The sequence below is a fragment of the Pseudorca crassidens genome, chromosome 11, assembly GCF_039906515.1.
Source record: "Pseudorca crassidens isolate mPseCra1 chromosome 11, mPseCra1.hap1, whole genome shotgun sequence".
Lineage (NCBI taxonomy): Eukaryota > Metazoa > Chordata > Mammalia > Artiodactyla > Delphinidae > Pseudorca > Pseudorca crassidens.
The window spans coordinates 60,565,619-60,637,707 of NC_090306.1; the positions used below are offsets into that span (position 1 = coordinate 60,565,619).

The 72,089-nt window shown below is 38.4% G+C and overlaps 1 protein-coding gene across 1 annotated transcript; it reads right to left on the reverse strand.

The window, feature by feature from the left end:
- Positions 1–5,683: 5,683 nt before the first annotated feature.
- On the reverse strand, positions 5,684–29,594 carry TSPAN8 (tetraspanin 8). The gene is made up of 8 exons (XM_067698704.1): positions 29,496–29,594; positions 25,980–26,042; positions 20,006–20,143; positions 18,256–18,330; positions 18,055–18,156; positions 14,000–14,134; positions 10,568–10,651; positions 5,684–5,925 (listed from the first exon to the last, which is right to left on the reverse strand). Exons 1-8 carry the CDS (start codon positions 29,592–29,594, stop codon positions 5,872–5,874), a joined length of 750 nt encoding a protein of 249 aa, XP_067554805.1. The 3' UTR covers positions 5,684–5,871.
- Between the last annotated feature and the right edge of the window lie 42,495 nt (positions 29,595–72,089).

Below are 72,089 nucleotides of genomic sequence, written 5' to 3' on the forward strand. Positions count from 1 at the left end.
GTTGGAATCACTTGAAATAATGTCACAAATTACTCTTGGAGATATCGTGAGCCAGGTGCAATGTCATGTTCGCCTCGTTTAGTTATTGCTCTTGGCTTTGCCGCAACTGATGCTCAGATTGTACTAAATAGACATGACTTATTCGGGTCTCACCTTACCGGCAAAGCTGACTGAGCTTTCTCTCCACTTGATGTGTGCTGTTTAACATCACGATGATTCCTGGATTACATCCCTTTTCATTTACTGTCTGTCATTCCATGTGGCTCACTTCCTGGCTCATTATTCCTTCTCTGTCTTTTTGTTCCATAACTTAACATGATCGCTGGATAGCAGTCTTGGAAAGAGAGTCTGAGCAGATTTATCATTCTGTGGAGGAGCTGGTGTCAAAATCCATTTCAAAAATTCAGATCTTTGAAGATGAATTCCTTGATGGCCCCAAACTTTCTTTGAAGTGTAAAGAAGCTTCATAATCAAAACCAAAACTCGATAAGTGAGTATTGAAATGCTAATGCTAGGTCTACTTATTCTTATAATGATGGTGATATTACAGCTACTAACGTTTATTATGTACTAACTGTAGTATATGTTCTAAATATTTTGCATGCATTGATTGCCTCATTTAATCTCACAACAGCCCTATAGAGATTTCTTTTCATCCTTGGTTTTCAGATGAGGTACAGAGAAAGTAAGTAATATGTCCAAGATCACTCAATGACTAGACAGTGAAGCCATGATTGGAACTTGAACAAATCTGATTCCAGATTCTATAGCTCTTAACCACCACCTAGTGTAACAGAAAGAGGAGATCAAAGTGGTACTAAACAAACTCTTCTCAGGAAAAAGGACAGGATATTTTCATCTTCAGGTATCTTTTGGAGTCAAGTTAATTGGTTGTAAGTCATAGGACCTGTCAACTTTCATTTATGGATATGGCAATTTTAATGTCTTTAAAAACGCAAGCACTATTTCTTATTCTTTCATTTAATAAACATTGGTTGGATAAGCATCTATCAGAAGGTACCATACTATGTGTGGGTAGTACATAAAGTTAAAAAAGACACATTTCTTGCCTCAATTGTTCCCCAAAAGACTAAAGCAGCAGGCATGAAAACAGAGGCTTGAAATACAGAGTGATACATGTTATGATGGGGGCGTGCACAAAGCATAAGGCTAAAGGAAAGGAGACCACTCAATTTGGGTTTATGGCATTATGTCAACATACTCTGATATTCAGGTATTACCCTCAGCAATTTAGCTCCTCTGGAAAGAATCTAAAACTGTTTCTGTAACAAATCAGCTTTTTTCCAAGAGATATACTACAGTGTTGTGTTTTAAGAATGTAAGCTGTGGAGTCAGGGTAGTTGAATTTGAATCCTGGCTCCATGAACTTTGGGCAACTTACTAAACCTCCCTGTGGCTCAGTTTCCTTATCTATAAAATGAGGATAACAATTTTAATAATGGAATTGTTGTGAGAATTGAATGAGTTAATACATGTGAATTCCTTAGAGCATTACCTGACATATAATACATATAATACTATATGTATTAAATATTTTTACTATAAATAAAAATATTGATAATCTATGAAAAATCTTTATAAACTAAGAATGGATAACTTTCTTCAAATGGACCAGGTATTATTAATGAGCCTCTAATATATTCTAGGAACCTTGCCAGGGTGTGGGGAACAAATTCAATTTAGGGGCTCAGGAATACTCCAGAAGCTTATAATAAAATGGAGGCAACAAAAAAACTAGGCAAAATACATTAGAATAAGTGATATTTAAATATAAAGTGCTATGGGAAAATGCAGATGAATGGAAAAAATTAATTCAGTCCTGATGGATCCAGAAAAGCTTCACTGACATTTGAGCCAGACCTTGAAGGAATCCAACTAAATGATTACCAAGGTCATTCCTGGCATAGGGAACAGCATGGAAAAGATATGAAGAGATAACAGAAGAAAAGAAAGTTGAAGGCTCATGAGGTGCTACTGGAGCAGTGTCTGGAGATGAGCCGGGAAGAGGGGGATTAGTTCTTACTAAGAGCCTTGTAGTCAATTCCAAACTTGTGAGCGAGTAATATAACATGATAACATCTGCATTTTAGAAATATCATTCCTCTTGCACAATGGGCAATGGATTTGAAGACAGTATAAAGTAGAAAAACTCATCAAGAGATTGTTGCAATGATCTTAGAGAGAAGTGATGATGACCTGAACCAGGGCCATGGCTAAGGGAAGAGGAAGAAAGAAGATACAATAGAAGTATCAACAAGGCAGAGTGACAAGCTAGACATGGTAGCTAAAGAGATGTACTGTAGGATGTTTAGCAGCATCCCTGGCTTCTGCCCACTAGATACCAGTACCACTTCCCCTCTACCCCAGCTGTGACCACCCTTCAGACATTGTCAAATATCCCCTGAGGGGCAAATGGCCCCAGGTAAGAACAACTGCTCTAAAGTCCTCTCTATCTCTAAATTGCTTTGAATATTCATCAAAGCAGAAAGAATCCAGGAAACTTCATAGAATTTCACATGAAAATTTTAAATCTTAGTTATACTTTCCACAATTTTCATACCCTTTAATCAAAAAGTTCAACACCTGTGTGCTTGCTCTCTAAATCTCCAATTGCTATGGCAGTCTTCCCGGTCTGCTTAGGCCAATCCTTGCCTATCTCAGCTTCGCTTTGCATCAGAAAACTGCCTTTCCCAGGCTCCCTTGCTTTCTGGTGTCCAGGTGAAGTCAGCCAATGGAAGGCACTGTCAGAAGACTGGAGAGCGGAAGAAGGAAGAAACCACGGCACGTCTCCCTTTCTCTGTTCTGACAGTAGACACTGAGTCACCTTCATGGCTTCTATTCCGGCTAGACAGTCCTTCTTCTGTGTCCCTGCCATGGTTCCATCTTCCACCAGGTGGCCTTAGATCCTGGGATCTGGTAACATTTTCTCTGTCCCTCCAGGCCTACAAGTGGTAGCAACTTCCTACTGTTGCTAATCTCTGGTTTACCTTGCCATCGCATTTGACTTCTTACTTCTTCCGTCACCTACCTGTGCAAGCAGTTGCTACAAACTAAACTGTGTCCCCCCTGCACCCCAAATTCATATGTTTGGGCCCTAACCCTCAGTGTGGCTGTATTTGGAATAGGGAAGTAATTAAGGTTAAATGAGGTCAAAGGGTGAAGCCTAGCCTAGACAGGATGGCTGTACTTTTAAGATGAGACACTAGAGAGCTCACTCTCTCTCCCTGTCATGTGAGAACGAAGCAAGCAGGTGGCTGTCTGCGAGCTAGGAAGAGAGCTCTCACCAGGAACTGAATCTACCAGAACCCTGATCTTGGACTGCCAGCCTCCAGAACTGTGAGAAGATTCATTTCTGTTGTTTAAGCCACCAGTCTGTCATATTTTGTTACAGCAGCCTGAGCTAACTGAAACAGCAGTTCCCTGTGTTATATTTCCATTATTTGTAATGGCTAGAGAGGTTTTGTTTCTCTGCCTACCCTGACTGACACAGTTCTTTACATCATTGATACCATAAAATATTTACCATGAACTATCTTAGTATGTGCCTGACTATGCAAAAGGCATGTTCATATTCATTTCCTAATCTATTTCTTCCAAAAACTCTGTAAGGTAGGGCAAAATGATACAACATAAGGAGCACAAGTTCTGAGTCACTTGACTCAGTCACAACTCCTCTACTTACCAGCTGCATGACCCAAGAAAAGGTGTTTAATCTCATTAGACCCTGGTAGCCTCCTCTATTAAATGGGTCTAATAATAGTACTAACCTAAGAGGGTTGTTCTGGATTAAATGAGTTACTCTATGCAATGTACTTACAATATTTTTAGGCATATAGTAAGCTCTCAATAAATCTAAATATTATTTTTAGCTACAATTTATTGAGTGCCTATTATGTGCCAGCCCTGGGATAGGTACTAGGGACATAAAGACAAATAAGAAACAATCGATGTCTTCAAGGAGTTGCAGTATAATCACAGAGGCAAACACATAAACAGGTAATCATAATAAAATATGGCTCCTTTATTAACAGACATATTCTGGGAAAGCCAAATAGAGCACAATCCACAGACAGGGTTTGAGAGGCAACTGTCCATGTCTGAATCCCAGTTCTGCCAATTACTTATGGTTTGGCTCTGGGCAAATTACCTAACTCCTCTAAGCCTCTATTTTCTCACCTACAAAATGAGGCTAGTAGTAGTATCTACGGCATATGGATGTGGTGAGAAGAAACAGATAATACAAGTAGTTTCTGGTATAGTTCCTGGAAGATGGCATGCTCAGCAAAGGATAGTTATATTTGTCATGAATAGGGAGCAGAGAATCGGGTTGCCTAACCTAGCCCAGGGCTCCCCCAAGTTCTTGCTCCCCACTGGTTCCTCTGATCTATTTCATCTACTTCCTCTTCCTCCTCAGAAGAGGCGGCTGAGTCTATCATACTTTTCTACTATGAGTATAGATTAATATAGCCACTTATAAAATTTCTCTACAGACTCTATGAAATCTAATTACAGTATATGTATACAAAGCAGTTCTACTCCTGCATGTCTACCTAGAAATGAGTACATACGTGTACCAAAAGATGCAAGCAAACCCAATGCCCATCAACAAGAGGATGGATAAATACACTGTGATATATTCATATAGCATGGGATACTACATAGCAATGAGAATAAACTAAAGTGACGCCAAACAATACAGATGACTCTCACAGACAACATGTTGAGCAAAAGAAGCTGGAGTTCAGACTTTACTTTCTATTTAAAGAAAGTTCAAGAAGGAGTAAAATAAATCTATGGTCATAGAAATCAGAAGAATGGTTACCTTTGGGGAGGTATTTGCTGAGAAGGGCAGTGGTGTACTGGTAAATGTTTCACAACCAGCACTCCAAAAAAAGCCCTGATTTTATAGAATTTGCCTATTTCTATGATGTAAATACTTAAATACCCCCAGTGTGGTGGATTTCAAGTTACCAACTTGATGTCACTGAGCACGAAGTTGGGAAGAGATGGATATGTATATAGTCTGCTCTGGCACGTCGGTGAGCTCCAACTCCAGCCGCCCCGGGGGGTAACATGAAGGGGTGCTCTGGTGTGCTGGAAATGCTCTATATCTTGATCTGGACAGTGCTTGCTATCCAGGTAGTGAATACTTAAGATTTGCTCACTTTATTGTGTGTATACTATACCTTGATATAAAGTAAAATGTAAAAATGCCTGTGAGAGCTACAAAGGGAAAAGCACTTAGAACTATTTCCCAGAGGAAGATTCAGAGACGTACCAGAGATTCAATGGCTGGAAAGGCAGCATTCAGATCTTCTTGTCCTCACAACAGAGAGAAAAAGAAACACTATTAGTAGACACTGGCATAAACAGACAGGAGACGGTGACTCTTTTAGCTGGGCCACTCTCAACCTTCCAACATGAGGCTTAATTCGATCTTACCACCAATGGTTGATACATCACGCAAGACAGAGTGTTGCTTCTGAAAAGCCTAGACGCACTGCCTTAACTAACTATGGTCCTGTTACTTAGAGATTATTATTCCACTGGGTGGCTCCAGATGAATGCTTTAAGCACAGTACCACCTGAACACAATGATCAGACAGGAAAAAGCATCAATGTAAACAATGTTACTTTTATTTTGAGGAAAAATGCACATTCATCTAATTTCCTTGTGTCCCTGAAATCTTAAATATGTTCAATATGACTGGAAGATCTCTGTGATCTAGCTAAATGACACATTTTAATAGGACAGCTGCTCGTAACACAGCACTCATATATTTAAAGTTACAAATCCAAAACAAAATTTTAAAGGGGTTTGACCGATGATGACTTGACACATCTACAGACTTATTTCTTCCTGATCTGGCAGTACAGGACAATAGAAAGTATCAGACCAAGTACCTAGAAAATAAGAGGATTAACATGGAATTTAAAGTAAAACACTAGAGATATTATAAATAAAAAGAACATTGTATATGAAAAGATTCTGGCTACTGACAATTCGAATGTTATTTATCTAAGTCATCTCTCTTCCTGGGAAATTAGAGACTCTAACATTGAGAAAATGCTCAGTATTTTTGTGTTTCAATCAGGGTTTTCAGCTAGCAGTCTGCCTCTAACTGGCCCTATTTGATTGTGCAGTAGCAGCTGTCACTGAAGCAACCCACCCTTCTGGAATACACACACCCTTCTGTAGGGCATGGCCATGGAACTCTGGGGACTCAGGCCTCTGGGTCTAAAGATGCCTACTGCTTCTATGAAAAGCTTATAATCATCTGGTTTAGATCATCCACATAAAAATCAAGGAGTCTAGAATTTCTCTTGCCATATTTTTAGGCATCGCCAAGAGGAATGAAAGAAAAAGTAACCCTTTTCTTAAAAAGCTTCTAAATTGAAAGGGAATGGCATCATTCAGGAATTTCCTTTGAAGTGAAAATGTACAGCTGAAAATCTGGGGCATAATTTCCATCTCATTAAGTGGCTCTCCCAAGAATGAGGGACCCCAGCACTTGCCCTAATTGGCTCTGAAGTTGGTGAGTGGCATGCTGCGGCTTTGATGTAGAAATGACAGAACCTGTGTGTATTGCAGATAGAAAGTTTCCTCTCCACCAGCCTCCTCTGAGGGGAGTCAGGGAGAGGATGAGATGCCGTTTATGCTGAGTCATCTCCAGCGCTCCTACTATACGGAGATGTCCTGCTTACTAATTCTTTCCCGGAAATGCCTTTCAAATGAGAACTGCTGCCCAATATTTTTTCCTTCAAAAAAAAAAAAAATACTGAGGGACTTCCCTGGCCATCCAGTGGTTAAGACTTTGTCTTCCAATGCAGGGGATGAGGGCTCGATCCCTGGTCGGGAGCTAAGATTCCCACATGCCTCGTGGCCAAAAAACCAAAAAGAAAACAGAAGCAATATTGTAACAAATTCAATAAAGACTTTAAAAATAGTGCAAGTCAAAAACTCTTAAAAAAAATATTGACACCAATTCTTTGCAAAAATAATGACTTTCATTCAGAATGTTCTAAAAGTCATTCTTTTTGAATGACCGGAGAAAATGTTACAATTTAGTCTTTTGCTTTGGTCCCAAGCCTTAAGTCTGGGAGATGAGTATCAGGGAAGAATCACGAAAATGGGCAAAACAGTGGGATAAGGCAGCTATCATCTTTCACTGTCACATCCGTGAAATAGAAGCCCAGCTTGCATCAGCAGACTAGACAGTTAATACCATACTTTCTTGCATTTCACTGCCTCTGAAAAGAAAATGTATCATTGTTCGTAAAAATAGGTAATAATTAAAAGAGATTCATCCTATAGTAATGTATGCTAAGACTCAGGATAAACTTGCTAAGTAATGTACACGTGCTCCCCATATTCTGAAGCCATCTAAAAAATGTAAAATTATTTTTTCTCTCTTTTAACTGCTCCATTCCTGGGACCATTCCTGGGTCCATTCCTGGGACCTCCTGTCAGGATAACTTTTATCCTACAAAGTGGTGACTATCAGTGTCAATGGCTTTTTTTTTTTTTCCCTTAATTAAAGTGAGGAGAGAAAGTGCTGATCATTTTTTGTGCTTGTAAGTTGCTGTAGTCAAATAAGGAGAGATATGATAGTCTGGTTAATGCAGAATAATGAGAATTCCAGTGTCTATAGATAACATTTTCTTACAAAATAAAGCATTTTGCATAGATTTCTAGCATCCTACCTGAGAAGAATCCCTCAGGTATATGTTCTTAACAGAGCCTTGACAAAAACCATCGGCCATTCCATCAGAGCCTATGCCTAAACAGACTAACGCCAATGATGTAAACGTCAGAGGGTGGGTTTTTTCATATGATATTTTTCTATGGAGATAGTTTTAAGTGTATTTTCTGCAGGGAGATATTTGCTTTGTTTGCTTCTTAAAAATATTTATTAGAAGTGTTTTTCTGTCTATATATCTTTATGTTTTCTTGAATTTCAAGTTGGGGAAAAGAGAATGTAGATGGGCCTAAGTGTTAGGCAACCAGTATTAAGACTGTAAGACAGACTGATGGACATTTTTTGGATACGTTTTTATAGAATAGCTACCTTAGCTATAGACTATTTTCAAAGCTATTTTTTAAAGTAAAAATGAGAGGGGATACAAAATGATTTTTCTTTCTCTTCAAATCCCAGAGGGAGGGCAGATTTTCTATTGAGAGAGTGAATGAAAAAAAAATTTCAAACAGTTCTTTGAACCAACTATCGTATCTACATAAAGTCTACAAATCACACTTAACTGGCATAACTTGAAATGGTTATAGTTTGTGATATTACCATGTAAATTCTATATCTAAAAATTCCTCTATGAAAGGTTTTCAGTAAGGTATTTTCATATATATATATATATATATATATATATCTCTTTAGAACAACCAATAGAATATCTAAATATATAACAAATATATATATGGAGTATATCAATTTCATAAAATACTGAAATGCTATTCCTCTTGTAATCTTATTTTCCATCAGATGTCTTTAGATTCTTGGCAATGTCTTTGGCTATGATATGAGAGACATCAATCTTCCCAGCTGATTATGTCCTTTTTTCCCCGGCTTTGCTTTTGAGAAGCTTCTTAAAAGCATCCGTGGGTTGTGGCCAAAGTCAATTGTCTGAATTTGAGTCTAAGATGGAATGTGACACTTATATTGACACTTACATTGAATACCTCAATTATTTTTTTTAATAAACTTATTTTATTTTTGGCTGTGTTGGGGTCATCGTTGCTGCATGTGGGCTTTATCTAGTTGCGGCGAGCAGGGGCTACTCTTGGTTGCGGTGCGCGGGCTTCTCATTGCAGTGGCTTCTCTTGTTGCGGAGCGTGGACTCTAGACGCAAGGGTTTCATTAGTTGTGGCACATGGGCTCGGTAATTGTGGCTCACAGGCTCTAGAGCGCAGGCTCAGTAGTTGTGGCGCACGGGCTTAGTTGCTCCGCGGCATGTGGGATCTTCCCAGACCAGGGCTCAAACCCGTGTCCCCTGCATTGGCAGGCAGATTCTTAACCACTGCGCCACCAGGGAAGCCCTGAATACCTCATTTAAAGCTGGCTCATTTAAAGTCTACTTTACCAACACATGTGTGTGTTTTAGTTTATGGATGTGTGAGTACATATGTGATTGCTCACTTACATCCACAGCCATTAACTCATATTTCTAAATTAGCATAAACCCAAAATTAGCATAAACCCAATTAGCATAAACCCAAAAGAGTTTATGCTCTTTGTAGAGCATAAACTCTACAAAGCAGAGAAACAAAGGACATTTTACAGTGGGTAGAATTGACAGAAACAGACCTAATGCACAGCACCATTTGACTTTGGTCATATATCAGACATAAAGGAAGACAGCCGCATCTACCAACAAAAAATTCTTCATATTTAGACCTATTCGTTTGGGCTACAGGGAGGTCATGTTTAATAGCCCAATTTGCTTCTCATAGTTCCAGCCCTTTCTCTTATGGTTGGCTGAGAAATTCCACCGGTAACCTAAATGACCACTTAGGACACTAAATTGCTTCAATCTCAGCTAAAGTTACTCTCTGACAGTGATGTGGCACAAGTAAGAGGTAAAAGCTACCAGAAAACCCAAGGAGAACGTTGTACAATATTTCATGAGAGTGAAGTAAAACTCACTTAGCTGAGCAAACCAGCCCGCAGAGGCGTTAACTAGGGAGACACCTAACATCGTTAGGATTCTTGCCAATGCCCTGACGTGGACTGGTGAGTGAATTTGACTCACTTGATATCTAAATTAGCAAGATCTGGGATGATTACAAAAACACTTCCCTGAAATAGTTTTATTTCATCTTTTTGCAAAGAATTTCAGGCCACGTTAAAAAAAAAAAATCCTTCAGGTTCTGAAAACACCATGCCAGAAGAGTCTAGCAAGATAAAAATCCTATACAGCATTTTTTTTTCAAAGTCAATAATCAAATTGATGAGAGTAAATGCAGAAACCTCAAGCAGAGCGTCCTTAAACACTTCTCCAAGTGAGTCCATAGTTCTTACAGTGAGAACATCAAAGTCAACTGTCTAGTTTTTAGAACTTGTTAGATTTCTCTAGACTAGAATAGCAGGAGAACAGTTCTCCACACTCTTGAGCTCAGTTTTTATTTTCTATTTCAAAATCAGAAAGAGGGATAAAAACTTGTAAAGCTTGTGTTTTTATTTTGTTTGGTGCTTCTTCTAACTTCAGGAAACATTAACCCTTGTGCTAGTTTTCAATGGGAAAAGGATATCTGGGACTAAGAACTGTGTGGAAATTAATTCAACTTCTTCCCCCAGGAGAGAGATCATTCAGAAATAATAGCTTCTGCCCTGCCAATTTCCTAAGACGATAATCCCCTCCCCAGACCCAAGGCCAGTAGAGGCAGATGCTGGGCCTTGGGCACTTGGTACCCAGTGCTTTTCTGAAGCACCTGGTTTTTATTTGGCTCTTAGATTTGTTAGAAAAATTTGTTAGAAAAATTAATGAGCAAACAAGGGAATAAACAGAGAATTAATAATGCAAGATAATACTATACCTCAACAGCTGCCAGTCCAAACGCTAGTCCAATAACTATGGAAAGACTTCTTGAAAATAAGCATCTTATCAAAGAAAAGCATGACTGTTAAAAACATTAAAAAATTACCTTTAGTCAAATTTTGACCTTATTTTAGTACAGTACAAATTTTTATTTATTGAGCTAACTTTTTACATTGCTATCAAGGAACATACTCAACAGAAAGGAATTGGATTATTCCCGCCACTCCAAACTCCTTCCCTGCTCCGAAAGGTTATAACTGTTGTGGTTTGTTCATACATTAGGAAGCATTTGAGGAACAAAGTTTTGCTTCAACTACCTAATTACTGAATCTAGGGCTATTTAGTTATAAATACTCATTTTATCCTAACTTCTGATTGTTCATTTTAGAGCTGTTATCACCTTGACTGTGTATTTTTTAGGTTTGTAACCTGCAGCAGAGAGTACGCTCATTGAGGTTTCAGTTAATTATAGTGTAGATTTTCATTTTTTTAATGATTTAAAAAAATTTTATTTATTTTTTGTCATGTTGGGTCTTCGTTGCTGTTCGTGGGCTTTCTCTAGTTGCAGCGAGCAGGAGCTACTGTTCGTTGCGGTGCGCAGGCTTCTCATTGCAATGGCTTCTCTTGTTGCAGAGCACAGACTCTAGGCACGCGGGCTTCAGTAGTTGTGGCACACGGGCTCAGTAGTTGTGGCACATGGGCTCAGTAGTTGTGGCTCACGGACTCTAGAGTGCAGGCTCAGTAGTTGTGGTGCACAGGCTTAGTTGCTCCGTGGCATGTGGCATCTTCCTGGACCAGGGATCGAACCCATGTTCCCTGCATTGGCAGGTGGATTCTTAACCACTGAGCCACCAGGGAAGTCCCTACATTTTCATTTTTAAAACAAGGTTTTTTTCAAAAATCCCTTAATATGTGTCAGGGTTATTTTTACCTTAAAAAGGAAAAAAAATCATTATGTCCACTGTTATGCTCTTACTTTAGACAAAAAGAGAATTTAGAAATTTGTCTCTCTGCCACATTTTTAAACATTTATTCAAACCAGCATGAAATTTCAAGCTTAACATATTTTAGACCAGACCTAAAAATTTCAACAATTGTAAATTATATGAATAATTTAAAAAATGGAAAAATAATATACAATGTAATAGTGTTATTGTCTGTATTGCCAGAAAATATATCATCCCTATGATGGTCTTATATGTGCAAAGGGCTAACAAAATATTGCTATTTGTTAAATAAAATAAAAGTTCTCCATGAGGTTAAGACAGTCTCTTCCCCTTCATTCCTGAATGTAATGCGTTTCTCCATTCTCATCTGATCCAAAGTGGTAAACATTAGAGGAAATTATTACATCATCTAAGATTAACTATGAGATTAATGGTATCTACTGAGTCACATTCATTATATTTTAGGGGTTTTCTCCCCCTCCCCCTCTACATAACCAGGTTATCTTGGCAAAAGGGAGGGGAAAAGAGAAATGTGAATTATGGACATTCCAGATTTCTTATTTTTCCAGACTTCTTGCAAGTGACACAAGGCAGATGGAAGTCTTTCATGAATTTATGATCTTCCTTTTGGGAAACTGGTGCAGCTATAAGTCTATCTTCAGCTGAATTATGTGTGAATTTGGAGGGAATATCTATTATTTTTCAGGATAATGCTAGGGCATTTCAAAATCTATCCTGAGGAAACACATCTTTGAGTTGAATCTTTAACAGGACACAGATAGCAATCTACAATTTAATTTACTAATTTCCTCATTATCCTAAGTGGAAACTCCATTTGTTTACACCATAGTTATTTCCCCTCCTCCTTGTGGATATTGCATCACTAAAATTACATAGAGAGGAGGAGAGTAGGGAGGAATATAAAAATTAATAATGAAAACTTTTAGTGATATTACTTTGATGATGAAAAGACATGGTAGCTCTGTAATCTGGTAGATAACTTCTCCCCCATGTGTTACTTTAAATACTAGTAACAGCAATTTCTCTTCAGAACAGTCTCCTTTATTTTGATAAAATTAGTAAAAGGGATGTGATAGTCAACAGGTGAGACGTTTCCCCTGAGATACTTCCTATTTCCTAATATATAATTAACCTCAGTAGCCATTACTAAACCAATGCTAGATTGAAAATATTCTTTAGGGATTACAGAAATTAACTCACTGAACTATAATAGCTTTCATGTATCTCTCTCTCATCTAGCCTATAATCTCCTAGAGGGTCCACAAGCATGTCTGATTCCAGCAAGGGTCTGTCTGACACCTAGTAAGCAGTGAAGAATAACAGCAAATAAATGAAACATTCATATCAACTGTCATTTCTGTACACTTCCCTTCCAGGCAGAAGGAACAAATTATGTAAAGCCCTATGGTAAGAGACATATCATGTCCTGCAGGAAGCTGTATCTTGAACCCCAAAGACTGAGTTAAATGGGGTCCCATCATATCCTGTGCCTGGTCCTATCCAAGAAATACCAATAGTTCGTTGGACTGAAGTTGCCTACTTATCTTTCTCTCTTCCCTATTAAAGCATTCACTCTGTGAGTGCAGACATTGCGCCCTATTTAGGAATGGGTCTCCAGCAGTTGGTGAAAGGCCAGTACATAGGAAGTGGTCAATAAATATTTGATGAATTAAGGAATAATAAGAAATATAACATCCACATATTAACATTCGCAAGTGACATAAATATGTCATCTCTACAACACATGAAAGACAAACCTAAGTTTTTCTTTTCTTTTTTTTTTTTTTTTTTGGCTGCACCAAGTGGCAAGTGGGATCTTAGTTTCCAGACCAGGGATGTGCCCGCTGCAGTGGAAGCACAGAGTCGTAACCACTGGACCACCAGGGAAGTCCCCCAAGTTTTTCAATTGACTTTAAAGGCATGAGGCAACTTCTCAGTTGGAGCAGTAATTAGGCAAATTGGTAGGTACACTTAACAACCAGAGCGGAAACCTCTAAAGCCCAAGTTATTTCTTTACACCCAATACAATTACTTGAGAAAGAGAAACTTTGATTGGAAAAAGAAAGCTTTACTTTGAAAATTAAAGTGAAAATATAGATTTCTAAGACCTATGTTAAAATAGAAAAATAGAGGAGGATAATGATTAAAGTCACCAAAGACAGGACAAAATAAACTTTTATCTGTTAGCTTGTACTTTGCCTCCCCTTGCAGTAGAATGTTTCTTTGATCTACTAAAGTTGAATTTAAATGATGCCAGACTCATAGAAGAAATAGAATACTTTCATTTTTATATCTACTTTTATCTTTAAATAAGGATTTTTTTTTCATTTGGGAAATTCCTGGGACTTTTATATCATGATTCCCATTGTAATTGCTGCAATTTAATATTTTGTGGAGACTTTCATTGTGGGAAAAAAAAAACAACAGAAGCACTTACTGTGCCAAATTTGATTTGTTCTCACCTGTTTGTAAATAGTTCTTCCATCATACTTTGTACAAGAAGAATCTGATGCACTTGGACATTCACATGACTTGTAATAGTATTGAAAATTATTTCCCCAATCAGAAGCTCCATTGATCAAACCACAACATTTTAACTGTTTGATGAAAAGTAGATATGAAAAACAGTCACGAGAGAAGACAAAAACATTGTCAATACATTGAATCACATTCTTCTGAAACCACTATTAAGATGTTTCTTATACTAGCATATCGTATAAGTCACCTCACTTAACTCCCTGAATGAAGAAACAAAAATGAAGGAATCTTCCATTTTGGCCTTCATGTTAATGAAGGAAAAAATAGAGTTTCAGATGAAAAAGTCTGAAGAACTTGGAGAGAATATAAAAAACTCACCTTCTAGTTTTTAATGAAAAAAGAGAGGGGCAGAATCAGATTTATCCTTCTTAGGTCTTAGAAAAGAAGCTTCCAGAGAGTTCATGAGAGAGTCAAGGTCTCTTTAAAGAACTTTTACTCAAAAAAGATGAGAGGTTTGAAAAGTGAAATTTCTATCTCATGACCTTTGATCACTTTTGGAGGAGAGGGGGAAAAGAATGAGAGGCATCTCAAAGGCCAAAGAAGATGCTTAGTGGACCTTCCATGAGACTGAATTTTACACGGACATCTGTAAAACAGCTAAGGGGTGAAAATGATGAATGAAACTCTTAGAATAATGTCGGGAAGGTTAAGGCTCAAAATAAACCAAAACATGGCGAAACACTAAGGAAAGTTGTGATCATGTTTGGGGAAGTAAAACAAGAAAGGGATAAGCCCAATGACTCAGAGTAATGGCACATAATATTATTAGATGAAAGAGAGAGGTCATTATCTCATCTTGCCCTATTTGCTTTAATTAGAGAGAAAACTTCTCATGCAGAAAGGTAGAAAAAAATTGAAGAAAATAGAACCAAGACTGGGTGTTTTTCTAAGGCTCAAGTGCATTGCAACGGTAGGCTATTGAAAGGACTTACACCTACTGGCTGGTGACCACGTTACCCATGTTACTTAAACCTCTCTGTGCCACAGTTTCTTCATCTGTAAAATACAGATAATAATAGTCGCTAAGGATAGTATCTAATTCATAGAGTTGTTGGAAAGATAAAAATAGAATACCCATGTGAAGATATGAACTGTTTAGCTCAATGCCTGGCTTGTAGAAAGTACTCAACACGTGTTAACTGTCATCATTGTTGTTTTTGTTTTGTGTTTATTGTTGTTGTTTCCTTTGTGCTCTAACATGAACATGATCTGTTCAACATTGATATCAGTACTTTAGATAACATAAAAAGTGTCTTTTCAACTCTGTAGTTGATATAGAGCTGGGAGTGATGATTAATACATTGGAGAACAAAATGGAGTTCCAAAAATAGTTCAAACAATGGACTTAAACTAACAGGTTCAACTGTGGCAGATATAAAGTCTTGTGCTTTAGGTCAAAGATTTACTTGCACAAATGTATGACTCATTAGACATTCACGTGACAAAGAGCTGGAGATTTCTGATGGTCTCAAGGTCAATCAGTATTAGCAAAGAGAGTAATCTTGAAACAACTTCCTTTCTTGTTTCCATGGTAGACATAATTAATTGCTCACTCTTTCTGATTAAATAATCTTGAATGATATTGATACAGACACTCCAGATCAAAAAGAATATGTCCCACTATATACACTCACAGATCAATCCATTTTTGGAATACAGTATTCCTTAGGGAGGTATAGAGACACACTTACAAAAGACAGAGCAGGAGGTAGAAAGGCTAAACTTGGTATAATATCTAGTCACCAGATCAGATGTGGGAGCAGCTGGGGAAGAGGTTGGTCAGGATGCATTGAAAGTGTGATAGCAGTTGGATGAACAAGGCACTGTTCAGTGAATGATACAACAACCTCTAGACAAGTAGTCATCACTAAGAATTCAAGAGAGGCACATTCCGCTAGTACGTCAGCAGAGAATTTCTGTGGGAATTCCCTGAAAACCAAAAAGAAAGCCACTTAATATCTACAAATTGTCAGTGTGATGGGGCCCCAGGTCACCTAGCCAGAGTCTGGGGTAGGATTCTTTTTCCAAAGAGGCATTACGAAAAAAAAAGAAAAGAAAATCCTTGTGGATATACATTTAAAACAAACAAACAAACAAAAAAAGAATAGACAATAAAAGAGAACCATAGTCCTGGGAACGCAAGGAGCTTCAGGCACAGAATTTGTGTACAAGAGCAGAAGTAATTCAGAACTGTGCTACATCAAACAGAACATTTAAAACCCTATGGTTGGCACTAAGCCCTTGGATACCAGGGACAACGTGCAACAAGTGTGATGCAGGACGCAACCCAGAGACCCAGTGGTTACCTGTAGTACATTTTGCCCTAGATCAGCAAGCAGGGAAGATCAAGGATGCTTGGTCCCACCCAGTGGAGAAACTGAGTTGCCTAAATTCTTCCTGCTTTTAAACTTGGATTAATCTGGACTCTAAAGTGGGAATAATCCTGGAGGAGAGAGGATCAAGGAGTACAGCTCTGGGGGAGCTAGGAAAAACACAACACAGAGGAAGTTAAACAGAGACTAACTCATATCAGGTTTCAGCTCCTGGAAATGATGCTTTAAGCAGAATTTTTACAAGCTGGGGTCTATCCAAATAGGAACTGGGGAATGCTCTGGGAAAAAATGTCATCTGATAAATAGTTCAAGAAACAAGTTCAAAATCAAAGCTTTTAGAAGTCATATGAGAAGCCATTTTCAAAGAAAAAATTGCAATATGTAGAAGTAGATTTTTTTTTCCTCTGAAATTCCAGAAGGAAGAACTAAGACTAAATGATATAAATTCTAGGGAGGAAGATTTTGTTTCAAATTAAGAAAGAACACATTAATCATCAGACTTAGATGTAAAGGAAATGGGATGGAATGGGCAAAAATGGGCAAACTTTCAGCTCTTCAATATTTAATTAGAGGGTGTATGAACATAAACATAAAAGACTTCAATTAATGAGAAGTCAGGTTAAATGTCCTGTAAAATCTAGCTCCCCTCTAAGATTAGGAGGATTTCTATGACATATGTGAAATAAATGCTACACGTAGTTAATATGATGGAAATTCTGAGTAAAGAAGGTGTGGTTGGGAGGAGTTTCACAGAGCAATACTTTAGTCAAACCTCAAAGCACATGTAGTATTTGTAAAGAAAGAAAAGTAGTAAGTACATTCCGAGGATGAGGAATGATGCAGAGACAGGAAGGCAGATTTGTTTAAGAGATCCTGAGAAGACAAACCTGGTTGGACTAGAGTGCTTTCTTCATGGAGTAGTATTTAGTAAAGTTAAAATATTAGGTAGGATCCAGGTAGTAGAATACCTTCAATACCTGCCCAAACTTTGACTTTACCCTGAAGACAGTGAAGTAGCCAAAGTAAATACATACATACATATATACTGGAAGGGCTACTGTACTGCTTAAAAAGAATTAGTGAGTCAGACAGATCTGTATTCAAATTCCAACCCCATCACTTGTTAGCTGTCAGACCTCTCGAAGTCGTAATCCCCTCATCTGTCTAATAAAGATAATGAGGATAACGATATTATCCATCTCATAGAGTTGTGAGAATTAAATGAGCTACTGAATGTAAATCTGGTACACACTAAGTAGCAATAAATGATAGCTATAATTAATTTTATGAGAGAAGGGTGGGCATGGAGGCAGAGAAGGAGAGAGAGAGAAACTCCAAGCATCCCAAACACACTATCCTTCTAAATGGTAAATATTAAAATCCTTATTGATCTGGCTCAATCGAGGCTTAATCTTTCATAAACATATCTTCTTAATCTCTGTCCTATGCTGCCTCAGAACTTTGTAAGAAGGTGGGGAAAAATTAGAAATATTCCTGGATTTTTCTTATGGCATAGTGACAGAATAATCAGTCAAAATCTGCAGAAGGGAGAGACGTTTTTCAATCTTTAGAGAATACACCTGTTAAAAATTAAGTAAACAGAGAACTACGTCCAACTCTCCAGATAACTTACAAACTCTAATTACCTTTTCTTGAATTTCAGAAAAGGCTTTCTGGAATGGTTTTCCATTGGGTGCACTCAAAAGATGTACATTAGTCTGGAGAGTCTCTTTAAGAGCACGTTCAGTCTGAAAATTGAAAAGTATTGTTAAATTATTCATGCCAGAAGGTAGCATGTCAATTTTTCAGACTTTTCCAAGATTATTAAGTATCATACGTGTACACACCTTAGATTTGTTAGTAGCTCCTACGATACCTGCCACCACTTGCAGAAGTAGGACCAGAATCAACCCTATGAAAAACTGAAAGAAAAGAAAAGGAATATATATTACACCCAGTACATTCAGTAACATCTAGGGACATTTTGGCACCATGCTTCTTTCTGCAGTTGGGATCATATTACAGTTGGAGTATTAACCATGCTCTTCATTTACTCCATCCTTTGCCTCAAGAATCAAAATTGGGGTCATTACTACTCAGAAACATTCTCTCCAAAGACTGACTAAGGAAAATGGTTAAAACTAAAATCGACTGATAGGACTGTATGCATCAGTATGATGTTGAATGGAGGGAAGTTTGAAAACTTAGATGAAGTTATTTGAATATGATCTTTCTCGTCCTTCATCAAACACAAACTCAAACTTCAAGACAAACTTCAGAACTGAATACAAAACAACATCTCTACCACTATTAGAATCACCTGGGGTCTTGTTATAAATAGAGAGTCCTGAAATCTGCCTCAGATCTACTGAATCCTACTTTTGGAGGATCCCACAAATTAGTTTTTTTGTTAAAACAAATTCTTCAAGTAATTAAATTCCCCAAATTGGGGCTTCCCTGGTGGTGCAGTGGTTGAGAGTCTATCTGCCGATGCAGGGGACACGGGTTCGTGCCCCGGTCCGGGGAGATCCCACATGCCCCGGAGCAGCTGGGCCCGTGAACCGTGGCCGCTGAGCCTGCGCGTCCGGAGCCTGTGCTCCGCAACGGGAGAGGCCACAACAGTGAGAGGCCCACGTACCGCAAAAAAAAAAAAAAAAAAAAAATTCCCCAAATTGCAAATGAAGCCTTATTAATCAAAAAGCAACCCACCAGGGATGCTATTAGAGTCCCATTAAAACTCTATCTTTACCTTCCCTCATAATCAACCATCAGTTAAAAATTATTTGTTCAGGGACTAACACAATACTACTTTTATCAGAGAAACAAGTTTAGATGAGCTCTGATAAACTCATGTCAGATTTCTATCTAGTAAATACTTGATGAATTTTTCTAATATTTTTTTCTATACCCATTTATGATTTTCTACTGTATATGTGTTAAAAGTGAATATCTGTGGGTTATCCCAACCCAATCTATCCTTGAAGCTTTCTAAGGGACAAATTTGATTATCTCACACCCTTACAATTTTCTTAGCATGGACTACGATTTGACTGTAGCCCACACCCAGACCCGGCTTCCATTATTTACTGAAAGTAGCCCTTGCACTCTCTAGCCATACCCAAGGCTTTGCAGTTCCCCAAACATGCTAGCATTGTACTGCCAGGTCCTCTCCCTGGAAAGCTCTTCACACACTCACCCGTACAAACACCTTATTCACTTTTGCTTCTGGCTTGAAAGTTCCCTTCTCTATCCTTGCCCTTCTCTTCTTGGGCCACCTTCACTGTTGCTAATTGTTTACTTGTCAGTCTTCCCTAATGGGTTCTAATTGTTTTCATATCTATGTATCTTTTAGCACAGTATCTGGCACATAGCAGGTACTTAGTAATTGAATGAATGACTGAATGAATAACTAAAATTTGTCTTCTCTCACAGTATCCTCTAATCTAAGATAAATATATTAGCTTCCACAACCAAACCCTCTAAACAAAAGTGAGAGAGTTTCATCAATCTTGGCAAGTCCTTTTGACAGACAATGGGGATGGGAGATAATCCTTAAAGTTTGAAGGTTGGGTATTGGGATTTGTCAGGAAAACTCACCAAAACAAGCACGAACTGGTTTTCTTTCATGGCACCAAAGCATCCCAGGAAACCCAGAATCATGATGGTAACACCCACAACAATCAAGATATTCACAGCAATATAGGGGTTAATGGTAGCAGCCCCAGGACTGAGAATCTGAAAATGAAAAAGATCAATGACAGAAAATCCCTTTTCTTGATGTTTTTTATTCAACAAATATCCACTGGGTAACTACTGTTGTGCCAGGCCCTGTTCTAGGACCTTGAGATACCTCAAGGATGTAAACAAGCAAAAATTCCTGCCTTCAAGGCACTTACATTCTATTCTATTGCGGTATTACTTGTCCAGATAACGTTTCCAATTTTATATTTTTTGAAGATGATATATTGGACGTTGGATGGAAGAAATGAAATAGGCTTTTAAAACATCAATTATTCTAAAAAGCTTAGAAGGACCGGTAGTTTCAACCATGATGTGATCTTTGATTTGCATATTTTGTGTTTTATACCTGACAGTAGCATCATAAAGCATGTTTTTATGGCAGTTTAATTATTTAAATTATAAAGCCTAAGTTCCTCAAACAGATAGACTCAACAATATGAGTGAATCTCAAAAACATTTCATTGAGCTAAATAAACCATATTCAAAAGAGTGATTGCTGTATGATTCCATTCATATGGCATTCAAGAATAGGTAAATCTATGCAAAAATAAACAAATTGGTCCTAATCAAACTTACAAGCTTTTGCATAACAAAGGAAACCATAAACAAAATGAAAAGACAACCTATGGAATGGAAGAAAATATTGCAGGCAATGCGGCTCACAAGGGATAAATTTCCAAAATATACAAACAGCTCATGCAACTCAACAACAAAAAAAACAAACAACCCAATCAAAAAATGGGCAGAAGAGCTAAATAGACATTTCTTCAAAGAAGACATACAGATGCCTAACAGGCACACGAAAGGATGTTCAACATTGCTAATTATTAGAGAAATGTGAATCAAAACTACAATGAGGTACCATCTCACACAGGTCAGAATGGTCATCATGAGAAAGTTTACAAAAAAACAAATGCCAGAGAGGGTATGGAGAAAAGGGAACCCTCCTACACCGTTGGTGGGAATGTAAGTTGGTGCAGTTACTATGGTAAACAGTATGGAGGTTCCTCAAAAAACTAAAAATAGAGTTGTCATATGATCCAGCAATCCCACTCCTGGGCATATATCCGGACAAAACTACAATTCAAAAGATATATGCACCCCTACGGTCATAGCAGCACTATTTACAATAGCCAAAACATGGAAACAACCTAAATGTCCATAGACAGATGAATGGATAAAGACGATGTAGTGTGTGTGTGTGTGTGTGTGTGTGTGTGTGTGTGTGTGTGTGTGAGAGTGTGTGTGTGTGTGTATATATATATATATATATATATAAAATGGAATATTACTCAGCCATCAAAAAGAAGGAAATAATGCTATGTGCAGCAACATGCATGGACCTAGAGATTATCATATTAAGTGAAGTAAGTCAGAAAGAGAAAGACAAATACCATATGACATAACATATGTAGAATCTAAAATATGACACAAATGAACTTTTATGAAACAGAAACAGACTCATAGAGAACAGACTTGTGGTTGCCAAGTGGGAGGGGGGTGGAGAAGGGAAGGACTGGGAATGTGGTATTAGCAGATGTAAACTATTATCTATAGAATGGATAAACCACTAGGTCCTACTGTATAGCACAGGGAACTATATTCAATATTCTGTGATAAACCAGAATGGAAAAGAATATGAAAAAGAATATATATGCATGACTGAGTCACTTTGCTGTACAGCAGAAATTAACACAACATTGTAAATCAACTATATTTCAATTTTAAAAAGTATCCATTTGGGGAATAAATAAAAAAGAATAGGTAAATTTAAGCTATGATGATAGAAATCAGAGCAGTGCGGCCTTTGAGAAGAGTATAAAGGAAAGAAGGAACTGACTGCAACGGGACATGAAGGAACTTTTATGAGTTAATACAGATGCTTTTGCATTTTGATTGTAATAGTGATTACATAGGTCTATACATTTGCCAAAACAAACAAAAATTTAAACTAAGAAAATAAGATAAGTCTAGTTTCTAATATTCCGTATCAAGTCTATCTCCTTGTTCCCAGGAAGTATAGTCTATAGAGTCTTCCAGAGACTCTTTATTTTGACTGACTATTTAGTAATGGGATATTGTGGAAAATATCCTAGGGCCCATTACGATGGGTTGGGCTACCCATTCTGCATAATTTGGTTCTTTTCTGCCCCACATGTATACTCTTCATCACTTTCATAACACCTAGCCTCAATCTATCTCTTTCTCTACAGATATGTCCAGAAGTAAATCACAATTAAAAAGTGAAACCTTGTTCCTCTGTTATATTCGAGTGCTATGTGTAGCCCATCTACCTCTTATGACCTCTATCTACTGGGCTATTTCTAGGTAGAACACTAGGTCTTACACTAGCTCAGAGACTGCCTCTTGGAATCTGCTGCACAGCATGTAGACTAGCTCCTTTAACAGGAAATACCAAAATAAAAAACAAAACAAGCAAACACACACATACTACTATTCATGATCTTTACATTTTTAAAGACTTTTTAAATCAACTCATAGCCTAGACAAAACCTTTATTTGATAATCAGGAGGAAGGAATATGCTAAAGTTGTAAGAGCACTAAAAACTAAAATCTATATTCCAGTCAGAGTCTTTATAAATAACTAAGTTTCTAACCATAGAACAGTCAACTAACTCTACTGGGCTCCAGTTTCTCACTTATAAAGGTATCAGCCTCTGTGATACCTAAGGCTTCCTTTGTCTCTAAGAGTCTATGCTTACAGATGATGTTTCGATTTACATATTTAGAAAGCTGGGTTATGTCCTAAAGATTTTCTTTTTGTCTCTTTTTCAGGTTTTCTGGTTGTTTTTTTGTTGTTGGTGGTGGTGGTTTGCTTGTTAAGATTGGAGCTAAGAAATCAGTTTCGTTAATAAACAGGCATGGTAACTGAGTCAAAATAGGTAATGACAAAAAAAAAACCCCAAAAAGCAGCATTAGAAACCCCATTCTTCTACTCACCATCAAAGACTGCTTCACTCACACATTATGGCCAATGCAGGAAAACCCTAAGTTATCTAAGACAGTTTAAGCCTCAATGGCTGAGTTATGAAGACTTGGTTAGTCAGTCCAGATATAGAAACAGTAGGTCAAATACCTACCAGTGAGACCTGGATAGTGCGGCCAGCACTTATTTGGCAGGTAATGAGGCACTTCTCTGAGACTGATCTGGGCAGAGTGACCCACTGCCAGAGTGGCCAGAAAGCCATGTGTTGGCTACCTGAGGATCACTGCTTCAAGTCCAGCCCAACAAGTGGCTATTCTTATTCAGAAAAGAAATAGAAATCTGAGTTCAGGTATTTGTTCCAGGGGAGAGACAGCAGAGTTTTAAAAGCTGTCTTGGATGAACACTGTCTCTGTGTGTCTTACAACAAGGGGAGAATTTCTACAGGAAGGGACACGGCTGAACTTTGAAGAGAGGGCTGAGGGTCTTCTTTGGATTATAAAGGATCTCCTGGGACAAGGATGGTTGTGCATACGTTTTGCCTCCTGCAGGGCTGAGTTCATCCTGATGGAGAACAAGGCATCCCTAAGAGACACTTTAGCACCAAAAGCTTTGCTAAAAGATGTTCATAAAGACATCCTGACATCCTTGTTTTCTGTGTTTGCACTCAGGTTTCTCCTTCTAAAACTTCTTCCTCTGTTTTTCCACTAGTAAAATTCAGTTTTCTGCACAGTCTTGATTCTTTGTCACTGACTTTGAATAAAAATAAATCAAGCCAATTTCACGTAAGTCAAGCTGGTTAAAATCGTCCTGGAAGATACTGACTTTTGTTTAGGGTTAGAGGCTGACAGAGCACAAGAGTCAAAATGTAACTAAAGATGCTGCCTAGCTCTATTAAATCATTCTTATCCCCAGATTCATAGTAACACCCTCTCAAGGACAACAGTTCTTTAATACATTCAATGTGTGTGATTTCTTAGACTAAACACCAAGTTTGTTTACCAGAAGCACTGGGGGGAAATAAAATGTTCCCATATCAAACAGAAATAAAATAAAATTTAAAAATAAAATACAGGCTGCACACACATCTCAAAAAGGCCAAAGCACCATCTAAATCAATAGCTTTTAATCTCTGTGCTTAATTATGAGTCCCAACGTCAAACATCACCTTCTAAATGATTCTAAGAATCTTCAAATACTCTTCTAGGACTCAAATCCCAGAGTCCAAGGGCATCAAGAAGTCACAGATATATTTATATCACTATAAAACAACAAATGAAATCCTGATGGACTAGAATGTTACCAACTATTGCCACACCTATCCCCCATTCAACTTCTTCACCATGGTAAGGCACAGAATGAAGAGGCAGCGAATTGCCACTGTGACTCTCTGGGTTCTCTAATGGTAGAAAGCAAATTTTAAGGAAAAAGAAAAGGAAAGGAAAGAGAGAAGAGAAAATAAAAGAAAGGGAAAGGGAAAAAGGAAAGGAAAGGGAAAAGAAAGAAAGAGATGGGAGAGAAGGAAGGGAAAAAAGGCAGGAAGGAAGGAAAGAAAGAAGGAAAAGAAGGAGAGAAACGGTGAGAGAGCAAGAAAAAAAAGTCCAAAAAAACCAATTCTTTTAAAAAGGGAATCAGAACAGATGTCAATTTGCTTTTGCTTTTAATATTTCTTTCAACTAGGCTAAGCCCAATGGCATGTAACTGCACCGTGGTATAAGTTTTAATAGAAAATGCATTACCTTAATTTCTGTTTTAATAATATCTTAATAATTATTAAATAGGAATCAACATTCCTCTTAGAGAGGGAAACTTTATTTAGGCAAATACTTCGAAAGGGCCCTAGGAGTACATGTGAGCCTGAATAGTGGCAAGAGCCCAGATAACAAAGAACAAGGTAACTGCCCTGCGTGAGATAAGAATCGTAACTTGCGGGGCGGAACACCCCTGGGAAGAAGCGAGCTGGGAGAATGGAAGCAGGGGAGCCAGGAAATGGTGCCAGGCACTGTGTTAAGTGAAACTGACAGACCAACCCTCCCACATGCTCACCCTGCTCCCACCCACCACACACACAATCTTTCCACACTTGTGACACTGTGGTACAGAACAGAGACAGTGTGTGTGGAATCCAAAGACCAGAGCTAGAATTAATTGTAGGAACTAAACTTCCTCCAGACCCACAGAAATCTTGGTAAGACCTTTGCCACCCATGGAACGGTGTGTGGTGGGGCACAGGGGATCATGCTAATCTTATCTTGATGTCAGGAGGCTGGACATTGCCGGTCAACTCCTGAGTTACACCGGTGACCAGCCTCTTGCTGTTACAAGGGGTTACCCTCAATACCAAGTGCCCCAAGTAATTACCAACTATCTTTGTACTTTGCTGCCTTTAAAACACAGATTCAAATTCTTCTTCTCCAAGAGAACCTGTCACCTTCTTTTCTTTTGGATCACTACCCCACCTTGGGAATCAGCCAAATTATTGTCAATACCTTGTACAAAAATTGCTCTTGGTGGGGAGGCAAGGTGGTCTATATCCTCTAGATAACTTCAGGCTGCACTTCAGCAAATAACGAAGGAGGCTAATTTCTGCTTTGGCCCCTTCCCGCCTCCTCTTTCATTCCCATCTTCCTATTAGGGGAATAACATCTTCTCCATTCTCTAGAAGGATTGATCAATGCCTAGCACAGTGCCAGGCACATAGTGGGTAATTTTGATTAATTAAATTTAATTAAATTATAAAATCACAGATCAGCACAAATGATTACATGAGGCAGTTAAGGAAATGCTATAGAAATATTTTTTTATTATTATTATTACTGTCATTACTTTCATCATTATAAGAGAAATAAACTACTTTGGCAGCGGAGAAACTTGTATTTACTTACCTCTGGACCATCTTTGCCTGCTCGTAGCCAAATTGCTACTGCCAGGATTGAGGCACCGCATAGCTGCAGAAAAAAGAAAATATGTTAGAGTACGCCCAAGATAAACTACAACTCTAATTCCACACACCTCTAGCCATCTGGTAACAATGGTTTATCATTAATTCTACCATTACAACCTAAAAGACATAAATGAGGCATATTTATGTGTAGATAATTGCTAAAATGTTCTGTTGTAATTGGAAAGTTTGATAAGAATAATCTGTTTTCCATCCACTACAGGGGAGGGGAAAGATGGTTTTCCGTGTTTCAACTCTTAACTGCGTTTCTGCTAGATTTTAACATACAAAAGATAAGTAATAACAGTTTAAAGACAAAATATCCTTATTGGGCCTCTGGGTTTGTCTTTGAGAAGCTGTCTTAGACCATAAAGGAAGGGAATAACTGATTAATCACCAAACGTTCCTTCAAGATTCAAGAAGTCGGGGTGTAGAGGGAACAGCAGAACATTTGACAACATTTGCTGTTAAGCAACAAGGGTTTACGACACTTTTTGTACCCAAATAAGCTCTTTTAAAAATAAGCTCTTTTAGGTAGTAAAGAGAAGAGGAACAATGAGGAACAGTATTTAAAGTCTTAAATTCCTTTAATGACTTTACCAGATTATTTAATTTGGACCAAGACCAACACATAAAATGTGAAACACATTTTACTTTAATGTAAGAAAAAACCTTGTCTTTCAGCTTTGTTTTTGTTTTGTTTTGTTTTTTAAGGTATAGATGTTGTGGCCTCAAAAAATAAAAAAATCAAAGATCTATTATTAGATAGAGATGTTGAGAACAAGCTTGGTAACATACCAGACACAGCAGTAGACTTTGGAGGAGTTTCTAGACTATTCTGGCCTTAGGGTTCTCTGACAGAGAAATACCTGAGTCCTCCAAACCCCATGACTTTGTAGTATCATTGCTTTCATGTATGGTTGGGCCATATGCCCAAAACCCCCAAACAGCGGTTTCACTTAACGGCTTCTCATTACGTTTGCTTTGGGAGTAGAGTCGGGGCTTTTGTGAAAGGAATAGGGAGTGCAAACAGCAGCTGAACCTATGCTCCCTAAAAGATCTCAAAATTCATCTAGGTTCAAGCCCTTTATTTCAGATTAAAGAAACTGGAATCCCAAATGATAACAACGGTCACATGGTGAAAATCCAGCAGCACTCCTAATCTAGCCCCACCCTTACTACATGCTTCAACTCCTGCAAAACAACAAATGCAATGGAAAACCAAAGCTTTTTACCAAAGAGCTCTTTGCCAAATCACCAAATCACCTATACAACTTAATTATCTTATAGGTGTGCACACGCACACACTATAAACTGCAAATCTTTGAATAAACAGCTTTAGAGCCTGAAAACTCTCCTTATTTCTTTTCCTCTTTTCCACTAAATCCTAATTTCATTTGCAGATGGAGATAAATGCTCATTTTAGTGGTTCTTTGTTAATAAATAAACCTGCAAGAATTTATATCAAATGATAATGAGACCCTCTGTGATTTTCAGTAATTTTATAACAGTTGGATATTTTGTTTTTCCAATTTGTTCACTGATATTTTTCTTTCTCTTTTTTTCTCCTTTCATAGGTAGATTTACATTGTTTGTCTAAATAGTCACTCTGGCTTTCAGGTTTAAATGAAAATAACATTATCTGAATAGCTATTATGATTAGCATCTTAATCTGATGTTTTTATAAAACTATCGATGAGAATATTTTAAGAAATGTATCATAATTTGCTAATTAAATTAATTAAAAGTAATTGGTTTTCTATCAAGAACAATCAGTGTAGAGCCATGATTGATACTAACCTGTTTTATCCCAATTGTTATAAGATTGATCATCATAATTGTTCTTTGAGTCCTTTCTCCAGTTTGGCTTTAAGGGTTTGCCCCTGATCTTTTTATAATGTTTTAAATAATTTGGAGTATGAATTAAGAAATAAGCATCTAGGTATGTCCTTCTTTCTGTTGATAAAGTTGTACAAGGAAATTAGCTGATGTGTTAGGTCCCCAGGTTAGGGGGTTAGGTTAGGTCCCCAGCCATCAGTGGACACTGCAGAACTTACTAGGCCTACTCCCCACTACCCCTTTCTGGTTTCTCTTTGAAGAAAGTCACTGTTGTTGCCATTCAGCTCTCATGGGACATCCTTCTTTTTATGAAATTAGGATGCAGTTGGTCTGAGCCAGCATTCTAAGAAATTACGTAATTGATGTTTGCTTATGAATATGCTATGGACTGAATTATGTGCCCCTAAATTCATATGTTGAAACCCTAATCCCCAATGTGGCTGTATTTAGAGATAAGTACCCAAAGTGGAGGCCAGACTCAGGGTGAGCATCTCCCTCCAGCCCCACAGATTCCTTGCCCCACGAGGCCAGAGGAGGATAAGAGTAGGACTAAAATACTATCACACCAGATTCCAATATTTTTAAATTAAAAATCAATACGATTGTTGGAATTGGGAAAACAGCATTAATTGAATTATTATTGTGTGTCAGTCCTTGGTCACAGGCTTTCATAAAGTATCTTAGTTAATCTTCACCATTGACCCTGCTGCGTAAAATTACCATCCTCGTTTAACAAGTGCAGAGACTGAGGCAAAGAAAAATCAAGGAACATGTTCCAGGCCACAAAGAAATGTAGATTCAGGATTTGAATCTCAGTCTGCCTGTTTCTTCAGAATCAACTTTCCAACATTCTTCTAATTTATGATAGAAAAATTTCTGTCTTATCATAATTCTTGCCATTTTATTTCTTCCTCTGTTTCAAAATCCAAATTGGAATTTATTCATCACTGCAGAGTGGTTTCATACTCCTGACTCATAAAAAAGCCTGTACAATGATGGCTGAAATGTCTGTTTCTTAAACATTTACTTAGCATTATTCTGAGTTCTTTATATGTATTAAACCATCTAAACTTCACAACAACCCATGAAGTAGATATTACTACTATCCCAATTTTACAGATAAGGAACTATAAAGCACAGAGAGGTTAACCAATTTCCCCAGGGCCACACAGCTGGTGGTGAAGGAGGTGAGGTTCAGCTCTTAGCCTCTGGGCTCCAGTGTCTTTGTCACTGTTTAAGTTCCAAGCTGACTGCATAGTGGCAGGCAACCACTGTATTTACAAAATTCACACATTTCATCCATAGTCAAGTCTATCTTGGGGGATTTCATCAATCAGAATGAAATATAATTGCACCTTATTTTTCAGTTATCCCATCTCATAGTTATGTCTGCTCTGCTTCAACTCTCTTCATTGCGCTCGGCACAACCAATCTAGCGTCCCAGGTACCATATAAAATACAACGATGACATTGAAATGCTGGTTCTTGAACTCTCTCAATTCCTGACTTCCTTCTGCTCTCTTCAAAACTCTTCATGGTTGGCTTCCTTCAGTTGCTAACACCTTTGGCTTTACAGCTTGTCTCCTTCTCACCTTCCCCCATTTGGGTTTGGTAATGTTACGTCACTCTGCTTTCCTTCATAAAGAGCCAGCCTTTCCACAGCTCTCTGCCTCTGGCAATGGTTCCACTGAATCTGTGGGCTAAAGGCCCTGTTTTCCATGCTTACCCAGACCCCTAAGACGCTCCAAGCATCCACAACACTCCCATGCCTGACTTATCTAAGAGGAGCATATGAAAATGTGGGCAGTTTATCTGTTTTGACACAAGACTCAGAGAAAGAGGTTTTGCACCTATGATTTACCTATTATCTACCGCACCTCTAATTCACTCTAATTTGCATCAAACTCTAGCATGAGTGATTAGGAATGATTTTTACTTTCTCACGTTTTTCTTCAATTACTAATTCTAACAAATAGAAATCACTGCGTATTTATGTGGCATATCTCAAGTTCTCTCACAAAAGAAACTGGTATGTTTAGCTTAAATGACCGTATGCATACTTTAGAGATATTCCAACATCTGGCCCTACTTTGCAAAGGCTTAGTTTCTCTAAAGTTACACCAGAAAGAATTCATTTGAAAACATAAGGCCATGGATGTCTACAAGAAAACCACATCAGCGGGACCGTAAAATATTTGCTTAAGTAAACATTAGAAATGTGACAAATTGCTAATTTCCTATGAAGGATTATAAAATTCCAGCTGAGAACTCTGGGCTGGGAGTAGAGGGGAGAGTAGAAATAGGAATGGTTCCCGAACCTCACAGACTCCTGCTCTAACATTTGAATGAAAATATGGATGTCACCTGTTGGCTGAGAAGTTATCATTGGTCTTTACAACTGTTGCTCTTACTCAAGATGTCTCATATAAAGATTATAGGTCCCTTCCCATCACTATGCTGATGGGAAGAACAAGGCCTTTTAAGGGAAGTCAGAAATATCGAACTGAAATCCGTGGCATCAGAAAGACTTCATTATCAGAAAAACAGAGATAACGGTAACCATAAAATAATCAGAGCTCTCCAGGAAAGCAGTAACAATGACTGGGTACAGTATTGTACAGATGTCTACAACTCACCTTGTACTCTTATATCAAATTTATAATCCTGAGCCTATAACATACCCCTTTCCTAGACTGTCTTTTTCATTTCAGTTTAAAATTCAGATCTGTTTCAAATTCCTATTAGCTACTGAATAGCTATTCATTAGCTATTTAATGAAATACTGACCTCTGATGTATTTAAAACAGCCATCAACACTTTGTATGCTGTTTTTATACAACATGGATATATTTTGACTATTTCATAATCTGAGGATTGCGACTAGTTTGAAGACATTGAGAGGTTATTAAAGTAGAAGCCATGCATTTATTAGCATATTTATATTTTGGTTTGTTTAAAGGGCCCATATATATTCTGCATCATAAAGAGACAATGGTTGCAGCTTTTTAGAAACAGATATCAAGACTTCTTGGAGAAATGCTGATTCCAGGTCTGGGGCAGGAAATAGGGAAGTGAGCCTGGAACATCTTATCATCCCAAATAGTGAAGAAGTTATCAAAGTTATTAGGGTCACATCAAAAGGACTCAGGAGCCAACTTGAAGACTCTCCCACTGGCCAAAAATGGAATAAATTGCACATCAACGAGGATAAGAACTGTGATGGTATTTAAATCTGTTATTTCATAAGGATATTTAAAGAAATACTTGCTTATCACCGTTGTATGATACCAGAAAATAAACTCATCATTTTGAAATCTGTTGAGTAAAGAGTAAGAAACAGGGCTTCCCTGGTGGTGCAGTGGTTGAGAGTCCACCTGCTGATACAGGGGACACAGGTTCGTGCCCCGGTACGGGAAGATCCCACATGCCGCGGAGCGGCTGGGCCCGTGAGCCATGGCCGCTGAGCCTGCGCGTCCGGAGCCTGTGCTCCACAACGGGAGAGGCCACAACAGTGAGAGGCCTGAGTACCAGAAAAAAAAAAAAAAAAAAGAGTAAGAAACATTTATGCTGCCTTTCTTAAAAAATAAAAACTGGGCACTAATGGTAACCAATTAGTAAATGCTAAATCTCTCCTTATTGAAAGTATTCCAGCTAGTAAAGGAAGAAAATGATAGAAATAGTATGTCACCAGTTTGAAACTCAGTGAACTGATGGGTTGAGGTTCTTAAGCATCAATAGCTACTAACATCACAAAAAGTGAGATGGTCAGACAGTATACACCTCTTGATGAAAGAACAAAATATCACTTATAAGCTAGTTGTGCCCCATCCCCCGAAATAATATCCTGAATCTTATCAAACTGCCAAGTGCAACTACTAAGTTAGAGATAACACAGAAGACAAGGGAACATGTTAAACTATACCGTGGGTATGCAAATAGCAAAATCCAGATCACAGAAAATGCAATAGGACAAACCAAACACACAAGTACATAAAACTTCCCGGGTGGGGGAAAGATGAAGATGGATGGAGAACCTAAAGATGAAAGTTGACATAAAAGATATATCAACCAATCAATCACAGTCGTGGACCTTGTTTGTATTCGGATTCAAAGAGGAACATTTGTGAGGCAATTGGAAATTTGAACCCTGGATAGACACTTGATAATCAGTTTTAAAATTCTTATTAAGTTTTTAGTGTGATGACATCGTGGATACATTTTTTCAAAAAAAGAATTATTTGTCTTTTAGAAATATACACTAAAGTATTTACAGATGAAATAGTATATCCAGGATTTGCTTCAAAATAACATGGAGTGGGGAAAGTGGATGAGAATATGGACCGGGAAAGATTGGCCACGGTTTCATGGCTTTGGGGGCTGGATGACGGGGTTGATTATCCTTTTCTATTTTGTGAATGTTTGAGGTTCTCCACAATAAAAAGTTAAAAGCAAAACCAACCAAAGTACATAGGAATTTCTTTGTTTATATTCTAATCTCAATGTTTAACCAATTTTAAATATTTCAAGGGAAGAAATTTATCGGAACAAACTTTTAAACTCTGGCATATATTCATGAGCTTCATTTAGTATTTGCAAAAGCAGCCCATTTTTCTAAGGAAAAGAGGAAGTACGAAGAACAAACCTTTCTTATTTTATTCATTTATAGTCTCACTTACTTACTTTACCAATATATATCACTTGTACTCATTAGGGCTACTGACATTGAATGGAAAGTCATTCTAGACAATAAGACTATATTCATCTATTTAAGTTTAGCTAGGTACATCATTATTTTAACAGGACAGAAATTTACCAACATGTAGATACCAGCTGCCTGTTTACTAAAGATAACCAGGTAAAAAACAAAACCAGAACTTTCTCCTGCTTATACTGCATAAGCCATTTTTTAATCCAGTACACAAAATAATTTTTTCATTTAAGTATTTTGGGCTATTTCTATTGACTTACTTTTGAACAATCTTTAATTGCATCATTTATATTACAAACGATAACATCAATTTTCGAACATCCCAACATCCAACATCCCTTAACCACTTTGCCTTTCCATATTTCAGTTTTCAACTTTCCAATGTTAGATTTTGCTTATCAATTTATTTGTTATTTCTTATGTCTACAGACTTTCAAGAGAAACATAAGAGCTGGCTAAAACACAAACCCTGTTGATTAAAAGATGGGGCAATGACACATCAAAATACTAACTTTAAACTTCTGATACAAAACTAGTGCCTTAGTTTAATCTTTCCATGATTAAGTAACTTTACTGTTTCTCTTTAAAGTTTAGCATGACCATTGTTTCTTCTTTGGATCTCTGAAAATGATCCTCTTCTCACGTCTTTCTCATCACACCCCACCATTCACCTGTTTCAAACCCAGATGTAAAGGTTAGAATTTAGGAGCTAGGCTCCAAATGGAATCAAATCAGATTTTTCCCACAGGGTCCTTAAACTAGGGAGGCCTGAATGATATACAACTGAGAATTGTCTTTTAGTTAAGGGGTATTTTTTTCCCTCTGTGATTGTTTTGTAACAATATCAAAACATTTATGAAATGTTTACCCCCACAGAACCCGAAGTGCACTTTTTTGAGTCATTGGCTCATTTTCAATTACTGAAATAACCAAAGAAAGAACAAACACATCCAAACAAGTAAATGGAAAATACACTCTCCTCCTCTTCTGTTTCTCTAGTGCAGAGTCTGTTCTCATTTATGATATTTATGATACCAAGATCCCCTTTCTTGCATAAAATTGATCATTACAAGAAAAACACTCACCCAGGACACGAAGTTGAAGATAAACATAGAATATTTTATACAGACACTCACACCTGCCATGTCGGAAAAGGATCAGGAATCCAGATGCTGTGAGTTTAACCGTTCCTTCTAGGATTGTTCTGCAATGGCTCTGGAGTAATTTGCCTGCAGAGATTTCTGTGTTCACGGCCTCAGAGCAGAAATAGAAAGCAAAGAAGTTGGGGCTGGGGGGTGGAGGGTGGATAATCCAGTTATTAAAGTGGATTAAAAAAGTAACACACACAGTTAAATATCACAAGGTCTATCTCTAGGCAGGTGTGTTCTTTGCTTGTCGTGGCCCCTAGGGTACTGGGCCAGAATATTGATGATCCTTTCTCCAAAACTGCCTTCTGTAAAGTAAATGGATACCAAGTTAAGGGAGTGGTGCTAGAGCAGGGAGAGAAGGGCACAGCCATACAGGCTGTTGATTTCAGATACCACAACCCGACTTCCCCTGCCTCTATTTCAACTACAGGGAAACAAGATTGTTTTGCCCTGAGATAAAGGGACATTGTGTCTCAACTCATTTTTGCACTGTCTTTTCTCAAGAGTGCAAAATTTCTTCTAGATACAACAAAATGCATTTAGAAATCTGCAAAGTCTGAAGGCTTAAGACACAGCAACCTTTCATCCTCAACCCCAGAATGGTGGGAACAACCATGGACCTGCCTTTCAAAGCTTCTAAATTTATTTCAAAACAGTTCCATGGAGCTGCCTTCAAGGCAGTGCAGCTGGGGGAAGTGGGGAGGGAGAGGTTGCCCTCTCCATCACAAGACCATTTAGTTTTTATCTTTATGATGTAAAAGGGAAAAAATTCTCAGGAGTTACTCTCTGACTGTCCCTATTGTGTTCATTTTCTAACATGTAGCCATTCTGAGAGCTCAGTTTGTTTTTAAGGTGGGCCCTCTACCCTTCCTCTGACAAATTGTATCTAACAACACTCCTCTCCACTAACTCAGTTTCTGGATTCCCTGGTCCTCTTGGACAAAAAATTCAGAATGAGAAGGTGGTCATAGTTCAGTGACCATAGATTGTACAATTTGTTTTTCGTGCTAATAGAAGGCAGCTGGCACAGGTAAAGGCAAAATTCCCTGACCTAATCAGGGAGGTGTAGACTGCTTTTCTGTAAACAGTTTGGGTCATGCTACTTTCCACGTCCTGCCTCTAAAAGGGAGCTCTTTTCCCCCAAATAAAAGAAACGTATACTTCAAAAATTGTTAGGGAAAATAATTCTTTAAAATCTTTGTGAAGCTCTATACAATAAGCAAGCATGGACTTCTTAAAAATTTGATTAGTTAAAAGAATATTTTTCTAATTTTCACTGACAAAGGTGTCTTTGAAACAATCCCATTACCTGACTATTAAACATAATATATTTTTAATGTACTAGTGACAATAATATCTAGTGTTAAGACCAAATTTAGGATTAGTTCAAAATAATGGCTTAATATTTAAATAATCACTAAAGAGAGATTGGTGCTCTATGCTGTTTCCTCCTAGAAAACGGAAATAATTTCACGAACTTCTACTGAGACATTCATGTATATAGGATTATCCATGGCTGAAAGAAGAGAGTTTTTGCTTAAATGAAAAAACAAATGGATTTATAGACCTAGAAGTGATTATTTAAAGTTTAGAGATAAAATCAAAAGAAATATATAGATTACAATGCTGTTTTGTTGACAAGAATATATTGAGTACCTAGCAAATTCCAGTTTGGAACAGATTTTTTGTAGATGCTGAATCTCCTTAAGAAGCATATAGTCTTTAGCTAAATCATCATTGAACCCTAAAACAGAAAAATCGATGGATGTGCTTTCACAGCAAAATTACTCTGTGTAATAGAACACCCAGTCCAATTCAACTCTATATGGAACAGTTCACTCCTCTAAGTTCCTATCTCAGTAAACTTTATAATCACACAACATTTACCCAAGCTAAAGGCTGCAGAGTCATTTTGTATTCCTCTTTCTTTGTTGCCTTATGTCCAATCACTTCCCGGAGTGTGTTGAGCTCCTACCTTTCCTTCAAACCTGTTTCTTCCATCTCATCCTTTTGCTTTTCAGCTTTTTATCACCTCTTACTTGAGCCATTTCAATAGAATCATAATTAGTTTTCTTGCCAACATTTTCCCCCTCCTATCCGTCTTAGCACTCCAGAATTTTCTCTTTTCTTTCTGTAATTCCCTTTATAAAATACTTATTGATCATGTAATTCCCCTGATTAAAAACCAATCTAAGGATGGTTTCCTATTACCTAAAGGATAAATTCAGACTCCATAGAATGGCACTTAAAGCACATGGCAAACAGGCCTCTACTCATCTCCCGGAACTTTCTCCTGTTCCTCTCTCCCACTCTTCCACTCTTAGATTCCATAACCACAAAATTATTTCACAGGCCTAGAATATACCTGGGGCTTTTATGCCTCTGTGCCTGTTGTTCCTTCTTCCTGGACTATCCTTTCCCACCTTCTCTACTTAGTGAATTATTGCAACCACCCCTTGGTGCTCAGCTCAAGTGGCATCTCACCTGTGGAAGCGTCCCCTTCTTTATCCACTGCCCCTACTCTGGGCAGACCTCCTTGCTTCCTTATGCCCATTACAATTTGAACAAAGCTTTAGTCTAAAATTGCCATCCTTTACAACACTGATTTTTGTGTCCACCCTCTGATTTTTTAATACATGAAAGGCCAAGATGCTGACTTACTTATCTCTATACCCACAGCAGCTGGCATTGAAGATAAACAGATGTGTGATTACAGCCAAGATTTCTAGAAAGTTCAACTGAGATTCCCTCATGGATTCCCAAGCAACTACCAACGTGTTTCCTCTCCTCACAATAAAAGTCAGTTATTGGGTAAAGAAAAATATTTCCTTTATTTTGGGACTTGTCAGCACCTTAACTTGCAAATGTTTAAGAAGGTGACAAAGTACATAGCAATTCCCAAATGCATGTGACCCGAGAACATATTTCTGAAAGACATCTACATGGATCAGTGCTATAGCACTTACTTATAGAAACACTGATCTAGACAAGCTCACACATTTTATATATGAGAAAAGTGTATCCCAGAGAGACTGAGTAGCCCAAGCTCACAAAGCTGGTTAGTGGCAGAGCTCTTTCTAAAAATGAGGTCTCATGATGATCAGATCGGTATTCTGTCCACTCGCATCAACTACCTCTTGGGTTAAGTAGTGTGATTGTAAGGTGAGTCAGTTACCACCTTAGATCATGAGAAATTGTCATATAACATAGTTAACAGTGAAGGGAAGGGGGTAGGGCAGGGCTAGAGAGTGTAAGTCTCAATAATTTTAGATAAAGTTTTCCTAATGCTGCCATCATGTCAATTATTATCACACACAGTGAATGCACAGGGCAGAGCAGGATGAGGATTCAAATCTGATTAATCATGAAAACTCTCCACGAGGCAGTCATATTAAACTAGGTTTTGATAGCAGTATGGGGGACCCTGGCACAGAAAAAAGACAGAGAGAGATTCTCTGTGCTCAGGGTAGAGGAAAGGGCATGAATAGAACCATCAGATACTCTATATAAAATATGGCATTTTCTCTAGGTCATCAAGCAAATCAGGCCCACATTTGGGGCTTGAACCAGAAAACAGGCATTGATACGAGGTTCATATTTTTATCACTATAACATGTTTCCCTCTACAAGATATGCCCAATAATTCATTCAACAAATGTTTTGAATGCCTTCTATGTCCCGTGCATGATACTAGGAACTGGTAATACTGCAGTTAACAAAATAAGATAAAAACCCCTGCCTTCACGGAGGAGATATATATATATATATATATATATATATATATATATATATATATATATATATATATATATATACACACACATACACACACACACACATATATTAGGTAACTAGATTTTGGAAACAAAAGTATAAAAAGGAAGTTATCTTCTCATTATAATGTGAACAAAAACAGATGTTCTTTGTTATTATTAAAAAATAAATTAGCATATTCAGATCACTTGCTATTTAGTCATTCTTTCAACAAATATTTATTGATTACCTACTATATTCTGAGCCCTGGGGATATGGCAGTAAACAGCAACACAGAAATACTCCTGATCTCTTGAAGTTTACATTCCAGAAAGGAAGATAACTTCCTCTTTGTATTTTTGCTTCGAAAATCTAGTTACCCAATATATTTGTCAGTGGAGTGTGTACTGAAAAACCAAACCATGTGTTTTAGAGAAAAGATTACATTCTCTTTCATCTTATATATTCTCCCATTATCACCATCACTCTATACTAAAGGGGCTTTTTTATGGCATTGTGAATATTCAATTCATTTTCTCAAAGGCTGGTAGCAGGAGCAAGAAAAATGATGCTGAAGTTTCTCTTCCCTATGACTGTGCTTACGTGTGGGTGTGTGGGTGCATGACGTCATGACGTCATGCATTCTAAGCAGAGTGAAGAGAAAGTTACGGTACTCTTTAGCATTTCTCAATTTCAAAAACCTTTTTTCTTATTTTAGGAAAATTGAGGTGGCTCATTTGTGGATTTTATGATCCCTTTTACAGGAGCAGAAGCTTGGCGTTTGTCCTCCAGTCCGATTCCAGCATTCCTGAGACCAACATTCCTCTTATGCTTTCATTTGAACACAATGCTCTATGCTTCCTCTCCTGTGTGCTTATGGAGCCTGGCTCATAAAAACCTTCTGCATATTCCCACTGGGAATGGGAAGCATCTGGTATGAGAATGATCCATCTCCTGCTTTGCAGGACATTTTGAAACCACCGTATCTACTTGCAGTATTAATTCCAGCTCAGAAAAGGACGTGCTTGGAATTGTCATTGTGAAATAGCAATATGGTGTTTATAAAGAATGGGTACCGATATTCTTCCTCTTTTTATAGATACTTTTATTCTAAAATATACACGATTTTTACCTGGACATCAAGTTAATAACCAATAAAGGTCGTATAAAGAAAAACATGAAAGTATGTATAAGAGAATAGACTCTGGATCACCAAAATCTCTTGTTAAGTGTTTATAAGTAAAGATTGAGGCAAAATGGTGCAGTAATTAAAAATGTGTATTCTGACCATGATGGATTAGAGATGCTCATGAATTCTTATTAGCCTCACTGCCATGTTTATACTCCTTGTATATTTGCAACAATTACAGCAAAATGAAAAAGTGCCCAGCTTCTGGGTGGGGTCCAGGGTCTGGTCCTTGACTTGGCAGCCCTCTAAGCTCAGCTTTGCCAGCCTTTCCTCAAGTATCTCACAGGAGCCAGAACGTCAATTTCTTAGTTTATCATGAGAAATGCACACATCAAGCCACCCAGCATAACATAAAAGCAGATCAGAAAATCCTCTACCATAAAGAAAACAGACTCATAGATATAGAGAACAAACTAGTGCTTATCAGTGGGTAGAGGGAAGGGGGAGAGGCAGTAGAGGGGTAAGGGATTAAGAAGTACAAACTACTATACATAAAATAAATAAGCTACAAGGATATATTGTACAGCACAGGGAATATAGCCAATAGTTTATAATAACTATAAATGGAATATGACTTTTAAAAATTGTGAATCACCTGAAACATATTATATTGTACATCAACTATACCTCAATTTAAAAAGTTTAAAAAATAATAATAAAAAGAAACAAAATCCTCTTCCTATAAGAAAACAGCACTGAAGCAGAGCATACGGAGATGGTTGCTTGGTGGAGGGAGTGGATGGTAAATTCAGTAAAGGAGGTAGTAGATACATTGATAGGCTGCTGGTGAGTATAGAACCATCCCAGGAATCCAAAAGCTAAACCCTCCAGAAGATGCTCTTCTCCCTCAATATGGCTGTGACACACCACCTTATTCTTTCTCCCCCAGGTTGCTTTCCCTGTACTCTCTTCAGTCCATGCCCCCTCTTGTGATCACAGTCTAACCCTAGATAAGAGGACATCAAAATTCACTAGGTATTCATTTACCAAACTGTAATTACAGTTCAGTCCTGCTTCCAAGATTGCCTTTTCATTGCATTTTAAATATTTCCAAAATACTTCACTTAAACATGACTGCTTTCTTGATGCATTCCTATAGATTTTACTAGTTGATTTCTTGGAGGTCAATCTTATTGTCCTTCTCTCCAAATTGGGATGTCTGCCCTTATACAGACAATGATATTCAACAAGAGAATGAAGGATACAAAACAGAGCTTTGTAATCACCAGCCCAGAATCACTGGATTCTCCATTTTTGTGCTGAATATTGGCCCGGTTGTTTGCTTTTAAATGTAAAGTTTAAATGCCAACCTGCTTTCCCGTGAGTTCTTTCTGAATCAGACTTTGTTTGGTCAGCTCACAAGGTACACATTGGCTGCCAGCATGATTCGGCTCTGGGGTAACAGTGATTAAGAGGGAAGTAAGTGGAGGCCACCAACACAGAATTTAAAAAGAAAAAAGAAAGTAGAATAGGGTGGGCATATTTAATGCTTGTATCGGACACCAGATTCTCATACTAAAGGAGCCAAGAAGATGTGACACAGAATCTAACACAGGCTTCTCCCATGACTGGTCAGGAAAAACACAGACATTTTACTCATAATGCTAATTAGGATCCCACAAGTGATTAATTCCAAATTATAAAGGTTTATTCAACCTCACAGAGCGGGAATGAATTGCATGGCTATTCTGGTTCCCAGGAGAAAATAAAATAACAGGAAGTCACTATAAAAGGTCATGTATCAGGAAATCCCAAACTTCCATTTTATACCTTTATAAGAAGCGACAAAACGTACCCCAAATAAGCTCAGGTAGAAAAGAGCTCAGACTCTGGTTTGAATTTTTTTTAAGCACAGAGAGTCCTATTTAGATTTTCCTTGAGCACTTGGAAGGCCTCTCTTAACGCGAGAAGGCAAAAGAAACAGATATTGCAGGAAGCCTGTGGTCTAACACTTAGACCATCATTCCTGAAACAAAGAGGGTCTGGCTGCATTTCCCTCACTGTCAACCCATATGAATGCATCACCCTAATTTCAATCCACATGAAATGAAAGTACGCTCTCCAGATGCAATCTTTAAAGATACAATATCCAAATGGAATTATTCTAGAAACCGGGCACGGAATACACCATTTCTCCTAGAAATCTCCTCTAGCTCCTTTCTTCATTTATACTCAGGCATTAATGTATCCTTCCCTGAACTTCCAAGTAATTCTCTTATTTATTAACAATGTGATTGATTCAGAAAATGCTTCAGCCATAGACCAACCATGTGAGGAGGTCAGAACATTTTTAAATAAGCTACTCTTGGGGTCATCAAGTGCCTATGGGTAGAACAAAACCAAGGGATTGTTTTTCTTTACATGGAGTCATATTGACCTCTAATTTTGCCTACACTAATCATTAAACCTTCAGGAAATATTTCAAGGGAAAACATACTGATTTTTTTAAATTGTGGAAAGAACCCAAACCTTTTCTGCATGCTAATATATTTATACAAGTTCATATTGAAGCTTCATTGAGCCAGAGAATTCCTGTAAGTGCTCTGCTCTCTTTCCTCTTCACTCTTCATGCTTTCTTGAATACATGAGTGTGAAGAGGTATTGTTAAGCCGAAAATATTGGCCTAGCCAAGTCCCCCACAAAGGAATGTGCAAATCTGGGAACACATTCCAGGATTTCTAGCTACCAGTACAGGGCCTGAAGTATAAGAAGTACCAGCCAGAAATATCAAGTTTCTCGAGAATCAGTGCGTCTCAGCCAATCCCCTGAAGAGCTTTCTGAGAAGTAAATAGTTCAAAAAGCAATTCTCCATGCAGCAAGAGATTTACTTTAAATTTAAATAATAGTAATAGATATCACTTTAGTCTCTCTTTAATAGATATCTCTTTAGTAGATATTTAAGAGATTTCCCAGGCTTTGAACCCTCTAATGGATTCCCATCACAATTAAAATGAAATCCAAAGCCACACAAGATGGGCCCTTGGCTGCCTCACTGACCTCATTTCCAACTACTTTCTCCCTCACTCATGCTGCTCCAGCCACAGTGGACTCCATGCCGGCCCTTGGACTTGCCAAGTGTACTCCCAGCTCAGGGGCCTTTCCATCTCCTCTCTCCACTGTGGAATTCTCTTCATCTGCAGATGCCTTCATCCACAGAGGAGATGGCTCATCCTCTCCACTCCCTGTATTATATGTTCATTTGTCTGTTAGTCTTACTGTCAGTTTCCTTTTGGAGTGTAAACTTCAGGAGATCAGGAACAATTTCTGTATTGTTCATTACTTATCCCTGGGGCTCAGAATGTAGTAGGTGTTCGGTAAATATTTATTGAATGAATGACTAAACAGCAAGTTATCTGAATAACTAATTTATTTTTTAATAATAACAAAGAGCATCTGTTGTGTTCACCATTACACTCTCACTGCCTAGCACAGTGACTGGCCAATTATAATCTCCACATGTGCTGGGATACAGCACTGCAAAAGAAAAATGAGGCTGCTTGTATGGACCTTATATTCCACCAAACAAACAAATACACAAATAAATATGCAAGAAAACACCAGGGAGAGAAAAATGGCAGGATCCTGTGCTACAGAGTGACCAAGGGAACTACTTATTTCACAGGAGATGGAATGCTTAAGGAGGTGACACTTAAACTGGGTCCTGCACCTGGGTCAAATCGTGAAGAAACACTGAACAAGCCCAAATCAAGGGCATTCTACAAAATAACTGGCCTAAATCAATTAAAATGTTAAGATCATGAAAGTTAGGGAGAGACTAAGGAATTAACCCCTATTCAAGAGAGGCTAGGGCTTCCCTGGTGGCGCAGTGGTTGAGAGTCCACCTTCCGATGCAGGGGACGCGGGTTCATGCCCCGGTCCGGGAAGATCCCACATGCTGCAGAGCGGCTGGGCCCGTGAGCCATGGCCACTGAGCCTGCGCGTCCGGAGCCTGTGCTCTGCAACGGGAGAGGCCACAACAGTGAGAGGCCCGCGTACCGCAAAAAAAAAAAAAAAAAAAGAGAGAGAAGCTAAAGAGACATGGCAACTTGGTGAAATGCATGACCCTGAATCGGATCCTTTGCTATATAAAAGATGCTACTGACCAAATCAGTGAATGTGAATGGGGTCTCTGAGCAAGGATGTATAGAGATTCTTGATACTGTTCTTGTAACTTTCCTGCAGGTTTGAAATTATTTAGAATAAAAATAAACGGCCTCTGTGGGGGAAAAAATTGAGGCACAGAAAAGTTAAATAACTTTCCCAAGGTCCCATAATATGTGATAAAGCCTGGATGTGAACCCAGGCAGTCTAGCTCCCAACTAGGTGTCTTCAACCATGTTGCTTCTATAAAATAGAGTATATTAGCATAATGCCTCATGCAAAGTAAGCTCTCAAGCAATATCTATCACTATTAAAAATTAATATACTGTAAACAAACAAATAAGCTGAGTCCTGCATGATAAGAGGACACAAGCCATGCTAGGAGCTAGGGTAAGAGAATGCCAGACAAAGGTAACAGAGCGTACAAAGGCCCTAAGGTGAGCACAAACTTGGCATGTTGGAGAAAAAAGTCTGGTGTGTAGGTAGCATCAAAAGTTATGGGGAGCAGGGTTTGAGATGAGATCAGAGGCAGTTCTTCAGGTCAGACGCTGCGGAGAGTTGTAAGCCAGGAGAAAAAGAATGTAATGTATTTGCGTGTTATTGGAAGTGTAGGCAAGTTTTATGGGCTGAATTATACCCCCCCAAATGCATATGGTAAAACCCTTACCCTCATTGCCTCTGAATGTGACTATGTTAGTGACATCAGCAAGATGTCAGAGTAGGGGGCCCTGGACCATCCTTCTGCCCACAAACACACCAAATAAGCAATAGTTCACAAATTCTTTTTATGAGGCATCTAGAAACTAAGTGAAAGGCTCCTAAACACTGGGTGACCATGAAAACAGATTTATTGAAACCAGTAAAGGAGTTCAGGATATCCTCTTCCCGGAGTCCCTTCCCCTGGTGCAGTGTCACATGGTCAGAAAGAGACCTCCTGGCTCCTGACTTCTCCCCTTCTACCAGGGGAGGCGAGGGGTTGGTCTGCCTACCCTGTGCTCCTCCCCAGAAGTTTGACCTCAGTCCTGTCAGTCTTGGAGGCTAGATGGGTCTACCATAGCCTAACAGCCTGAAGGAAAATGGAAACAGCAGCGTGGGATCACAGACACATCATAGCCCTACCTCCTGCTCAGCACAGAGTGTGTGGATGAAAAAGTCCCGCCCTCAGCTTCCGCCAGGGAGGGAAAGAGTACAGCCATGTGTACAGCACCCCTACTTTTCTGAGGGGGCTCCCCCGGGGACTGACCTCTGCCCTGCCTGACTTGGAGTTATACAACTTAATAACAAAAAAACTAATAACCTAATTTAAAAATGGGCTAAGGTATGAATAGAAGAAGACATACAAATTGCCAACAAGCATACAAAAAAATGCTTATGGTCACTAAGATAGGGAAATGCACATCAAAACCACAATGAGCTATCACCTCACACTTGTACGGATGGCTATTATCAAAAAAAACAGGCGCTTCCCTGGTGGCGCAGTGGTTGAGAGTCCGCCTGTCGATGCAGGGGACACGGGCTCGTGTCCCGGTCTGGGAGGATCCCACATGCCGCGGAGCGGCTGGGACCGTGAGCCGTGGCCACTGAGCCTGTGCATCCGGAGCCTGTGCTCCGCAATGGGAGAGGCCACAGCAGTGAGAGGCCCGCGTACCGCAAAAAAACAAAAACAAACAAACAAAAAAAACAACAGGTGTTGGTGAAGATGTGGAGAAATTGGAACCCTTGCACACTGTAAACAGGTATGGAGAATGGTACAGCCACTATGGAAAATGGTATTGGGTTCCTCAAAAAATTAAAGATAGAACTACCATATAACCAGCAATCCCACTAGGTGCATATCCAAGTGGACTGAAATCAGGATTTCACTGAGATATCTTCACTCCTATGCTCGTTGGAGCACAATTCACAATAGCCAGGATGCACAAACAACCTAAATTTTGATCACCAGATGAATAAATAAAGAAAATGTGGTATAAACATAAAATGAAACACTAGTCTTAAAAAAAGAAAGAAATTGTGCAATATGGGACAACATGGATGAACTTTGAGGACTTTTAGCTAAGTGAAGTAAGCTAGACAAAGGAAGACAAGTACTGCATGACTCCACTTACATGAGTTACCTAAAACAGTCACATTCATAAAATCAAAACCAGGAACTGGGGGCGGGGTGGGGAGGAGGGGATGGGGAGTTATATATTAACAGGCATAAAGTTTCAGTAAAGATAAATAAGCTATAGAGATCTGCTTTACAATATTGTACATTCATTCAATAATAAGGTATTGTACACTTAAATTTCATTAAGAGAATAGATCTCAGGTTAAGTGTTCTTACCACAATAAAACAGAAAGAAAGAAAGAGAGAGAGAGAGGGAGGGAGGGAGGGAGGAAGAAGGAAGGAAGGAAGGGAAAGAAAGAAGGGAAAAAAAGAAGAATGTGGCTATATTTGGTCATACCTCTTTAAAGAGGTAGTTAAGGTAAAATGAGGTCATTAAGGTGGGCCCTAATCCAATATGATTAATGTCCTAATAGGAAGATAAAATTAGGATACAGACACACATAGGAAAGACCATGTGAAGACAAAGAGAATACCACCTACAAGGCAAGAAGAGAGGGCTCAGAAGAAATCAACCCCACCGACACCTTGAGCTTAGACTTCTAACCTCCAGAATTGTAAGAAGATTAATTTCTGTTAAATCACGCAGTCTGTGGTACTTTGGTATGGTAACCCTAGCAAATTAATATAGCAGGTTTTAAGCAGTTCAAGTGACACGATGCAGTGATCCAGGCAGAAGATGATGGTGGCTGGTCTAGGATGAGAGTATAGAGGAAGAGAAGCAACTGGATTCAAGGTATGCTCTAGAGGTGAAATCAATGTTGAGAGTGAGAGAAAGAGAAGGTCATGGATGCCACTCAGATCTTAATGTGAACAACTTGGTGGATAGTAATGCCACCAAGATGGAGAAAAACCCTGACCCCGTGACAGTTTCCCCTATTAACAGCATCTTGCTTTAGTTTGGTACATTTATTACAATTGATGTGTTAATACATTATTAATAACTAAAGTCCATAGTTCACATTAAGGTCCACTCTTTGTGTTGTACATTTAATGGGTATTGGCCAATGGATAGTGACATATATCCACCATTAAAGTATCATGCAAAATAGTTTCATTGCCCTAAAATCTCCTGTGCTCCACTGACCCATCCCTTTCCTTCACCCCCTTCAACTGCTGACAACCACTGAGTCTTTTTTTTTTACAGTATCTACAGTTTTGCCTTTTTTAAAGTGCTGCAGAGTTGGAACTATACAGTTTGTATCTGTGGCATAATAAGAAATATAGATTTAGCCTTTGTCCCCAGTTCCTAGCAGACTTCTAAAACCGTTAGAACTTCCAGAGGATAACAGTGTCTTTTGTATGCTAATGAAAAGACTGGTGGCTGGGGAGCCCTAAATAACTTCAGGATGGTAGCTGGTTGCCAGGAAGACCAAGGCATGATTGCAACTTTCAGCCGCCCCCCTCTACCTCTGGGAGGGAAGAGAGGCTGGACATTGAATTAATCATCAATAGCTAAGGATTTAATCGGTCATGCCTATCTTATGAAACCTCCATAAAAACCCCTAAATGATGGTATTCAGAGAGCTTCTGAGTTGGTGAACACATCGAGGTGCTGGGAGGGTGGCACAGCCAGAGTGGGCATGGAAGCTCTGTGCACAGCAACCCCCCGTACCTTCTCCCACGTATCGCTTCCATTTGGCTGTTCTTGAGTTGTATCCTTTATAACAAAGCAGTAATTTTAAGTTAAGTGCTTTCCTAAGTTCTGTGAGTCACTCTAGCTAATTACAGAACCTGAAGGGGGAGTGTGGGAACCCTCGAATTTAGAGCCAGTCCCTCAGAAGTGACCAGCATTTGAAGTGGGGAGGGGGAAACATTGTGGGACTGAGCCCTTCACCCCTGGGGTGTGTGCTAACTGTGAGCAGTTAGGGTCAGGACTGAACTGAATTGTAGGACATCTAGTTGGTGTCTGGAAAGTTGGAGAACTGGTTGATATGGGGGGGAAAAACACATATTTGGGATCAGAAGTGCTGTGAGTAAAAGCAGTTCAAAGCACCCTTTTCAGAATGGCCTCTTTCACTTATGGATGTGCATTTAAATTTCCTCCATGACTTTTCATGGCTCAATAACTCATTTCTTTTTAATACTAAATAATATTCCATTTATGGATGTACCAGTTTATTTTTACCCATTCACCTACTGAAGGACATTTTGATTGCTTCCAAATTTTGGCAGCATGAATAGAGCTGCTATAAACGTGCATGTACAAGTTTTTATATCGACAGAAGTTTTCAACTCAATTAGTTAAATACCAGGGAGCACGATTGCTGGATCATATGGTAAGAGTATGTTCAGTTTTGAAAGAAACTGCCAACTGTCCTCCAAAGTGGCTCTACCATTTTATGTTCTCACCAGCAATGACTGAGAACTGCTGATTCTCCACATCCTTGACAGCATTTGATGTTGTCAGTATTCTGGATTTTGGCCATTCTAATAAGTGTGTAGTGGTACCTCACTATGTTTTAATGTGCAATTCTTTAATAACATATGATTTGAGTCTTTTTTCATTCTCTTATTTACCATCTGTATATCTTCTTCTGTGAGGTGTTTTTCAGATCTTTTGCCCAATTCTTAATTGGGTTGTTTGTTTTCTTATTGCTAAGTTTTTGGAAACAGTCTTTTATCAGATAATGTGTTTTGCAAATATTTTCTCCCATTCTGTGGCTTGTCTTTTCATTCTCTTAATCCCGTTTGTTTTCTAATGAGACAAGCATCATTCCATAGGAAACTGAGACTCAAAATCCATTATTCTTGACTAATTCTTTTTCCAGTTTACAGACACATTTTGTTAATTGCATCTCTGAAAATTTCCAGCCTCACGTCCACTGCCAATACCTTATCATATGTTATTACGTTACTACATTAACAGTCTCCTAGGACTTCAAGATTTCAGCCTGTCAAGAGCTGTGAAAGCTCTGCGATTTTACCCTACTTCCAAACTAACAAGTTAGCCTGCTGCAGTTTAATGGCTGTTGTCGGAAGACATGAAACTCCTGGGTCAGAGACAAGCGTCTTTATAACCCACAGCACAGCAAGGTCTATGAACCTCATTTGTATTGGTTCTTTTTGTTCCCCAAGTACCAAAGGAGAGATGCCCAGCAGCCCAGGTAGATGCTGAACACACAGTAAGTTTGTATCACACTGAGAAACTCTGAGGTTAGGAAGCTCCGATTTGTTAAAGGGCCTCCTTCCCCTTTAAAATCTTCCCTCTGCCACAAGGGAAATACAGTAGCTTCCAAGGATATTCTTGAAAAGTTATCTGAAATGAAAGCTTTCAATGTCTGCTCAGAAGATATGCAGAAGTGTGAGTGACCCATGGAGAATTTTCCGCCAGATAGTCTTCCAACTCTCCAGTTCATGGTGGACACTCAGAATAAGGATTCAATTAAAAACTCCTTATGTGTAACAAAAATACCTTTAATAGTTCTCCATTTCCTAAACAAAACATAAATTCCTTAGCAGAGCATTCAAGGCCCTTCAACACCACTCTCCCAATCTCCCCTTTTAATATTAGTTCCTAAAACGTGGCAACGTGTACCATCCATGCCAACCAATATTGACTTTTTTGCCTTTACCAGCTCTATCTACCCTCCATTCTTCCTGTCTCAAACGTTCTCCTCATAACAACAATCACCGATACAATCAGATCTGTTCAACTCTTAACTCAAAAGATACCTCTCACGACATGTTTTTTAAATAGATCTCTTCCTTCTCATCTCTTACAGCATTTCCCCCATAACTCAATTTAAGCATTCTCTATTAAAGTTAGTCATCTATTTGGGCTTCCCTGGTGGCGCAGCGGTTGGGAGTCCGCCTGCCGATGCAGGGGACATGGGTTCGTGCCCCGGTACGGGAAGATTCCACATGCCGCGGAGCGGCTGGGCCCGTGAGCCGTGGCCGCTGAGGCTGCGTGTCCGGAGCCTGTGCTCCGCAACGGGAGAGGCCACAACAGTGAGAGGCCCGCGTACCACAAAAAAAAAAAAAAAAGTTAGTCATCTATTTGTATTTTCTTTCTACTAGAGTGGAAGCAACAGGGTCTATATTCTTCAACTTGGTGTCTCTCATACTATGACTGATATCTAGTGAATATTGAATGTATGAATGAATAAATAAATATTGTGATTACTGTTTCTCCCTAAGTAATTTCTGTAAGAGGATATGATTTTGAAAAACTACCACCTTTTGTCAATGAAACAACTGTTTCCCAAGTCACCAACTTTTTCTCACCATCACCATAATTAGAGGTACTTTTTAGACTTCCTGGTGGTTTTGGCACAAAACCCACTACTTCTTTTTATTCAATCTGCTGTAATATTTGGGTTGGCCAAAAATTTCGTTCCTGTTTTCTGGCCAACCCAATACTTTAACCTAATGTGAGAGTAACAAAGCAAAGTCAAAAACTGCACTTTGACTTTTATTCTCTTTTTATTCCTTTTAGTCTCTTAACTAAAATCCCCTCCAACTTTCCTAGCTACCTGACACACCTTGAGTGCCTTCATGCTAGCACTACTCATCATGAAGTCAACTTGCACAGCCCAGCCCTCCCAAGAGGAAGGCAGGTTCCAACTAGGCTAACAGACAGCAGGTTGAAAACAGTGTCCATTGACATCAGAATAACACAATGTTTTCAAGAATGAAAAGTTCACAACTTTTTTTCCCAGAAACAGGAATGTCCAAGGCAGCCCAGCTTGCAGGGAAGATAAGAAGGCTCCATCAGAGAGACTGTGAGGTAAAGGGGCAAAAAAAGGGAGACCACAGCCATCCGAAGAGAAGGAGGTACAAACCACTTGCTGTTGGCAAAAGCATGGGCTTTGCCTTCAGGGAGTCCTGAAGTGGAAAGTGAGAATCTGCTTCTTACCAACTCAGAGAACATTGTTCTTTTGTCTATTCAACAAATATTCTAAGTGCCTATAAGGTGCTAGATTCTGGGTATATGACAGTCACTAGAGCAAATATAGTCTCAGCCCTGGTAGAGTTTACAATCTAGCAGGGCATAGTTACAATGCAAATAAACAAATCAATTTTAACTTAAAAATTATGATGAGTGCCATGAAGGAAAAGGACAAGGTGTGGAGAATGTCAATTATAGTAAGAACCTATTGATACTTTGAAGGTACCTCTTGGGAGGTAATATTTTAGTGGATGTGAAAAATAAGGAACCAGTCATACTAAGAGTGCGGGGGGGAAATTATTCAGGAAGAGGAAAGGTGTTTTACTTCTTTCACAAGATGGTTACGTATACAGTGTTTGGCACAAGACTGCTTTTTGTAAATTCTCAGCAAGTGTTCCTTCTTGTAATTGCTATGACTGTTGACCTTATATTCTTGGTAGCCAGTCTATAAAAGCCTACAGAACACTGAGTAATCTTCTAAACCCTAATGGACACTCAAATAATAAGCATCAGCAGTTACATATTTAGATAAGAGGGAAATATATAGAACATTTTAAAAAACAGAGAAAATCTCATGAGAAATTCAGTATCCTTTCTCTCTTCTTTCCTTGATTAGTCATTCTCTGGATTCCTGTATTATGACAAAACCTCACTAATTCACATGCTGATAATTAGGGATTTTACATTTGTTCTGTGAAGCAAATGAATAATGTAATCAAAATGGAAGGAGGCAGAATGTTTCATTTACTTAAGGAAACCTGTTGTTTCCAAACATTTTTAACCACATACATTTGTGTACAATTAATGTGTTGATTACAAATGATGGATTTTTTCATGAAAGCAAGACACGTTAAGATCTTACTCTGTAACACTTGACCTTCATAAACTTATATTTCTTGTCAAAGTTTGCCATAAATAAGGTATACCACTAACTGAGACAGATTCTTCACTTAGTCCAAATTAGAGTTCTCTGTGTGACCAGTCCTAAATTGACCTGCTTTCCTTTAGTAGATTTTTACAATTCATACTTTGCCATTTTCCAGAAGTTAGTGGATCCAATTAAGGTGTACTCTTTTATGGTTAAATGATTTTTATAATAATTATAATTTGATAAAGATTGAAAGGATGTTCAAGATGTAATTTTCCTTCCTTTATTATTCTGCCAAATATTCCTTTCTATAATCCTCAAGACTATTCCCACATCTCTAATTCCATATGTCCAGAGCCTCATAAGGGCCCCATATGATACTCTACATACTTTTTAAAAAATTGTTTTTGTTCTCAGCCTCATGGGAGGAGATGAATTGTTAGAAAAGTTTTGCAAGTTTTAGCACCAAGATCCTGATGTCAGGCCTCTCATTAGACAAAAAGTTTTAAACTTGGCCCTAAATGACTAATGTGTTGAATGATAATCTTGATGTCCTATAGGAAGGATGGTTTCAGATCACCTCTAGAGTGTGTTTTATTCAAACCATCTCATAAAATATTTTAAAATGTCCAAGATAATCATTAGATAAGACAATAATCCAAGACAACTTTTGGGTACTGTTAAAGGATTTTTTTTAAAAAAAGATAAAGTCATGGTGCTCATGTAGATATCAAATAAGCATGTGTTGAAGATCGTATTTAATTAGTCATTAATGAAGGAGTTGATAAGAGGTTACAATCAGCTTAAAGAAGACTCCAAAGACAATATGTAGGTCAAGAGTATTGAAATGAATGTGCAAATGGAGGAAAAGTTAGCTGCTTTCATAGTGAGGGACAGGAATCAACTGAGTCCCTGCTGTGCTGAATTTATTTGCATGCCTAAAACAAGAACTATTATTCATTGCTATCAATTATCTATAATTTACAGAATTGTAAAATAACTCAAAGGCAATAAAAGGCCCAGTGCTTTCATAAAATCAGAACTGGATAACCCAGAAAGAAATGTTCTAAACAAAGCAGAGATTTCCACTGAAGCACAAATTTTTCCCTACAGTGTAAATGGTACATATGCTTTCCACTGTCGGTCATTCCTATACTCATTCAACCCCAAATGTATATGGAAATATTCCTATATGCCAGACAGAGTGCTAATCTCTGTGGACCCAGAGGTGAATTATACATAGTCCTTGTCCTCAAATACCTTCAAATATCACAGGGAGAGACATAGGTGTAAACAATTGAGGGCAAAAAAGTGCCACAGGGGTTATAATAAAGGTTTATACAGAACACTATGGGGACAGAAATAATGAGTAAACTTCAGTAAGTGCCTGGAATTGTTCTAAGTGCTTTTACATTAGTGTTTCCTTTCAAGCCTCATAGTGTCATGTGATAGATACAATTACTATCCCCATTTTACAGATGAAGAAACTGAGGCACAGAGGAATAAAAGACATGTATCCAAAATGTGACGGATCACAAGTGGTAGAATCAGAATATAGACCTAAGCAGGGTTCCAGAGCCCATACTCCAATCTCTATTCTACACAAACCACAAAGATCAGAGCACTTAATTCTACCTTGGGTAAGGGATACAGGTAGAACACTGGAGAGACAGCTGGGCTGAATTTTGAAAGATGACGGGGGTGCATCTATAGATTATAGACAGGGTCTTTCCAGAAAGAAAGAGAGCCACATGAACCAACATACCGAGATATGTATTGCTAGGAAGAGATCAGATCATGAAGAGCCTCTTAGGACAAACTAAACCTGTTTAACTTTATCTATGGTGAATGGAGGACTGACAAAGAGTTTAAAGCTGGGGAAAGTCATGATCCGTTATGCCTTTTAGAAAGAACTATGCTCTTTATTCTTTTGATGGCAATATGGAAAATGGATTTGAGACTGGGATAATCATTAAGAAACTATGGGAATAGAGCAAACAAAAGATGATAAAGACCTAAACTAAGGCAGTAATACTGGAGAAGTAAAGGAGGAATGCACACACATACACACACACACACACACACACACACACACACAATGTAAAGGAAATAGAGTTGATATAACTTAGATATAGGGCTATTAGAGGCCAATGATTTTAAGGTAACTTATAACAAAGTTTCTATTTTAAGTTACTGGGGAGATGTTAAATCATCCATTGAGGTAGAAGGAAGGTAAGAAAAGCCAGATTTGGAGGAAAGATGAACTTAGTTATGAATAGTTTGAAGTTGAGGTTAGAAACATCCAGAAGAAAGTTGTATACCAAGGACTAGAGCTCAGGAGAAAAGTCTAAGCAGTGATAGAGATTCATGAATCTCTCATCGTAAGGAGGTAGGTGAAACCATGAGAGGGAATTAAATTACCCTAGGTAGGCAGAAAAGTCAAAAGAGAAGATAAGAATGTTGGGACACTCTAACATTAAAAGTATGGACTAAGAAGGAGGACCCCATGAAGGGACTAGTAATGAGGAGAAGTAGGGGATTCAAGAGTGAGACAGCTGCAAATCCTAAAGAAAGGAATGGTTTCAAAGATGATAAAATGCTACTTATAAGACAAGTCCTGCTGAGGCCTGGGTCATCAGTTTCCTTGCCGGAGAGGTTTCAGCAGTGAAAAGTGTGGTTGGAAAAGTTACTTGAAAGGTGTGTAGGAATACCTGGTTAAAGGTAGCAGATTGAAAATATTCATGTACCCTTGTTCTTTTTTGAATCGACCAAGATAAGAGTAAAGAGCTTTTGAAATCCATTAACCTGTGAAGACAAAGCCAACAAGCAAGGAGGCAACAAAAAAATGTTGGAATCTGGAAAACTGACAGATGAGTGGTAGATGATTTCATGACATCAAGAAAGCAGAATCCTAAATCAACAGTGAGGAAAGTTAAGAAGCCAACCAATTCGTACCACAAATCCCTTATCCAAATATTCTGGAAGTAGTGGCACCAGATTGTGATGCTGCTGGAAGTTTGAATGAAAGTGGGGTTAAAAAGAGAAGAATCATTTGAGAATTTGTACAGAACAGACTCCAAGATGGCAGCCCTCTATGGCAGGTAGACTTCACCTCTTATGGAAGACTAGACATTAATAGTCTGCAGAGAGTGAAAAAGTTCTTGCACTAGAAGACACCAAGTCATTGAAGTGTGCCATATTGAATTCCGGGACAGTGGAGGTTGCAATTTAAAGGACACTTTAATGCCAAATATTGAAATCTTCAGCCCTCCTCCCTAACTCTGCCCCCATAAAACTGGCAGCCGGAATTATACCTTCCAGGCAGGAGACTAAAAGAGTCTTCTCCACAGACTCTAACCAGCATAAGGGAAAAGACCTAACATACTGACATCAGGGGTTCTCTGAGGAAACAGCCAACTTCTCCTCTACCATCAAGCTCACAGTCCACAATGCAGAATGCACACTACCCCATCAGAAATTTCCATCAGCTTTTTACTTCTTCAACCTTAAACATGAACATACAGTCAAGGATCCCCAAACAACTAAAGAAAACCTCTAGGGCTTCCCTGGTGGCGCAGTGGTTGAGAGTCCGCCTGCCGATGCAGGGGATATGGGTTTGTGCCCTGGTCCAGGAGGATCCCGCATGCCACGGAGTGGCTGGGCCCATGAGCCATGGCCGCTGAGCCTGCGCGTCCAGAGCCTGTGCTCTGCAACGGGAGAGGCCACAGCAGTGAGAGGCCCGCGTACCACAAAAGAAAAAAAAAGAAAAAAAAAGAAAACCTGTAAAACCAAAGACAGAAAACAAAACAAGCAGCAAATAATCACCTGTGCAGGGAGGTGAAAACCTCAAAACACTGATATTTATATAGTCAGAGAAATAAGACATGTTACCCTTGAAACATGAACAGAATGCTATTGATAAGGGAACAATCAAAGAATAAGAAAGAACGCTTGGAAAAATAAAAATATGTTTGCAGAAATGAAAAACTAAAAAGGGGGTTAGAAGATAGTGAGGAAATCTAAAAAGCAGAGCAAAGTGTAACAAGAAAATAGAGAAAATAAATTGGAAAATCAACCAAAGAAGTCCAACATTCAAATAGTAGAAGTTTCAGAAAGAATGATTAGAGAAAATGGAGGAAAGGAAATCATAAAGTAACAAATTCAAGAACACTTCCTACATTGAAAGCATCCACAGAGCGCTCCCCCAAAATACAACAGATAAAACATATCCATATCAAGGCACAACCTGAGAAATTTCAGGACACTATGCACAAATAGGTGGTCCTAAAAAGTAACCGTGGAGAAAAAATAAAATGAAAAGTTAAGCAGGGAAGGTGAAGATGGCAGAGTAGGAGGACATTGAGCTCGTATCTCCCTGCGAACAGATCAAAAATATGACCACATGTGGAGCAACTCTCCTGAAAACAACCTGGAGACTGGCAGAAAGACTCTTCTACAATCAAGGCTATAAGGAAAGATCCACAGAGTCTGGTGGGAAGCATGGAGAAGCAATCTGGTCAGGACTCACACTCCTACCAGGGCACACAGAAAAAGAAAGAAACATAATGGGCTCAGGGATCCTCCCTGGGGAGTGAGAAGTTCAAGCCACATATTAGGCACCCCAGCCCTGGAGTCCAGCACTTGAAAAATGAGTCCCCTTAGCTGGTTTGAAAATCAGTGGTCTGTAAGAAACTGAGACTGCTCTTGAAGAGCACGTGCGCACACTCACTTGCTGCCAGTCACAGTGCAGAGGCAGCAGATTGAAAACTGTCTGTGGCTCTGGCCCACTAGCCAGGACCAAACCAGAGCATACCTCACCCCACACCAGGTGCCTGCTCCAGCCCCTCTTTCTCTGGTGCTGCTCTCCACTAGGGCAGATGCTGCCGTTGCCAAGGAGAATGCACACACTCGGAGCGAATGCAATCAGCTCAGACCTAACCCTGCCTCTGACAAGGGCAGAGGCAGCCTTTGCCAGCTCACATGACTCTGTCCACATTTAGGAGGAGCAAAACTAGCTCCAGGTCAGAGACTGACATTGCCAGCAGGAGCGAGTCATCAACACCTCCAGCCCTGACTCAGACTCTAACCAAGGTGCGCACAATGGGAAAAAAGTGAAACCAGCACAGAAGTGCAGCCCCAGGCCCTCAGGCCACTGACACTACCCCACCCAAGTCAGAGACTGAAATCACACACACACACACACACACACACACACACACACACACACCCCACCCAACTCCCTCAGGGCTTCTGCTCCAACCCCTTGGACTCCGATCCCACCCCCAATAGGGCAGTGAATGTCACTTGAGCATAGAAGTCTCGGTTCACACCTGGCTCTGGCTCCAGTCCCTCCATTTTCAGCCTTACTCCCACCAAGGTGTTGGCTGCCAGCACATCCCTGAGGAAGATGTGACATTTCTCACTTCAGATCCATATCTCCAACCAAAGCCAGTGGGCACACACAGACTACATAGGGATGCTCCCACACAAGGACACACCTTCAAACTAGGATAGGTAACTGTTTTACCTAATTTCATTGAGACAGAGAAAGTTAAACAAAATGAGAAGCATAGAGACACAGAAAGTTAAACAAAATGAGAAGATAGAGGATTATGCTTCAAGTGAAAGAGCCAGGAAAAAAAAAAAAAAAACTGGAAAAAAGCCCTAATGAAAGAAAGGAATAATTTACCAGATAAAGAGTTCAAAGCAATAGTAATAAGAATGTTAATTGAACTTGGAGAAGAATAGATGAACACAGTGAGAACTTTAACACAGATCCAGAAAATATAAAAAAGAACCAGTCAGAGCAGAACTGAAATGAAAAATATACTATAAGGAATTAACAGTAGACTGGGTGATACAGAAGAATACATAAGTGATCTGGAAGATAAAATAATAGAAATCACCCAATCAGAACAGCAAAAAGAAAAACAAATTTTAAAACATGAGGATAATTTAAGGGACCTCTGCAACAACATCAAGTGTACTAACATTCACATTATAGGTGTCCCAAAAGAAGAAGAGAGAGAGAAAAGAGTAGAAAATGTATTTGATGAAATCATGGTAGAAAACTTCCCAAAGCTGAAGACGGAAACAGATTTCCAGGTACAGGAGGCAGAGAGGGTCTCAAACAAGATGAACCCAAAGAGACCCACACCGAGACATATCATAATTAAAAAGGCAAAAGTTAAAGAGAGTATTTTAAAGGCAGCAAGAGGAAGACAAAAAATTACATACGAGAACCCCTATAAGGCTCTAAGCTGATTTTTTCTGCAGAAACTCTGCAGGCCAGAAGGGAGTGCCACAATATATTTAATGTGCTGAAAGTGAAAAACCTACTACATAGGATACTCTACCCAGCAAGGTTATCATTCAGAATTGAAGGAGGGATAAAGAGCTACTCAGACAAGCAAAAACTAAAAGAGTTCACTGATTCTAAACTGACCTTACATGAAGTGTCTAAGGGTCCTCTTTAAGTGAAAAAGAAAAGGCTGCAACAAGAAATAAGAACTTTTAGGAAGGGGAAAAATCCCCCTGGTAAAGGCAAATATATGGTAAAGGCTATGGATCAACCATTTAAATAAGCCAGTATGAAGTTCAAAAGACAAAAATCATAATATCAACTATAACTACAAAAACAGTTAAGGGATAGACATGAAGATGTAAGATATAACATTAAAGACACACACAGACTAAAGGTAAGAGGATGGAAAAAGGTATTCCATGCAAATAGAAATGAAAACAAAGCTGGGGTGGCAATACTCATATCAGACAAAGTAGACTTTAAAACAGTCTATAACAATAGACAAAGAAGGGTATTATATAACGATAACAGCATCAATACAAGAAGAGGATATTACATTCCTAACATATATGCACCTAATATAGGAGCACTTAAATATATAAAGCAAATATTAATAGACATAAAGGGAGAAATTAACAAAAATAAAACAGTAGTAGGGGATTTTTAAATCCCACTTGTATCAATGGACAGATTATCCAGACAGAAAATCAATTTAAAAAAAAACAGTGGTGTTAAATGACATATTAGACCTGTTTGACTTAATAGATATCTATAGGACATTCCATCCAAAATTAAACAGAATACACATTCTTTTTAAGTGAACATGGAATGTTCTCCAGGATGGATCACATTCTAGCCCACACAGTAAGTCTCAACAAATTTAAGAGGATCAAGCATTTTTTCTAACCGCAAAACTATGAAACTAGAAATCAATTACAGGAAGAAAAATGGAAAAAACACAAAAACATGGAGAATAAACTAAATGCTACCATAAAAACCAATGGATCAATGAATAAATCAAAGAGAAAGACTGTAAATAACTTGAAACAAATGAAAATAAAAACACAACTTTCCAAAATCTATGGGACATAGCAAAAACATCTCTAAGAGGGCTCTAAGAGGGGAGTTTAGAGCAATACAGGCCTAATTCAAGAAACAAGAAAAATATCAAATAAACAACCTAACCTACTATGTAAAGGAATTAGAAAAAGAAGAACAAAGCCCAAGTCAGCAGAAGGAAGGAAATGATAAAGATCAGAGCAGAAATAAATAAAACAGAGGCCAAAAAAGCAAACAAACAATAGACAAGATCAGTGAAACTAAGACCTGGTTTTTTGAAGGGGTAAACAAAATTGATAAACCTTTGGTCCAAATAAACAAAACAAGAAATGAAAGAGGAGAAATTACAACTGATATCACAGAGATACAAAAAAATCATAAAAGAATACTAAGCCAATAAAATTGGACAACCTGGAAGAAATGGATAGATTCCTAGAAACGTACAATATTCCAAAACTAAATCAGGAAGAAATACATAATCTGAACAGACTGATCTCTAGTATTGAAATTGAATCAGTAATCAAAAAACTCCCAACAAACAAAAGCCCAGGACCAGACATCTTCACAGGGAAATTCTACCAAACATATAAAGAAGAGCTAACACCTATCCTTCTCAAACTATTCCAAAAACTGAAGAGAAGGGAACACTCTCAGATTCATTCTATGAAGCCACCATTACCCTAATATCAAAACCAAAGAAACTACAAAAAAAGAAAATTACAGGCCAATATCGCTGATGAATATAGATGCAAAAATCCTTAACAGAATATTAGCAAACCAAATTCAGCAATATACAAAAAGGATCACACACCATGATCAAGTGGGATTTAGTCCAGGGATGCAAGGACGGTTCAATATTAGCAAATCAATCAATGTGATATACCACATTAACAAAACAAAGGATAAAAATTACATGATAACCTCAACAGATGCAGAAAAAGTATTTGACAAAATTCAACATTTATTCATGCTAAAAACTCTCATCAAAGTTGGTAGAGAGGGAACATATCTCAACATAATAAAGGCAACTTATGACAAACCCACAGCTACCATCATACTCAGAGGTGAAAAGCTAAAAGCTTTTCCTCTAAAATCAAAGAATAAGACAAGGATGCTCACTCTTGCCACTTCTATTTACCATAGTATTGGAAGTTCTAGTCACAGCAACCAGACAAGAAAAAGAAATGAAAGGCATCCAAATTGGAAGAGAAGAGGTAAAACTGTCACTATATACAGATGACATGATACTATATATAGGAAACCCTAGAATCTCCACACAAAAATTATTAGAACTGATAAATGAACTCCATAAAATTACTGGATATCAGATTAACATACAGAAATCTGTTGCTTTTCTACACAATTATAATAAACTATCAGAAAGAGAAAGCAAGAAAACAATTTCATTTAAAATCACATCAAAAATAATAAAACACCTAGGAATAAACTTAATCAAAGAGATGAGAGACCTATACTTTGGAAACTATAAGACATTGATGAAGGAAACTGAAGATGATACAAAGAAATGGAAAGATATCCTGTGTTCTTGGACTGGAAGAATTAATATTGTTAAAAAGTCCATACTATCCAAAACAATCTACAGACTTAATGCAATTCCTATCAAAATACCCAAGACCTTTTTCACAGAACAAGAACAAATAATCCTAAAATTTATATGGAACCACAAAAGACTTCAAATTGCCAAAGCAATCTTGAGAAAAAAAAAAAAACAAAACTGGAGTATCACACTCCCTGACTTCAGACAATATGATAAAGCTATAGTATTCGAAACAGTATGCTACTGGCACAAAATATACACTTGGATCAATGGAATAGAATAGAGAGCCCAGAAATAAACCCACACACTTGCAATCAATTATGACAAAGGAGGTAAAAATATACAATGGGGAAAAAAGTCTCTTTAATAAGTGGTGCTGGGAAAACTGGACAGCTATGTGTACAAGAAGGAGATTAGAACATTTTCTCACACCATATATAAAAATAAACTCAAAATGGATTAAAGAACTACATGTAAGGCAGTGCATTCTTTGACATAAGACTTAGCCATATTTTTTTGGATCTCTCTCCTAAGGCAAAGAAAACAAAAACAAAAAGTAAACAAATGGGACTTAAACTTAAAACGCTTTGGAAACCATTGATAAAACAAAAAGATAACCTACTAAATGGGAGAAAATATTTGCAACTGATATGACTGACAAGGGGTTAATATCCAAAATATATAAACAGCTCATATGACTCAATATCCAAAAAACAAACAACCCAAATTAAAACTGAGCAAAAGACCTGAATAGGCATTTTTCCAAAGAAGACATACAGATAGTTAACATACACATGAAAAGATGCACAACTTCGCTCGTCATCAGGGAAATGGAAACCAAAACCACAATGAGATATCACCTCCCACCTGTCAGAATGGCCATTGTCAAAAAGACCACAAATAACAAATGGTGGCAAGAAGGTGGAGAAAAGGGAACCGTAGTACCCTTGGTGGGAATGTAAATTGGTGTAGCTCCTGTCGCACTCAAAAAACTAGAAATAGAACCATGATCCAGCAACTCCACTCCTTAGTATACCTGAAGAAAACAAAAACACTAATTTGGAAAGATATATGCACCCCCAATGTTCATAGCAGCATTATTTGCAACATCCAAGATATGGTAGCAACCTAAGCGTCCATCAACAGATGAACAGATAAAGAAGATGTGAGATATACATATATATATATATATATATATATAAAATACATATGTATATAAAATGTATATAATGAAATATTACTCAGCCATAAAAAACAACAAAATTTTGCCATTTACAACAACATGGATGGACCTGGAGGGTATTATGTTTAGTAAAATAACAGAGAAAGACAAATACTGTATGTTTTCACTTATATGTAGAATCTAAAAAATAAAACAAACAAATGAATATAACAAAACAGAAACAGACTCACAGATATAGAGAAAAACTAGTGGTTACCAGTGGGGAGGGGCAATATAGGGTTAGGGGATTAAGAGGTACAAACTACTATATATAAAATAAATAAGATACAGGATATAATGTACAGCACAGGGAGTATAGCCAATATTTTATAATAACTTTAAATGGAGTATAATCTATAAAAATATTGAAACGCTGTGCTGTATACCTGAAACTAATATTGTAAATCAACTATTCTTTAGTAAAACTAAATAAATAAGCAAAATTAAGTCACATACAAGAGATCAGGAATTAGAATGGCTTTGGATTTCTTAGCAACACAGGAACAATGGCAGAATGTTTTCAAAATTCTGATGGAAAGTGATTTCTGGCTCTCAATTCTACATGGAAACACACTACTAATTAAGTGTGATAAGACTACACACATTTTTAGACATGCAGGGAACCAAAATATTTACACACTTCCCCTATGTACCCTTTCTGCAGAAGTTATCGCGAATACCCTACCGAAATGAGGGTATGGAAACAGGGAATCCACCTCAAGGGTGAGGCAGAGGAAATCCTGAGTGATGAAGAAAGATTACAAAAGGGCAGGCATTGGTAACAACCAACCTAAACTGAAGCAGATCAGAAGGTTCAGCAAAGAAGTCTGCAAAAGGTGAAATTGATAGAATCCCTGGTGTGTTTGAACATGAGAGCGAATTTAGACAATTGAGGGATTGAATCAGTTCATAGAAAAACTAAGCAAATGAGGGAAAGAAGAATTGTTAACTCCAGGAAATACAAAGAGGTGTGCAGGAAAGGAAACATAATCATGTGATTCACCTATGAATGACATTTAAAAGTCATAGTCACGTGACAACAAAATTAGTATTTAACTATATAGGAAAGGGAGCTCTGGGAAACGTATGTGTGAAGGATGGTGTTAGCAACAGAAGAATCCTCATCTTTCATAGAATAGAAGTGGTCAGTAGATATTGCCTACAATGGAAAAATCAAGGAGTAGTATGTTACATAGAGATATAAAGAGTAAAACATAAAGGAAATAAAAGTGTATTGCCTATGGGCTGCCAGAGAGGCAAAACTCGGTGTTTTGTTACAAGTTTTGGAAAACTATCTGACCTCTTAAGCTGAAATTTTAATCAAATTTTACATTTTGGTAAAAATGTAAACTAAATTTTTAAAAAAGTGAATGGGAGTTGAGGATGTTGAGATAAGCACACATGAGTTTTGGATGAATTTGGTGGGGGAGAAAAGGTAAGAGATAGGTAGGCAGGTAGAGAAAGACACGAGAAGGTTTTTAAAAATATGAGATGTTTGAGCATTATACGAGTTGCAATGTCAGAGTCAGAACATCTAAAGAAGTTACAAATATAGATGACAGAGGAAACTGTACAGGACCAGGGTCCTCCCCTTGATGGGGGTGGGGAGAACTGACTTAGAATGCACAACTTTGCAAAGAAGAGGAGAAACCTCTTCGGAAATTTGAGGTGGGGGGAAGTGTATGTGATTACAGACAGAAATGAAGTGATCTTGGCAGGGAGGAGAAATAAAAACACAACATTCTAACGACAAATTCTCAAAACTCAATGAACTATGGAATTTGAATCTTCACTAGACATTTGAGATACTCTTCTTCCTTTCCAAAATCAGTCTCCACTATTTTTGTTTTTATGTTGTTAAGTCAATGCACTCAGTGATCCCTGGCCTTTTCAAGCCACTTCTGCAACAGTAAATGTGGGCTTGTGTTCATGTACACACACACACACACACACACACACACACACACCTCTTTTTTTTTTTGTGTGGCCTCGTCCGTTGCGGAGCACACAGGCTCCGGACGCGCAGGCTCAGCGGCCATGGCTCACGGGCCCAGCCGCTCCGCGGCATGTGGGATCCTCCCGGACCGGAGCACGAACCCGTGTCCCCTGCATCGGCAGGCAGACTCTCAACCACTGCGCCACCAGGGAAACCCAACACACACACCTCTTTTACTTACTGATAGGCACCTGCTTCCTGAGAAACTATGCCGATAGCATAGCAAAGAAGGCTTTCGTATTTTCTTATAATTAAAAGAAATCTTTTTCTTTTTTCATCTCTCAAAGAGACAGGCAGCAGCGGTATCTTGTGGTGGCTACCAGCTTAACTCTACACTTAATGTACGGACAGCAGTTCAACAACAGGTTCACCAAATTACATTTTCTATGCACTTCTAGAGCCATGTAATCTGTCATGCCACCAACAGTTGTCCTGTAAGATCACATCTTCCAAATGATAAATCATAGCCCTGGAGCAATATGTAATCAATTACCTCCATCCTCTTAGACGGTCTTAAAGTTTCATTTCAGTTTTCCCATATTAATGCACTTTGTCAAATGTCATTCCTAGTTGCATTTCAAATACAAATGACTATCATTAATAGAGAATCTACAGTGTGTCAGACACTGTCTATGTTTGGTATATTCGTGTCAGCATTTTACATTTCATTAACTTCTTTTATTCTCCTAACAGCCACCCTAGAGCAGAAGCATGATACATATTAGCCTCACTTTAAGGAATTAGAAGTGACTGAGCTATGATTCCAACCCAGGCGTGTCACCCTCCAGAGTCCTAGAATAGCAAGTGCTACTGCCTTTCTCACTCCAGGTGTAAGGGCAAAAGAATGAGGGCTTAACCCTAAACAACAGTCCGTGGAAAAGACCATTTCTCCTTTTTGCTCCACAGCACATTTGATGCAAGTCTCTAATAGAGCTGACATCCACTACAAAGCTTATATAGACCCCCCTCCTATTACAAACACTCTTCCTGAATTCTTTAGAGTTTGCAGATGACTACGTATGTGTGTGTACATGTGCTTATATGCCAGAGCTCTATGTTACTTTATCAAATTTAGCAATAACACGAGTTATACATGATTATCCATGTTTTATGGAAAAAATTGGGATTCAGATTGGCTACCTGAACTGTTTAATCATGGTTTTTACTTTCCTCACATCTTATTCTTTGGTTGTTGAAAGAGCCCTTGTTTGTTTATTTCAGTTGGAGCAGACAGAGGACTGGCATAGTACAGAGCAAATTTAATAAGTCACCCTCTCAGGAGTTAGAAAAGGATAATTCAATTCTTTTAAAAATCATATAAAATTATATTTTCCTTCTAAGGTTATCTTGCTGTATACTCCAAACCCAGATACACTAAGGACATCAAAAAATAGAGTATGTTTGTACATGCTATGCACACCATCTTCAGAAAGCTCTGCCTACTTTAACAGACATTTTTTTTCCCACAAGGAAGATTCTAGAAACTATCCAAGCTTACCTTGTTAGAAAATAAAGAATAAATTTGCACACCGATGCCAGCTAAACCCAGAATCGGCTTTAAGATACAAAACAGTTCCACATTCATAATTATGCAAAACATCCCAAATATGAGGCTGTCACACCCAAGGAAAACACTCAAAATTTAAAATCTCAAAAAAAAAAAATCTCATCACTTGTGTGACTTTCAGAGATTTGTACTCTTCTCTCTTTTCAAACTACATCATATGCTACAGTTTCATCAAAGCAAACAGTTTGTTTCATTTAAAATATCTTCAATGAGCTTAGTGAGAACAGCTGCAATGCAGGTCTCTTCTCTCGCATTAATACTACTGAGTATTCCTTTTTGTTTTGTTTCCAGACTAGACTTGATTAACCAGATTTGTGCTGTCTGCCCAGCCACCTGTCTCCACGTCCAAAGTTAATTGTTGTTTCTCCCAGGTGAGTATGAGTAGATGAACAACATGAGTGTATTTTTTATAGGGAGAACAAACAAGCTTTAACAATTAAAAAGGAAGGAAGGGAGGAAGGAAGGGAAGGAAAGAAGGAAGGAAAGAAGGAGGGAGGGAGAATTTTTATTTTTTGAATTTTTGAATTTTATCTTATTTTTTATACAGTAGGTTCTTATTAGTCATCAATTGAGAATTTTTTATAATGGTTTGCCATGGTCCTTTTTTTTTGGCATAACTAATCAACATAATAGCTGTATTATCATTAGCATAAATCAGTTACCCTGGGACAGGAGTCGGTGCTGAGACAGGAAGTATCCAGTTGCTCTGCTGGCTTCAGTATATGAAATATAGTGACGTATCTTACTCACGTTATCTATTGTGACATCATTTGGCCAATGAGCCCGCACCCTTCAGGCTGGAACCCGTAAAGCGCCACCACGCGCCCTCCTCCTGCGCGGCCCCGCCCCGCCCACTCCGCCCCGCTCCACCATTATTTGAAAAATGTTACTTCACTACACTATGTTTCAAATCGGTTAGGATTCAACAAACTATTTAATGCAAAAAAACAAAGACATATAGACAAAAGTCAAAGAACAAATTAAAGAAAACATTTTAGCTGTTAAGATGAACATAAATACACTCTGCTTTAATAAACGAATCAGATGTTCCTCCATACATTACACATAGAATCACCATCAAGAAAGCAGAACTGCCAAGACCGAATCCTGAAAATCAATTAAAGGAAATGCTGACGCTAAATTTACACACATTTTGAACGTATACCATTAATCTTTTAATTCTTTCTAATTTCACACATACGGTCCTCTTTTTTTCCTTGTGAATTTCCATATATAAAGAAATACTAGCTAAGGTCAGAAGCTTGGCATTGTTCCTCTGAAATCCCTAGGATGCAACTTTGCAAACATGCTTCTTTATTGGGGCAAAATATTCAAAAGAGTAGAGACTCAGCATCTCCAGGAGGTCTGTTTATAGTTATAAAAACCTACCAGTACAAGAAGTACAGTGTCAAAAGCCATTGACTCTTAACTCACATTGCTACAACCACTGGTAGCAAAGTATATGTACATAGCACCCTGGATCACAGGTATATCAGCACATAAACACATCCTATATTTTAAGAGGGTCTTGTCTCTAGAAAAAAATTTAAAAATCTGTGTAGAACAGAAGTGTATGCATCTGTGATGCACTGATTGGGGATGAGAATCTAGAGGCCATAGATGCATTCAGTATTAGTTCCAAGCTTCATCTAATAACAGTCTCATCCTCTCAAGTGAAATAGTTGGAAAAAAATTCCCCCAAGAATCTTTTAATTACCTACTAATGAAGAAAGTGAATAGATTAGGCCTAATTTAATTAGTTAAATGCCCGTACATTGCTTTTCCAGGGAAATGGGTAAAAAGAAGAACCTCAGTCTGAAATCTATAAGCGTATTCTACACAGTGTCGTACATATGGCAGTTCCATCAATGAGAAGCAGCATAACGCAGTGAGGTGTCAGATACCTGGTTTCTAGACCTGGTTTTCCCATTCAGTAGCTGTATGATATTAGAAAGGTTGTCTAAATTCTCTGGGCCTTCATTTGTTCATGTTTTCCAAATGAATAGGAACTATCTTTGTCTTGCTTTGTTCTGTAACCATAATGGTTTTTAAACTCAGTTACTGAAATATATACAGAACAGAAAAATTACGTTGTAAAACTAATAATGTTAACTTGCAGTTATAGCTCCTTCTATTTCTACTTCATTAATCCCAGGCAACTGGTAACACACAACCATTATTAGGCAACCTAGACAGCTCAGCAGCACAGGCAAATATGAGCTTCCTTGTCCAGTGTTAATATCCACTGATGCAATTAATCAAGCTGGCAGAAATTCCAGGGAAAACAAATGCCTACAAGGGGAAAATGGCACGGACCTGCTTCACAATGATTTCCAGGCAGCTCTCCTGGTAGATGCCAGATGACTGACTAAATCAGGATTCGGCAGACTTTCCCTGTAAAGGCCAGATCATAAATATTTTAAGCTTTGCAGGCCTTTGTCAAAGCTACTCAACCCTACCATTATTGTACAAAAGCAGCCACAGACTATATATACATGAAGAGTGTGGCTCTGTTCCAGTGAAACTTTATGGTCACTGACATTTAAATTTCATATAATTTCCACATATCACAAAATATTATTCTCCTTTTCTTTTCTTTTCCAACTGTTTAAAAATGTAAAAACCATTCTTAGCTCTTCAGTGTACAAAAGCAAGAGTTCTCCAGAATTTGTCTCAAGGGCCTTAGTTTGCCAATCTCTAGATAAATGTTAGGAAATTATAGAGGTTTTTCATCTGGACTCTGTTGAGATGTCTGTTTGGGTTACATTGTGTGATCATTAAATGTTCTCAGCACCGATAACCCTTGGCAAGGTATGGTAGTTGTGTCCGTGGATCAGGGACACTGCACAAAGTGAATACACTGAGGGAGGGAAAAAAACCAAAACCAAACATCTCACATGTGGCACTGAGACAAAGGCAAGCAGTAGTCTGAAGCCAGCTGGCAGGATCTCTGATCGCTGATGCTGCCCTTGCCACAGAATCACCGTGAGATGAAAGGAAAGATAAAGGCGGGAGCCCGCACACGACACAGGCAATGCCACGTTGATGTCTGCACATGAAACGCAGCGTTCTCCCAGCTAACAGAGCTTATCTAGTACCTCAGTAGTCACCTGCTCCCAAACGGGTTTAACAGGTCTTAAAGGTCCCCTGCCTCTTGTGGATAGAAAAATTCTACATGTACACTCAGTCTAACTCCCTTTGGAAATTGCAAATACTTCTCAAAAAAATAACACGTTACGTCACCAATGTTCGTGTTGATCAGATTATTTCACTCAGAGCTTGGAGCAAACGGGGCTGGTGGGGGGCGGATCAGGCATTCAAGGAGGAGAAAAAAGGTCAACAAGGAGGAAGCACCCAAACTGTCAGTTTCATAACTCAGGCTAAGTGGATTCTTGCCATTCATTCCATAGCATTTATTGCATTCCCCCTCAATTCAAAGTTGGAAACCAGAACCTTTACCTTTGCAATGCTTATAAACACACAAATATGATTGAGCATTCTTCCTGTGTTAATAATAGCTAACATTAAACTAAAAGGTCAACTGTAGCCTAGTAACAAAGTTAATTGGGAATTTCAGAAGTATCCATTTTCATTCAAAATACCCCATAATGAAATCTGCAGTGTAATGATACACTGAGCTTACTGCCTACCAGATCCTTTCGCTTATACATTTTTTCTCACATTTGTAACCAGAACACATTGGTTATTCAATACTAATGTAACGGTTGTAATGGTTAATCAACCATGTGCAAGAAAAATACATAAAAGGAATAATCCCAATTTGAATTTGACAAGATTTCCTACCATTTGCTTCACTAATACTTTGTGGTAGGAACAAAGCTCAAGAAATTCTCTGTGGAACATTCAGCTCATTAAAGTATACATTAATTACCATACTGCCACTAACAGTGTTGGAAAGGCAGATTGATTGTAAATGCCTAAAAAATAGGGGGTAACAACAGAGATGAAATAAACTCTAGAGTTGGATGGTTCCAGATTTGAGTTCCAGCTCAGCCACCTAACGGCAGTGTGACCTCAGGAAAGTGTGGTCTACTTCCCAAGACTCAGTCCTCATGTGTGAAACATGGGTAGGAATTCTTACCCATGTAGGTTTGTTGTGGGAATACCATGACATGCTGTCTAGAAGAGGGCTCAGGACAGCACCAGACACAGAGCAGGCTTCCAATCAGTGTCAACTTTTCTGAAGAGACCAGATTATGCTAGTCTCAATTTAAAACTCTGCAAAGCCAGAATCCAGGGCATAATCATTGGGTTCCTGGTAAACTGAGGTTATACAACAATCTCCGGTCCCCAGTCACTGAGACCTGGATTCACTTTCCTACTTCAAGTAAGCAGGCCTGGAGGAACAGATTTAGGGGATTTTTTGGTAACTGAGGACCTAGCAGTGACTCAGTTTAGATTTGAATCTTGTCACTTATTGTGACTTTGCAAGTTTTTTTAACCCTTCCTATGCCTCAGTCCCATGTCTTTAAGGTTAGAAGAATAATAATACCTAATTCTTAGGCTATTAGGGTTATTGCGTGGAGATATACACACACATACACACACACATATACACACATATGTATATATGTATATATATATGGAGAGAGAGCTTAATAACAGTAATTCTATGTAAGTTTGTAAGTATTAGCCATTATGATTAACACTAACATTCTGGACATTAAAGATAAGTACATATGGAAAAAAATAGTGAAGCTAAAAGACTGAGAAGGTACAGGGAGTCAGCTAAATGTATAAAGAGAGCAAGCTTTACTCATTTACAAAATCATTATTGAGTACCGTAATGTGCCAGGCACTGCTTCTTTCTTGTTACCTTCCTTCTAGGTGATGAGAGACACATATAAGATATAGCTTCAAAATTATTTGCTTGTTTTAAAATTTTTAAATAAATCTCTTTGTAAAGTTATGCTATGGCTATTTGCCTCTTTCTCCTAAAATCTGAAGGGAGAGAAACACAATTCAATCCACTGGGATTTTTTCTGTAGTTCTGGTCCCATTATAGATGTGTGTTTTTGGTTAGGTCTGCAGCTCTATCACCTTTCAACTTGGCTTTTTAGTGGAGGTTGCACCATCTTTGCTATGTCACATGAGATGCAGCCCATTAAAGGAATCCCTGAACTTGGAAGCTGCACTTAAAGCTGTACTTTAAGCTGCACTTAAATGTACTTTCTATGAATACTGTATTTAAGGCAAGAGGTAGCTATGGGCCAAGAAGAAACTGAAATAGTTCTTACAACCTAATCCTAACTTACGATGATAGACATATGCTGGGAGTATAAACTCCAGCTGATATGAAATAACAGCAACAGGCTAAGTCTTTAAAGAAGCTGTCACTTTGGTTTTTCAGGGATGGGGAGAGGTGGAGATGAGGAGCTTTATAGTATGTGTGACTCAAATCAGTACTCAAGCCTTAAAATATCTCTTTTTTCCAGATGACTAATAAAAAGTACAATATGAAAACAAATGTTCTGGGGTCAAGAGGCTTATTGGTTTCCTAATTATAGAACCCTCTGGAGTTAGGCTTCTTTGGATGTAAGGCTCTGGGACTGCAAGAGCAGCACTCTAAGGTCCCAGTGATAAAGGCCCCTTCGCTCTCCTCTGCCCTGTGGTCGCAGCTGGAGCCGAGGTCCCAGCTGTCCTACATCAGATGCTTGCTTTCTGGTGACCTGTACAGCCACTTCCCAGAGCACTGGGCCTTCCTTCACCAGATAAGTAGACAGCACCGTGCCCAACACCACCTCCTAGGAAGCTTTCCTGGATTTTGGTTTAAATAGGTCGAAATATAAAAGAGCTAGTTATACCCTTCCATCAGGAAAATGATTCATACTTTCTCACACTTATATAACTGAGGTAAACCAATGAAATGTTTTGCACAGAATGAGGAAGATCTGCTTCATTTTCTCTTCTGCAAATAACGATCAAAGTCTCTGAGGAAAAAAAAAGTCACCTCTGCAGATCTCTGGTTAGGCATTCACTCACAACAATTAAAAGAGGCCTCCAGCTGACCTGAAAGAATTCAATTTTGGAAAATTACTAACCAAGTACTAGCTACTAAGGTCTCACCATGCATTTTAATATACTTGTTTGAAAACAAAACCAAGAAAAGCCTGTTCTTTTTGTTTGTTTGTCTATTGTTTCTCCTTGAAAATGTTACATTAAATTGGTAGGGTAACTTGATACCCATGACATCGTAACCCTGAAAAAATATGGTATAGAGTCTCTCCATAACATCCCAACAGAAACCAGGTTGTGAATATTCGCTTACGTACAAGGGTCTCCATTTGGAAAGTAACGGAGAAGCAGTACACGTATTTTAAACAAGTGACTGAGTAGATTGGATTGGTTTTACTATAGTAACTAGTCAAAACTAGTAGAGAGGAAGGACTAGAGAGGGCAGCAGGAGCAGTGAACAAGGTCAGCAATTTAGAGGCTATTTCTCTGGGACCGAAAAAAAATCGGAGCAAATCCAAGAGATATTTAAGCAACAGCACCTAAAATATGCAGTTGTCATTCTAATATATAGGTCATGATTAAGAGGAGAGGAATAGGCACGCGAAGAAAACCACACTGATCCTGTTATTCAGACCTAGAACAGGGGGAAGAGAAAAATGATTGGCCTTCCTGAGTACACTCTTCAAAAGCGGCTCATATGATAATATTATAAATCAACTGTACTTCAGTGTTCTAAAAAGGAGCCCATATGCAAGGGCAGGCCAACTGTGATGAAAAGAGAGAAAACAAAGCAACGTCACTGAAACATTCTGCGATCACACCTTGAGTCAGGTACAGAAGGTAATCAAAGCATGGCCCCTTTTTTATGCGCTTGACTCCTCACCAACAAAGACCCAGGCCCTGTCCCAGATTAAAACTGTTTCCAAACTGATTTTCTCTAATATCTGAACCTATCTTGGCCCCTTTCAAGGTCATATTAATTCACCACGGTAACAAACAATTGTCCAACTATGGTCACAGCCCTGGGTTTTGGGGGGAAAATTCATGGGGTTCTCTGAAATGAATAGGAACAACCCAATTCAGTAAGAGTGAGACAGACAGATAGAGATGATGCTTCAGAAGGGAGACACCAGTAAGAAGGAGCTCAGTTGCTATGGTTTGCCGGTAACAAACCAAATGCTATCGGCACTGGATCATTTTGGATCACCTAAATGATCCTCATGTTTCCTTGACTCCATGGATTGTGGGATGTACCGCTTTAATATTGTTTTCCAAGATGGTGAAGGGCAAAGAGGCACCCTATTAAATATATATATATCACTTGTAAGATATTTTCTAATTTCAGAAAGTTTTTAAAACACGTATCTTAGAATGAGGAAATAAAGTAATTGCATGCATCAAAAGGGGAATTTATTCATTGGTTCATTCTCTCATTTACTGACTCTTTTGATGTGCTACGCACACGCTGTGACCTGGAATTACAAAGTTGAACAAAGCAAAAATCCTTGCCCTCAACAGAATCTCAGCCTGGAGGTGGAGATAAGCTTGGGAACACATTTTAAAAGACCATCATAAAGAACCTCTGAGAGGCAGCAGAACACAGTGGTTCACAGTCTGACCGGCTAGGTTAAGATCCTAGCTGTGCCGCTTACTAGCTGGGCTGTAAGGTGTTACTTAACCTTTCTGCCCCTGTTTCATCAGGCATAATATGGAATGTTAATAACCATACTTACCTTTATTAGACAGTAGGAAGAAGTAAATTAGT

Bases quoted from the DNA above. Each gene is read 5' to 3' on its own strand.
- TSPAN8 (XM_067698704.1), bottom strand. From the start codon at position 29,594: ATGGAAAACAGGGCCTTTAGCCCACAGATTCAGTGGAACCATTGCCAG. The intron at 10,652-13,999 runs GTGAGAACAAAT...TGTTTTTAACAG, and splicing joins GAAGAACTATTTACAAACAG to TCATGCTTTTCTTTGATAAG. The intron at 5,926-10,567 runs GTATAGTATTAT...CTTATTTTCTAG, and splicing joins TTGGACTGGCAGCTGTTGAG to GTACTTGGTCTGATACTTTC.